Source organism: Coptis chinensis, chromosome 3 (assembly GCF_015680905.1).
Source record: "Coptis chinensis isolate HL-2020 chromosome 3, ASM1568090v1, whole genome shotgun sequence".
Lineage (NCBI taxonomy): Eukaryota > Viridiplantae > Streptophyta > Magnoliopsida > Ranunculales > Ranunculaceae > Coptis > Coptis chinensis.
In genome coordinates, this window is record NC_141458.1 from 111,748,629 (window position 1) to 111,816,640 (window position 68,012).

At 35.1% G+C, this 68,012-nt stretch overlaps 1 protein-coding gene and 3 long non-coding RNA genes across 5 annotated transcripts; 3 read left to right on the forward strand and 1 right to left on the reverse strand.

Moving 5' to 3' along the window:
• Nucleotides 1-21,913: 21,913 nt before the first annotated feature.
• Nucleotides 21,914-23,094, forward strand: LOC147513003 (uncharacterized). Its single transcript, XR_015217312.1, has 3 exons — nt 21,914-22,124; nt 22,243-22,429; nt 23,026-23,094. It is a non-coding gene; the product is annotated as an uncharacterized LOC147513003 (long non-coding RNA).
• A 472-nt stretch (nt 23,095-23,566) lies between these two features.
• On the forward strand, nt 23,567-30,024 carry LOC147513004 (uncharacterized). The gene is made up of 9 exons (XM_086598843.1): nt 23,567-23,572; nt 24,527-24,600; nt 24,759-24,893; nt 25,383-25,503; nt 25,718-25,773; nt 26,839-26,893; nt 27,547-27,603; nt 27,729-27,831; nt 29,943-30,024. The coding sequence occupies exons 1-8, from the start codon at nt 23,567-23,569 to the stop codon at nt 27,828-27,830; spliced, it is 606 nt and encodes a 201-aa protein (XP_086454969.1). The 3' UTR covers nt 27,831; nt 29,943-30,024.
• Nucleotides 30,025-32,730: 2,706 nt separating this feature from the next.
• LOC147513005 (uncharacterized) lies at nt 32,731-44,474 on the reverse strand. Its single transcript, XR_015217313.1, has 3 exons — nt 44,421-44,474; nt 44,189-44,255; nt 32,731-33,293 (listed from the first exon to the last, which is right to left on the reverse strand). It is a non-coding gene; the product is annotated as an uncharacterized LOC147513005 (long non-coding RNA).
• A 7,284-nt stretch (nt 44,475-51,758) lies between these two features.
• LOC147513006 (uncharacterized) lies at nt 51,759-58,802 on the forward strand. Of its 2 annotated transcripts, XR_015217315.1 has the most exons (5): nt 51,759-51,797; nt 55,075-55,205; nt 55,299-55,422; nt 56,841-56,943; nt 58,448-58,802. It is a non-coding gene; the product is annotated as an uncharacterized LOC147513006 (long non-coding RNA). The 2 variants fall into 2 exon arrangements; XR_015217314.1 differs by lacking the exon at nt 51,759-51,797 and having other exon boundaries at nt 54,428-55,205.
• Nucleotides 58,803-68,012: the final 9,210 nt, after the last annotated feature.

Consider the following 68,012-nt stretch of genomic DNA (forward strand, 5'->3'; position numbering starts at 1 on the left):
ATTGGGTGTACAGTTCTCTTCGTCTGTTTAGGGGGTTGGGAGCTTTTCCTATCATTATATTTCTTTAAAGCTATTATTTGCCTAATTATGGGTATTACATTATATGCACTACTCAGTAATCACAAAATATCTGCTGTCAATTACCAAGTACATGCAACCTCTAAATCTTGATATTGTGTTTCTTCTTTCAATCCATGTTTGGTTGTTCCTTTATTTCTGTGTTCTACTACTCAAGCAAAATCATAATTATATATTTTCTCTTTGATGCCATGTCTGCGTAAAGTGACTCACAAAGTCACAATACCCATGAATAGTATGATGAGTGATGAACACGTCGTGAAGTTTGTGCCCACCCTTGGGGTTTTTTAGTGTGCTATATTTTTGAAATGTTTAATTTGTTTGTGGACACTAGAAAGGCTCTTGGTGAAAGTTGCTAAGGCTGTAGGCGATCAAATATGGTTTGGACATCACACCGTACCTTTTCATATTGTAGTAAAAAACTAAAGAATACTCACTAAAGACAGTATGTAATTAAAACAGCCACTCAGCTCTCTCATTTTGTATTGACAAAGAAAATTGATATTTTGGTATTGTGTCACATTGCTTTGGACTTTTGGTGATCACATATTATCTTAGTCTCACATGGAGTTAGCTAGTATTATTCTTATTTTTTAGCAGATTGTTTAGAACCTTATCACTTTACTTTTATGTGTGTTATTGCTACATGTATAGTTTATTTAGTTATTGATTATACTATAACTTATTGGCGGTTCGCTCATTTATCGGCGCATCATGCATCTTGTACTCAAATCGATTTTGGTTTATGGAGTTATGAATATGATAAATATTTCTTTCATTTAGAACAAATGGAAAATGAGATGAAGAATTTTCAAGTCCCTTCAAGTAAGAGGACCAATTGGACAGCACCAATGGATTGATATTTTGTTAAGCTGATGGTGGATCAAGTGCACAACGGGCAATACCTTGATGGTCAATTTAGCAAACATGCTTGGAGGCAAATGGAGGAGAAGTTTAAAGCTAAATTTGGGCCTTCTTTTACAACTGAACTTCTAAAAAATCATTATTGAGCGTTGAAGAAAAACTACAATCGTATAAAGACTCTTCTAAGTGAGAGTGGATTTGGTTGGGATAATGAGAGAGAAATGGTTTATGCTGATCATGATCATGTTTGGGATGATTATATCAAGGTACTTTCCTGGTCCTTTAATTCAATATAAGAACCTACTATTTTTTCTTAGCAAAAAAATAATTAGGGACCCTTATATACTTATTATTATGCAGGCCCACCGAGAATTTAATATGTGGAGAACTAAATCTATGTCTGGCTATGAGGACTTATGCATTGTTTTTGGTGATAGGGGTGCTACTGGAAAGTACAGTCGTGCGCTTGAAGAGAAAGATGTGATCAATGAAAAATCTAGTGCGATGAATGCGGAAAATTTGAATGGAGAAGGGTCTTAAAGTCCAATTCTTGCTAGTGGTGGTCTAGGTTTTGATACTCAAGAACCTATAGACTTAGATAATGAAGTTAAAACTCCCAAACCACCCAAAAGAAGTCGATCAACAACGCTATCAAGCTCTCATAATGCTAAAAAACCATGAAAAACCACTAGAGAGGGTATGGTAGAGGCAATTCATGGCATGGTAACTGCAAGCAATTGAAAATGGCTTGTAATAAGAAGAAAGAAGTTCTTGATTCTAGTGTTGAACTTACACAAGAAGTAAAGTTGATTGCTGAATTAGAAAATGTGTCTGGGCTTGATAACTTAGCTTTCATGCAAGCTTTAGAGCTCCTTGAGGATGAGAAAAAAGCAAGGGTGTTCATGGGATTAAGGGTGGAGAGGCGAAGAAAATGGTTGCTATTTCATCTTCATAAAAACTAATTTAGGATGTGGGAACTAGAGTGGTGATCCATTTTTATGTATGTTGCTGAAAATGTGTATTTTGTTGGGGATCATTAGGTGTTTTAGTTTTTATAAGTGAGATTTAGAACATGGGGACTAATGTGGTGATTTATTTTGTATGGTGCTGAAAATATATATTTTGTTGAGATTATTAGGTGTTTTAGTTTTTTATGAGTCTGATTTAGAATGTGGGGACGAGAGTGATGATCCATTTTTTGTATATTGATGAAAATGTAAATTTTGTTAAGGATCATTACCCATTAGGTGCTTGTGGGGACTTGATACTCATGACTTAATGAAGTTACAATTTATTTTGGATGTGATGATTACTGTTTTATGTAACTAAATGCAATTTTTTATTTATTTCCAATGTATTCTAATTGAGATTTATTAAGTGTCAAAGTATTATAACTTACAAATGTGTAGATACATGGTCTACCAAACACCGGACAAGTTTAAACCGTGACAGAATAATTGAGGATCAAACAATTTTCAGATTAATCATTTTTATGTAATACATCTGCAGAATTGGAAAATCTAATCAGTGTTAAGCAATACAAAATCTTCTGCGGCCAAACAGAGCCTTAGTTCTTGTCATAATTATAATCATAGGACATATTAATTTATCTCGGTAAAGAGAAGAAGCCTCGACTGGATGGGATCCCGGATGGTGCATACTGAGAAAGATACTTTGGAAATTATTAGTGGCTCCTCCTCTCTTCCGAAATCATTTCAATAGGAATAAGATAGACGTTCAATTCGTTTGAGGCTTGAACCCTGCACACAAGAAAATATCAATTTCGTTTCTTGAATGAATGAATTATTCCTATTCAAAAATCTAGATGTGGTTTACAAACTTTACATGGGCACATGGACCAAAATATCGTCGATATATATTGGTATTTTGGTACACCGACATCGATATTTTCGACATATATCCACCGAATATAGAACTATTTTTGTTTCCGATATATATCGGAATTTCCGATATAAAACTTTATATCGCCGATATAATCGATATATTCGATATTTACGATATATATCGGTTGACTTTTTGACCATTTTTTAATATAAATCCGATATTTCCAATATATTTCCGATATATTTCCAATATTTCCGATATTATATGTCTGATATATCCGATATTTTTGATATTTTAAATAGTTTGAAATAGTCACCAAAATAATGGATATATCTAATATATATCGGTTTTTGGATACACCGATATATTGATCGATATCGATATTTTGGGCCTTGCATGGGCATAACAAACGTATAGTTGCTATTCGCACAATCGTTTTGTTTTTTGGATGATGCTATTCGCTCAATCTAATAAACCATTAAAGGAGAATTCTGAGGGCACGGACGGTCGGGCCTTTCTAAAGTGATTCTCATATCTTCCAAACAAGCCGATTTGTCAAATATATCACTAATTATAAGAATATTTTGACGAGATCCCATCATCCAATAGGAACCTACTCTACTCCGGAGCCCTGTCAACTTCACTACTTCAGTGATTTTCTCTGTTGAGTAGACAAGGCATTTGATGGGACAAGCTTTGTAGGAGTGCCCTTTTTTCTATAGTTATCGAATTTAGTCCAGTTTAAAGATTTCTTAGTCCTAACTCCTAAGTGGTGGAACGAAACATAAACCCGAGAATCTAAGGTACGTGGCAACAAGCTTCCTGCCAAATACTTCCAGTTTTCCAACTCCCAACACTAGTCGAAAGTCGAAAGTCGAAAGTCGAAAGTCGAAACATTTTGCTTGTTGCAAGGAGAAAAAAACGTAGAAAAAACACGTTATTTAACCGTTAAAAGAGTGGGCTGAAAACAATAGTAGGCGAAATTATATTGGGGATCTGGACTGTGGACCATAAACAGCCGCATATTAGGCTATAGGATTGAGCCGGCTTTAGACTGTGGGACCATAAGCAGCCGCATATTAGGCTATAGGATTGAGCCGGCCCTGTCTATACACTCGCTAGCTAACAATGAGAACTTGGTCCAAAATTTGCCTATCCGCAACTGAAGCACCTTGAAATTCAGAGATGATACACGGAAGAGCTTCCTTGAGCATAGAGGAAAGAATCTTTTTTTTTTGATAAAATTCTTCATTTCATTAATCTAAACCTGATGGTGTTGGATGCCCATCAAACATACATAATTCACTTAAACCTTGTTCTTTTGACAAAATGGCTAACCCATTTGCCTTACTATTACCCAAAGTGACCACGTTGATGTTCTCCACCAAGGATCTCCACTGCCAGTTATAGTTCAATTGTGTAGTCCCCAAGATATCACTTATTAGTTTTGAATTTCTTTCCAAAATTACATTGGTGAAGCATTTTTGTCTACCAAAAGTAGCTGCAAGTTCAGCTGCCATCAACTTTGCCTGGTCCTTTGAAGTAACATGTTGAGCATGGGTAGCTGCTCCCAAAACTGCTACAGTATCATTCCTAGCAACCACAACACAAATAACATTTATAAATGCCTCCAATAATGCTTATAGGCCTATATGCAACTATGAATCCTTCTTTTTTAGGAAGCATAGTGATATATGTGGCATTGTTTTTCCTATCTAAAAATCTAGAGTCCTGGAACTTATAAATCACCGCCATAATATCGAGACGAAGACTTCTCAAAATTAACAGAAAATAGGACCAGTCGATCATGCTAGATACACATATACCTCTTGTTGGAGTTATCTCTTACATGAGAATGAAAAAGAAAAGAGAAATCAGTTCTGTTCGCATGAAGAGGTCTAAGCGCGCACGCTCAGACTGGTCTAGCCCAAGGCGCGCCCGTGCCCTTGTTACTGAAAAATGGAATAGACACTTTAGGGGGCGCACGCTCGAAATTGGCCTTGCCGAGAGTGCGCCTGCGCCCATGTCTATTTTCGCAAGTTTCTATCTACAGTAATCACGAATCAGTTTTTTTTTTATAAACCAAAAACAAGGTTTTGGAAAACCTAACACAAAAAGTTACGAAATTGAAACCCAATTTTGAGAGCAATCAAGATTGAGAGAAAACCTTTGCAGAGAGAAAAACCTGTAAAGAGAGATGAGTGATCTAGTATGGTGGAGAAACTTGAGAGGAGTGATTGTAATATTTCTTCCCACGTTATAAAAGGATTAGCTCTTGTGGAAGTAGGCATCATTAGCCGAACCACGGTATATCTTTATGTTGTGGTATGCTTTATATTTTATTTGCACTATTATTTGTTGTTAATAGTTGTTTAGAGAGTTGGGCATGCTAGGTTGGTTGTAGTGAATATTTAGAATTTGTCTGAAGTAGTATTGTATTCATATTACAACTTATCTGTGTAGTGGAGATCGATTAAAATTGTTATTCCCCAACAAGTGGTATCGGAGCCAGGTTGGATTAACCTAGGTTGTTATCCGAATTTTGCTCGGAAGGTATTTGACAAAATTTTTGAGAGAAGATTTGAGTTTAAATAACTTGTAAATATGGACAATTCAGTGAACACTCACAAGACTAGTCTGAATAGAGCGAACTACACTATCTGAAAGGCCAAGATGGAAAACTTGCTCTATTGCAAGGACTTGGCACAACCCATTGAAAATAGAGGAGAAAAACCAGAAACGATTGTTGTGGCTGAGTGGAGCAAGCTTGACTGAAAAGCTATTGGGTACATTCGGACGTTGTCTTCCACCATGTATCCCAAGAGACTCTGACTTTTGGCTTGTGGAATAAACTTGAAGACCTCTATGAGAGAAAGTTGGTCAGAAACAAAGTACTGCTCATTAAGAAGTTTGCCAACATGAAGCACAAAGAAGGTTCTTCAATGTCTAAGCATCTTAAAGAAGTACATAATATCATCAATCAGTTGCATTTGATGAAGATTGATATGGGTGACGAAGTTGAGGCTTTGTTACTATTAAACTCTCTAACCGACAGTTGGGAGACTTTAGCAGTTTCTCTTAACAGAGCCGCTAAGGATGGAGTTATTTCCATGGAGATGGCTACCGGGGCATTGTTGGATGATGAGACAAGAAGTGGTTCACGAAGCAGCTCCTCTCACTTAAAGATACTAGCTTGTCACAGAGAAGCGGGGGAGAGGTAAAAGCAGGAAACCATCTCATTTTATAGGTGATGATAGAAGCAAATCTAGGGGTGAAGCTAGAACTCCTAAGGTAGAGAGACAATGTTACTATTGTGCCACCAAGGGTCACTTCAGGTATGAGTGCAGAACACTGAAGAGGGATGAGAAGAATAACTGTGTACATGAAGATATGGTAAAGAGGAACGAAAACACAGGCAGAGATACTACCGCACTAGTCGACGATGGTCTAGTGGGAATTGTGTCAGAATGTGGTGTGTGCTGTCTTAGTACCTCATGTCAGGATACAGAGTGGGTGATAGATACAGGAGCATCCTATCACGTCACACCACACAAGGAATTCTTCACTACCTACAGCTGTGGTGAATTTGGTGAGGTAAAGATGGGTAACAGTAGAGTCTCAAAGATTGTAGGCATTGGTGATGTTCGTGTAGAAACCATTGTCGGATACACCTTGACACTTAAGGATGTAAGACATGTCCCTGAAATTCGGCTAAACCTAATTTCTGCTGGGAAGTTAGATGATGATAGCTTTCTAAACTCATTTGGTAACGGGGTATGGAAACTGAGGAGAGGTTCCATTGTAACAGCCAAAGGGAATAAAATTTGCTCTCTTTACAAGACACAAGCTAGTTTGTGTAAAACAGAAGTAAATGCGACAAAAGAAGAAGTTTCATCTGAACTATGACACAAAAGACTGTGTCATATGGGAGAAAAAGGAATGGAAGTTCTTGCCAAGCAAAAGGCTTTGTCAGACATCAAAGGTACGCATTTAAATAGATGCACTCACTGTTTGGTAGAAAAGCAACACAGGGTGTTTTTTCAAAGATTTTTGTCTCACAGAAAGGACAATGTCCTTGAGCTAGTACACACTGACTTATGTGGTCCTATGAAATTAAAGTCCCACGGGGGAGCTTTGTACTTCTTGACTTTCATTGATGATGCATCAAGAAAAATATGGGCATATAGTCTGAAGACTAAGGATGAAGTATTTGGTGTGTTCAAGATTTTCCATAGCATGGTGGAAAGAGAGACAGGGATGCCTTTAAAGTGTATTCGCTCAGATAATAGGGGTGAGTACATAGGTTCGTTTGAAGAGTATTACAAGAGTCATGGGATTCATCATGAGCAGACCGTTCCCAAGACACCACAACAAATGGTATAGCCGAGAGGATGAATCATACCATTGTAGAGAGGATGAGATGCATGTTGTCTCACTCTAAGTTACCTAGAAGTTACTGGGTAGAAGCAATGCATACCGCCGTGCATGTGATCAACCTATCGCCATCAAAGCCTCTGAATAGCGATTATCTAGAGAGATTATAGTCAGGTAGAGATGTTGATTATGGATACTAGAGGGTATTTGGGTGCAGGGCATTTGTTCATATTTCCAAGGATGAGAGATCCAAGCTTGATAATAAAAAAAGCGGTGCATTTTTACGGGTTATGGGGATGAGAAATTTGGTTACAAATTCTACGATCCGATTAACAAGAAGGTAATTAATCTGAAGTCGAGATGTTGTGTTCTTGGAAGACCAAACCATAGCAAGCATTGAGGATGGTGAGAAGCTAGAAGCTTTTACTAATGATCTTGTTGATTAAGAACCAAAAGTTCCTACTGTGGAACGTGCAGAAGGCATTGAGAATGCCGAGAACCATGGGTTTGAAGCTCATGATGATGATCCTATTGCTCATGATGGGATAAACCCTATTGATATAGAAGATGTAGATGAAATACATGAACCACCACCTAAGCAAGCAGAAGTGCATCCTCCTGAGGCACAAGAAAATAGGGTAAAGAGGTCCGTCAGAGAGAGACAAGCTTCAACCAGGTATCCACCACATACATATGTTTTACTATCTAATGGTGGATAACCTATGTACTATCAAGATGCTCTTGAAGGTACAGACAAAGAGAAGTGGTTGAAGGTCATGCATGATGAGATGAATTCTTTGCATAAGAATCACACTTATGAGTTAGTTGAGAAACCGAAAGGAAGAAAAATTCTCAATAATAAGTTGATCTGCAAAGTCAAGCACGAGGAGAATAATCCACACCCAAGGCACAAAGCTCGCCTTGTTGTGAAGGATTTTGGTCAAAGGAAAGGTATTGACTTTGATGAAATTTTCTCTCTTGTAGTCAAGATGACTTCTATCAGGGTGGTATTGGGTCTGACCGCAAGTATGAACCTAGAGGTTGATCAACTAGTTGTCAAGACAACTTTTATTTATAGAGACCTTGAAAAAAATGTCTACAAGGACCAACCAGAGGGGTTTGAGGTCAGCGGCAAAGAACACCTAGTATGCAAGCTGATAAAGAGTTTGTATGGGTTGAAGCAAGCACCGAGAAAGTGATACATAAATTTTGATTCCTTTATGGTGAAACAAGGATAAAAGAAGTCTATTTCCGATCATTGTGTGTTTGTTCAGAAATTTCTAGATGGGGATTTCATATTGCTCTTGTTGTATGTGGATGATATGTTGATAGTTGGCTCGAACATCAACAAGATATCCAAGCTGAAGAAAAAACTTGAGTAAGTCCTTTGAGATGAAGGATTTTGGTCAAGCAAAGCAGATACTTGGGATGCAAATCACTCGTGACAAAAAGAGTGGAAAGTTGTGGTTTTCTCAAGAAAGCTATATTGAGAAGGTGTTGAAGAGATTCAACATGGATCAAGCGAAGCCAGTCAGTTGTCCGCTTGGTGGCCTGTTTCGCATTACCAAAGAGATGTGTTCAAAGGGTGAGCATGAGCAGAGTCAGATGGAAAAGATTCCTTATGCATCTGCGATGGAATGGCGACTTGATGTATGCAATGATGTGTACAAGACCCGGATATTGCTTTTTTGCCGTTGGTGTTGTAAGCGTTTTATGTCAAATCCGGGGTAGGAGCATTGGAAAAAGTGTGCGTTAAGTAAATATTGAGATATCTCAAGGGGCACTTCTAAAAGCGTGTTTGTGTTTTGGTGGAAGTAATTCCTTACTTGAAGGTTACACCGATCACGGACATGGCGGTGATGTTGATTTCGATAAAGTCTACCTCCGGTTATCTGTTTATTTTTTTGCGGGGAGCGGTTTCTTGGCAATCTAAGTTGCAAAAGTGTGTTGCCCTCTCCACCACGGCCGAGTATATTGCGATCCGCGAGTGTTGAGATGTTATAAATGAAGAGGTTCTTCGATGAACTAGGGCTAAAAAAGCAAAACAGTTTGTAGTTCTATGTGGCGGTCGGCGCCATCCATTTGAGCAAGAATCCGAAGTTTTTATTCTAGATTTAAGCATATATATAATGCGTTATCATTGGATTAGAGAAATACTTCGAAGACAAGAATTTGTGTATTGAGAAGATCTATACCGACAAGAAGAGCGATTCGGATATGATGACCAAAGTTTTACTAAAAGATAAGTTTGATGTTTGTTGTGCTATCGCCGTAATGGTAGCAGACTCCTCCTGTTGATTTGGGAATACATGGAGGTATCCCTCCTCACTGTTCAGGAGGGGGAGATTGTTGGAGTTGTCCCTTACGTGAGAATGAGGAAGAAGAGAGAAATCAATTCTGTTCGCGTGAAGAGGTCTAAGTGCGCGCGCTCAGACTGGTCTAGCCCAAGGCGCTCCCGCACCCTTGTTACTGGAAAACGGAACATGCACTCGAGGGCACGTGCACTCGAAATTGGCCTTGCCAAGAGCACGCCCGCGCCCATGACTATTTTCACAAGTTTCTATCTACAATAACCGCGAATGTGTTTTTTTTTTGGGATATAAACCAAAAACAAGGTTTTGGAAAACCTAACACAATAAGTCATGAAATTGAAATCCAATTTTGAGAGCAATTAAGATTGAGAGAAAACCTGCGAGAGAAAAAAACATGTAAATGGGGGAGTGATCTAGTAAGGTGGAGAGACTTGAGAGGAATGATTATAATTTTTTCTTCCCACGTTATACAAGAATTAGCTCTTGTGGAAGTATATATCATCGGCAAACTACAAGACATCTTTTGTATTGTTGTATGATTTATATTTTATTTGCATTATTATTTGTTATTAATAGTTGTTTAGAGAGTTGTGGATATTAAGAATTTATTTAGAAGTGCAGAGTAGTAGTGTGTTCATATTACAAATTATCTATATAGTGAAGATCGATTGGAATGGTTATTCCTTAACACCCTAGTTTACTAATGAAAAGAGGTAAATATTGGGAACAAATGAAATTGATGTACATTATGACGATATCATTTAAAAGGCCTTTTGAGATTGTAGATGTGGCCCTGGCGTGGCAAAAACATATAACAATAACTGATCAGGTTGGTGAGGCCCATTTTTTAGAGGAATGAAGTGATGTGCATGTGAGCATGTGTTTGAAAAATTCCTATTATCATGTAGACAATGTACATATTATAATGTCATCCACAATAAATTTTACTCATTTTATCAGCAATGATACTGAGATAAAGAGGTTCCATACGTACCAGTTTTTTAATCACTCGTCTCCTTGATGAACAATGAAGTTTTTGGTGGGTTCCTCTGCCATGAACATTCAGCGTGCATGTCTTTAGTTTGTACCGACTAAATTTTAAAAAATATCAGATTGGCTAATAAATCCATGGGACCAAAATTTCGAATGCTGATAAACCTTTTAAAGTGCTGACTGGCTTTAGCATTTCATACATTTTGGTTTTCAAATAATAATTCGGGTTAACTTTTGAGTTTTGACTTAAAAAGAAAATTTGCACATCATGATGTTGAATGTTGCACATCATTATAATGATGCCCTGTGTCGATCTTCCAGTTAACTCACTTGGATCCTCATCATTTATCCTTTGATCCCACGATATGAATGAAGTTGGTCAGATACTCACATAACCTCTCTTAGTTCATTTGTTTTCTTAGGATATGTATACATATAATCAGCTAATATCCATGTATACATTGCAATCTGGCTTAGAAATGTTGTGGTAGAAAGATTTTTTTTTTTTATCAGTGCAGTGGTGACTGGTGAGAAGATTCTAATTGCCAGTATAACTAATTATCTGTCATGCTGGTCTTCATTTTTGTTTAAATCTATAATTGATCTTGCCATCTTGGAGTGAACCAGATTGTATTTCTTCAATTATCAGAGTGATCACTGATCAAACATTTTTTTTGGTTTTTTGGATTGAGAAATTTCACGATATAATTGGTCAGAGTGATCAGACCTTATCAGTCCAACTTAATCAGTAAATGTGTAATTGACATGATATTCATTAAAAAAAAACATACTAGTATTATGCACGTGCAGACGCACGTGTGTGATATGGAGCCCATAATCTTTTTTTTTGCAGGAAGCATGTAGCAGCTACGGTCATTTTTCGATTTTTCTTTATATTCTTGCAACACAACATTTATTACCATATTTTGACAAAACAACTATTCAAATTTAATAATTTAAATAAAAATAAAACTGTCAGAAGAAATATAGACCAAAAACCTACAGGATCAAGATTAGTAAAAGATAATGATAAGTAATTGACATGATATTTACCTCTAATCAATCTTATACTACATTATTCTTTTGCTTTTTCATAAATACCACTCTAATAGTCTGATTACAAGTATTTTTTTTTTTTTTGGGATTTGGGCTACCACGAGAATATCCCTATAGGAATGAGTGTTTCAAGACCGTTGGATCCAACGGTTCGAAAATCAAAAACAAAAAAGAAGAGAGAGAATATGGGTTTGTTTTTTTGGTGGTTTTTTTTTTTAAGTCACCACGACTTGATCCCATGACCAAACTAGCCAATATGAATAAATTACAAGTTAATCTGGAGTCTAGTTTACTAACTCCCCTCTTTGGCATTTGTGAAAGACTCTTTGTAAAATTGTAATTCACATGTAAACTAACAATCACAACAACATTAAATATGAATCACAGACAAAATCAAGATTCCAAGTTTGATGTGTGTTTTGGCTCAACTTTGTTAGAAGTAAGCATGCACATTGATCCAAGTGCTGCAGTTTAATAAATCCTGAACTCAAATCAGCCTCCTCCTTGTTTGGCTGATTCTTCTTACAAGATTATATATAAATGAGCATTGAATCAGTAAATCAGAGACAAAAATTAAGATTCCTAGGTTACATTCGTCTTATGTTTGGCTTAACTTAATTTGCTAACAGTAAGCATGCAGAAAGGTCCAAATGCTGTAATTATAAGAATAGGCTTTTAACTGATATCAATTTCCTTCTTATTTTGGCAATTTGGCCGACTCGTCTTGAAATAATTTTTATTGATCGGATGAAAACAAGATTCCCTACTAATGTTTATGTAAGTTGTAACTCCCTTTAGTAAAAAAAAAATGTAAGTTGTGACTTGTAACTAGCCAACTTGTTCATATAAAAAAGCCTCATAGTTACAGAGAAATGTTACGTTTATTTGGATCAACTTTCTGAGTAATTAGCAAGAGGGTCCAAAATCCAAATGTTGTAATCACAGTGAACTCAATCAATTTCGATTTCCTACAAAGGAGGTCTAATTAAGAAAATTTCCATTCTCCAATAAGTTTAGTCTAATCGAATTGCATTTGTGGATGCTTAATAATAAAATAACAAATTGTTCAAACTGCATATGCCGGCTCGATCAATGACTATATTTACACGCAACATGTGTTGCTTGCGGGTAGACACAAAGTTGCTATCAGTAGGAAATCCAGCAACCATCTCAATCCCCATAATAATCAACAAACTTGCCCAGTTCATCACAAATGCCAAATTATTCTCTTTTCTAGCCTTTGAATAATTTAATTAGTTGCAAATAAGTGAATAACCACTTACGTCAAAATTGACTCAATTTTGACATGGTTTCGAACATTTTGATGAAACAGCAACACTGGTGCTAGCGTGCTACATAATTCATATGTACCTTCCTGCATTTGACTATTTGATCATTCGTACACGGTACCGTCAGTACACATCATACCATATCATCCCAAGATTCCTATTGCATATCATTGAATCTGAACTAAAAATATAGTGATCACCGAAATTTTAAACATTGGACATTTGGACTACATACTTAGCAAGCAAATATGCATTAGGGTAATTGTCCAATTAAACCATGATAATATGAATGTGTTTCCAATTAGACCAAAAAAACTACTCAATGCAAAAAGTTACTAACATATCCCTATGCGTTTACATTATCATGGTCCCTATATGTAGTATGCATTATTATGCAATATATATGAGTCCTCACTCCTCAGTCCTCATTGAGTTCACATATCAGATGAACGATAATTAAAAAATAAAATAGCAATAATCTCAACCCTCAATCCATTCCAGCCTAGACCAACTATCATATCTTAACTGTAGTTGAATCTCAAAGACAAAATAGTAGTAGCTAATATCTTTCTAGGATCTTGTTTGGTTCCCAAGCAAAAGTAAATAACAACAAAAAGCAACGAGATAAATAAAAAACTGAATAAAAAATATCTATATACAGACAAACATACACTTAAAAAGAGAAAGTACTTCCCTTGATGCTAACTTTATCCAAAATGAGACAAAAGAAAAACATTACACATTACACTTGTCGGAACGAAACAGTATCGGAAGTATCAGAATTCCGGCAATCTTGATCATCATCTTGAGTCTTCACAAGAGAAATGAGTAAATCAGCAAAAAGCACTAAGAATGTATTTATGAGCATGTTTGGGATTTAAAGCTAGATAACAAAGTAACAACTCATGTAAGAAATCCCAATCATTGGTAACATCTGAACACTTTCTAGATTCCACCATTTCTTGCATGGATCTTCTGAAATCTTTATATGGATCTGGTGAATATGTAGATAATGGTACACCCCTCCAACTAATGTACTATTATTATCAGATTCTGATGATGAGGTAGTACTGGAAGATGAGGTGGAAGATTCTATGATAGAGTTAGAACGACCAGGTGATGAGAAAAAGAAACGTTGGGATGTTAAAATGGTGGCAAAGTCGGGTGTGGTGGATTCGGGTTCGGACTCGGATGTGGAGAAGTCGTCACTTGTTCTTGAAATGGTTGTAGATTTTGATGTTGTGGATTCTGGTGTGTGGTCGTAAAGTGAGTTGAAGTTTTTCATGTGGTTCTGTGATTCTTGGGGTGGTGAGGAATCAGGTGTTAATGGTTTTGTGAAACAGAGGTGGAGGTTTTGGGTAATGTAGTTAGCATTGTGGGGAGAGGGGAAAATGAGGATGGTATTGTGTGCCAGTGTTTATATGAGAGTGTGTGTGGGGAGATGGGGGAGGAGGATGGTGGGCTTTTGGTGCTGTGTTTGTTTGCATTGAATGATTGAACAGTGACCAGACAGCCGTAAACGACATTAATATAAATATGTAATAAGGGGATAAAGTTGTAGTCTACGACCCTAGGCTGACAATGGGTTGCTCAGGGCCATGCATGGTTAGGACTCTGGAGTCAGGACCATGTAAGGTGTTTGAAACTTGTTGTTGTGGTTATTTTGAACCTTAGATGTGAAGAAATTTGGATATGGATTCATTATTAGAAAAAAAAAACAATATATTGAGCAATTTTAGTAATAGCAGAGATTTTATGTACTAGTAACTAGTAAAATGGATACTGGGAGTCTGGGACAATCCAATTTAGATCAGCACTTAGTGCACTCATTTCGATGTAGTTGGCGTTGGAATATAAACAAGAAATGCTAAATAAACAACTCAAGAGTACGTGCTTTGTATATGTGTAGTCATTTTGGTATCGGCGCAAATCCACTAAATAATTGGTGTGTATGCAACTCATGCTGTAACTATGTAAGTATGTACCTCTTAACTATATATATATACTGTGTGTACGTCAAAACGGTACATTTTTTATTCAATTCTTTTGCTTGTACAAGTGAATGAAGTGATCGATCATCATTTTCAAAAATAAAACATGCAAATGCATTCAAAAAATAATATTTTTAAGGCAAAGTCATAATTAGAGCATCCGAAACAAACCTATATCTCTATCTTTTAGTGTCGTATCCCTCTCTCGATACCCTATACCCTTCTGTCACGAAATCAATTGGCATGTTGTGTACTTACAAGTTATATGAATTGGTTGGCAATGTAGCATACTAGCGTTGTAGCATCAATAACTTTCCGCTTTGTTGGAACCGAAGTAGGAGGCGGCCTATGTAGCATCAATCAATTTCGCTTATCCAAGTTTCCGACATCCTTATTGCCCTAGGGGATCCTAAACGAAGACTTACTATTAAGTCGTCCCATTAAGTTAACTTTTCCATGGGCTATATTTTTGCATGCCTAGACAGTCAAAACAGGAAAAGAGCTAATACCAATTTCTTGATTTGTTATGCGAAGGTAAAAGACACCTCTCATATTCCACAATTTTTATTTATTTATTTATTTATTTGAAATATTTAGAGGGTTAAAATTGATCCACACCGGTTATATCGAAAAATCTTAGTCCAATAGCTTACATTGTCAGAAGACTCATCAATCCAGGAGACACTAGCCCGAAAGCTTACATTACCGAAGGCTCATCAACCCCAAAAGAAACCTAATCCGAAGCTCTCACTGATATGTCATTTTGAATAGACCCAACCACCTCCACCTTATCCATAAAGACTTGTTTTTCGCTCCTTATTACACAAGGTTTTAATTCAAACAAATAAGCTTATTATCGAATAAAAGTGCATTGGCGCATCTTCCTTTAAGTCTCAACTAGTTTATTAGTCCAATTAAAACATTTTAAGTAATCTCAAAATTTTCTGAATCAAGGCGCATAAAAATCACTATTACTATATTTGTTTTTCATAAAACCTTATCAAAACATAAAATAAATAGAAAATTTACTCTGATTGCTACAATACTTTTTGATATATAGTAGTATTGTAAAGTTTTTGGAGAACAATTGTTATTATATTGTGGGATTTGTGGCGAACAATAAATAAAATTTGAAAATTAAGTAGACATTTAATTTTGTCTTGTTTTATTTTTTTTATTTTTAAGGAATAATATGTGGTAATTAAAGGCCAAATTTACATAATTGAAGATCTTATGAGAGCAAGTCCAATGGGTTGCTAAAAGCCATATAGCACCTCAAACACCAAAAATTCATTCCAATAGATTGCTAGAAGGCTCTTAAATTGGGTTGGTATGATAAACCAAGTAAAATTTGTAGCATTGTCTCGCAGTTGCCATAATAAGTTTAAGGTGACGGACGACACAATTTTTGACGTCTGTGTATTAAATATCGATGGACGACAAAAATTGTGCCAACTATTAAAAAAAAAAATCAACTTAAAGTTATAAACTAATGAACGGGGTGGCAGAAAGTGTGCCGTCCGTATCATTTACCACTTCAAAACACAAAAGAGCGATTGGAATGAAATTCAAGTTTGGTCAGCCATATTTGGTCGGGCAAAATAAAAATCCTATGTGGCAAGGATTAGCAACTCCTTTTAGCAGCCCTCCATTAGACTTGTTATGAGTATCAACTAAGGTAGAGAAGACCCTGATTCCCACTGTCATTTTTATATGTCAATCTAAAATCTAAAATAAGGAGAATTCAAAATTTCCCTAGCAATAGCAAATATTTGTTACATTTATCGTTGTTTCCAAGAAACAATGGAATTTACATTTTCATTCTAGCTAACAAGATTTGTGTACATGAGGGCCCTTGAGTTACAGAGATAATGTGGTCCTATAACAGAATAAAAACAGGAAAACGGTTCTCAGTTATTTGAAATTCATATTTTCAAATAATTATACTCCAACCTTAAAATGAACAGAAATATCCTAGGCTTGAAATCAATCTATTAATTACATCTATCCAGACAAACTTCAGCAAGCTTAAACAAATTGAGCTGTTCAAATGCTGATTCATTAACAGTTTCTTTCTACGCCATGTGGACAGCAGAGCAGAAGCTTGGTCATTTTCTTGGAGATTACAGTATTTGGACCACAAAGCACTCAAATAATCGTGATCTTATAGTAAAGAGAGACAAGTCAATTATCCAGCAACAGCAATCAGCAACAAAGATGAACATGCAGTAGTCTCTTTCCGTGACCAGCAACAGGTGCCCATGCAAATGCTTGATGTCCACTAAATTTGGGAACTATTTGAAACTGAGTCACGTTCATCTACTTAGTTAATTTCTTTTAAAGTACTGTTGATGATTTTGAGTGTATTACTTTCTTTTCCAGTGAAGCACTGTTGAACACTGACAGAACATATAGTTGGGAGGAAGTGAATCAATTCTTCTTTGAGTGGTAACGCACAGAAGCGCCAAGAGTGATTGTAATCAACTATTGCCAATGCCCATTTTCCCAGCAAAAAAGGGCACTTCATCTTAGGCCGAAAAGTTATGGTTTCCTTTTGTGGTCCCATACTCCCATCATCAGGAAAAAGGTAATATTCCTTTTTGCTCAAGTCACAAAGCTGGGGATTTAGAGCCTTGGACAAATGAACTTTCTATGTACGACATAAATCAATTTCCTTCATTCTAAGCATTTGATCAGTATAGCCTTTCGAAGTTATACTATTTTTTGGCAAAATCATATTTTTCTTAATTGTGATGGTTATATCTACATCTTATGAAGTTATAAGTAAGTTGCAGCGATGAAACATGGGATTGGACATGGCGAGGTACATCATTCTCTTTTTAATTAAACTTTATTTCGACTATGTATTGATCGAAGGACTTTTTTTGGGTAAATTGATCGAAGGACTTGAGTGATTACTCAATGTATATATCAACATAAATTGATAAAATTAAGTGTTTAGCTCACTAGCAGGGGTTATATTATCAAAAAAAAAAAAAAAAAAAAAAACTCACTAGCAGGGATCTGCCAATGTCCTGGCGGTTAAGTACCCTTCTCGACAAGTTAGAGGTTGTATAATTAAATTCTTTTTCGGATAGTCAAATGCTAAAAGGCGATGTATCCAAATTGACAAGATCATCAAGCCTACGGATAAATCTGTTTAATTTAATTAACAATATATTTCTTTCGAAATGTAGTTCAATTAATGATGACAAATAATGGAAACGGTGCAATTTGTTTGGTATATTTGTAGTTCAAATGGTTAAATCGAATTGATAAATCTCACTCCTAAACTAACAACAAGAAGATCATAGACCCAGTCTTAATCGTCTCTCTATTATTCCATGAAGAACTTTAGTCGCAATCACCGACGAGAGTTGTATTCAATTGACATTTCATCAACATTAAGGAATGTAGGAGCTACCTTAATTCAACGTTTCCTTCATATAACATCTTCAGTATTGATTGATAAATAAGCTGCCTTTGTCTACAGGGTGTATGATACATGTATAATATTAATAATCAAGTCATATGATCATGTTGATGAGTTGATCCTATCTTTCCGAGTACCTGAACCACCGATATTGTTTCATTTGATGACCACAGGAAAAAGAGACCCACATAATGAAAATTTATTTTGTATTTATGGTATATCTAACTAATTATAGATTGGTGGTACATACTTAAGGACCTACATACCAATGATCCAAAAATTTGTTGTGCCCTTCAAAGCAAGTGTATTCCAACTTTTAACCACAAATTGAGTCACCGATCTCTCAGTGTCTACACATTGTAAGAAAAGATAGCCACTTCGAATTAGATCTAATTATGATAAAAAGAGAATGAATTAGGTTGATTACAATGTTAGTGGCCTTCAAATATATACATTTCAATCATTTGGGGATTTGGGTTAGCAGTATTGCCCCCCACTAGATAAACCAATTAACCGTGGGAGGAGATCCTAATTTCCCATATAATCTTAGGGTAATACCAGTTAACCCTTCAATAATTAATATCTGAGCGATAAACATTGTCCTGACTCCTAAATAGAATGGAATAGCTAGATATGATCTTCCATCCATAGTATAAAATATCGCGATATTTATCGAGATTTTTTAAGAAGAGATATATAAATATCGATATGTTTAAAGATATATAAAACTATAAATATCGGTGATATTTATGATATTTAATGATATTTTGTATATATAACAATTTTATTTAATATTTATCATTATATTTTAAATAAATATAAATAATATATCATGATATGTCAAAAAATATCTACAATATTCACGATATTTGTTGATATTTTAGATATATTAACAATATTTACATATGAAACAATGTAAAATATTTCCAAAAAAGATAATATATTTGCAATACATATTAAGAAATTGAATATCAGATATTTTATACCATACTTACATCCACATCTAATAGGTAATTTCACCCTTAATTTAATTGCTAAAATACACGCTTTTCGTTTTCCTATATATACATTTGGAAAACACCTAAATCAAGCTAGCACGCAATAGTCAGAGCATAGATAATGGGCACGAAATACATAATGTATGATTATCATCGAATCAAAATAGTTAGTACTAGAACATAAAAGCTGCACGCTGTGCTAGAATATGCCTGATACATCAAACGACTATTCAATATTCCAATTCTATATTTCTTATTTATCATTCAAGAAGTCAGGAGATTCTAATGATGAATTTATAACATTGAGATGAATAAAGCGTGATTGCATTGACAACGAATTGCGTTGTATTGGAATATTGGAATGATGATTATTCAACGTCACCTGCGCGCAGATTGCATGATTGTCCTTCAACACAGACCTCACCATAAGGTGTCATGTCCTCCTTTAAGCAAAGTACTAGACGGTCCTACTTTCCAGCCTCCAACCCCAACTCCAACCTTCTCTTGTGACTTCAATAAAAATTTCAGTGAATGTACTCTCCAAACATTGTGGTTGGCTACGTAGTTACATGACAGGTTGAACAGAGTTGGGACCCAATAACATGCTATGAGAAGTTTGGCATACATACATGATACATCTATAATTGTCCCGGGTAATATATTTTACAAGGTAATGTTTGGCTGTTTGCTAACTATGGTCTATACAACATATATAGTACGTTAATACAGTTAATACAGATACATTAGTAAAAACAACGACATCAATAAAAAAAAATGGAAGTGATAGGTTTGTTATTATTGGGAAAACACCTACAAACAGCTTTTCAATATCTTGTGAATGAAATCTTTATTGTCTAGTTGATATTATCTTTTGAATTAATATCACATGATTGCAGAGCACGTGTACCGTGAAGCTTAATTTATTGAATATATTAACTCATGTGATTGATATGTGGCAGATGATAAATAGTTTAGTTTTGGCATTGCATGCAAACCTTAGCACGTTAACTTGACTATGCTTGACTAGTAGACACAGAACAAAACTTGGCTTCGTCTTCCAGTATAGATGTAGGTGCGGTCTCACTCCTAATGATTTGTAAAATTCATAGTGTGATGGTAATTTGTTAGAAAAATGACTAGGCTATAAAAATTCGCACTCCTAATTTTTTTTACAAAAACTCAATCCACTACCCTATCCCTAGTTCAATTACTGGATTGCAATACTTTTGCACCCGAAACATTGAATTTTGGTTTTGTACTTGCTTCCAAGGACTGATCTGAGTAGAAAAGTAATGAGGCACAAGGAGATCCGTCGTCAGTGTGCCCATGGCCCCATGCAGAGCATCTTCAGACATGAAATCTTAGATCATAGCTGTAGAAGCTTGTCCTTGTTTGGAAGTTTAGTTGCAATGACAGCCAAACTTTTTATTATATAGTAGCATATGCACCATATGGTTTTTTTTGTTTACTCTTCTTTCTGTGAACATTTTGTGAATTAATTATTTAGATGCTTTAGCTGATCGACCAAGAGTAAAATCTTTCATTTACAAAGTTAATATTTAAAAAAGTGTATATATCCTTCATCAGATTTCAATTATTCCTTCATTTTATATGAATTTGGATCATTGGATGCTCTTGTGATGAGTTCAGTAATTTTTAACAAAGTGAAAATAGTTGTTGAGCTTTTCATGTTACTTGTGTGGTTAGGTCGGGTTTGCCTGTAGACATTTCCAGTAGGTTTTAGATAGCTAAAGAGGGAGAAGTTGTCCAAATAATTGGAATAAAGTATATGAAGCTAAGGGCAGTGAGGGACAGCCCTAGCGCATAACTTCATTTGATGCATACAGTCCGCCCCATCACCTTCGCACTCTGGCCAAAGCCAAAGCATCCCCAATGGTTGTGTCATATATATATGACTTGCATAGTTGCATACGTTTCAGCTAGTACTTTGTCGTCTCTGGCCCAGCAGACCTAAATTCTGTTCCAGACTGATCCGGCCTATGCCATATTGTTTGGATCTTTATACTCGAAAGCTTGAAACTATATATGATGGCACGGCAGATGAGGTAGGAGTTTGTTGTGATGGGATTACTGACCTCGCTCACAAGTACTTCCACTGAATTGCCCAGTTGACTTCTGCTTAGAACTTGATGATTCTTGCCTAGCCAAATACTAAATACTCTTGCTTCCATTTTGGACTACGCATACTGAATCTTTTCGATATCGATCTTAAACATAGTCATAGCACTTCAGCATATCAGCTGCATTTGTCCCGCTTTGAGATTGAATTATTCTTGTTTAGCCTCTCTTGTTGTAGTCACTCATTTATTAAAAAGTAATTTTACCCCAAAACCACCAGCCTTTTGTTGTGCTCCACGCATACTATCTTCGTTCCAAAACTCGAAAATATGCTTTTGCAATTCAACAGCGCGCAACATCTTCTTATTCTTTACACTTCCGACCATGGTGTCTAAAAACTATCACAAAATCATCGGTTATTTCCCTTGCCCAAATTTGGCCACAAAAATGGCAAATGAGATGAGCATTTTAGCAATTGACATTTTATTGGGCCCATTCTCGGTTTTTGTACGGAAGGCCTGTATTACTTATGGGCTTTAGGGGAATATATACCCGCCTAATTTCTACCGGGTCATATATATATATATACATAAAAAACAGACAGATACTCTTTTTCTCATTCATTCAATCAAAGTCTCACTTCTCATTTCTTTCTCTGATCTCAAAATGCTGAAATCGTGAAAAAAAAAAAAATTCATTTTGAATAAATGGCTTTCATGACAGTCCTCGAATCAGATCTACGAGCTTTATCAGCCGAAGCTCGTCGCAGATACCCCGCTATCAAAGACGGAGCCGAACACGCTATTCTCAAGGTCCATTTAAACACTCAAATCACTTACTTAAAAAATGAGATCTGTTATTTATTTATATATATCGAAATATCAAACCTTATTAGATCTGTTTACTGATTATTATAAACTTTGTTTGCAGCTACGGTTAATGACTAGTCCTGATGAAATATCTCATAATGAGGATGTGTTACGTGTTTTTTCTGATGGCATGTGAGGTTAAAACTGTAAAGTTGAGTGTGATTGGACTTTCTTGTATGCAAAAGCTTATTTCTCATGATGCTGTTCAACCCACGGCTTTGAAGGAGATATTGCACACTCTGAAAGACGTAAGTTTTGGTGGCAGTCAAATTATTATTGAGGTGTATTAGAGTGTGTCTGTTTGTTGGAATATATAACTGAGGTGCATAGGATAATTATATTTAGAATACCTGATTTGAGTTAGTTAGTATCTCCTATTATCTAGGCATTATATCGGCGTAGTTAATATTAGTGGGTTAGTTAGGAGGCTAGTGATTTTGGTTACTAACGAGATTGTATCAGATTCTATAATCAGTAATTTGTTACACCAATCCAGTGGTATCTCACCATTGTTGTGGTTTATGGGGAAAAACAGACAAGGCACCTACAGGCACAGCAACGTGTGCTGATAGCTTGCAATGTAATAGAGAGTGGGGTTGGCACTTGTAGCACCAGGCCAGCGATACGCTGTAAGATGAGTGTATGCAGCAAGTGATAAAGCTTTATGGTTGATAAATTTTTATGTCGGAGTCTTAGTACTTATAACTTATAAGTAGTATATCTTTTCTGATTTTGTTTCCTTCATTGTTGTACAATAATCTTTGTGTTAATTTATTTTCTCTTTACTGAATGATGATCATATCCATTTTGAAGCTGATATATTTTTATGGTTTTATTTATTCAGCATGCTGAAATTGCTGATGAGACTGTTCAGCTTAAGACCTTACAGACTATACTTATAATCTTTCAGTCCGTCTTCATCCTGAAAATGAGGTAATTGCTTTGTGATGTTATGTTGCTCTTTGCCTTTTCTATTTCCTGATTGCTTTCTATAGAAATGGCCAGTAATGTCCTCTTTTTTCCTTTTCCTCTCATATGATCGTGGTACTCTTGAACTGTACATCTTTAATGTCTTCTTAGATTCTTTCTACTGAAGTTGCTTTATGTAGTTAAATATGTACGCCATGTAAACCATTATTTACAATAGTAGAAACAGAGTTCACATGTATAATAGGGATTAAAATGTATATTGCTCTATGCACTACTATTAATCAGTGTCTGTATGGCATTTGGAATGGAATTGCAAAGAAACATTTATTGTGAAATGTGAATCATTGTGTCTAAAGTTTTACTTTTCTTTCACGTATTATTATAATAAGAGTAGCAAACTAACAACATCAATATGCCCAGGTCTGAATTTTCAAGACCTTATATATAAATGATCTATGCTGGTAATCTGAGGATTATTTTGTATCCGTGGTGTTGGTGGGTTGTAGGCCAAGTAGCATCTACGAGGACCCATAGTTTGAAAACCTCTTGTAAGTCGTTGATAAATTAATGAGATCACTTGTGCCAAAAGAAAAAAAAAGAAGAAGAAGAAATACTGCAGAATAATTTCCGCTGGATTTGTTTTCATCCAAACGGACAGCCTTCGTTTAAAGGCATCATCATAGAACCAAATTTTGCCTAACCGAACTGGACCCTTTATTTGAACGTTCTAGTGAGGCATCCTATATTTCTTTGCCAATTGTCCACTACATTAGTAGGTTTACAAAATTTCTGTCTTGCTCATTGTTTTTTTTTAAGTGCAGAGGATGTCTTCGTATTTCATTATTTATATGTTTTTTAAATAACTAAGGGTTCAGCCTTCTCTCCTTGTCCTTTTTTTTTTTTTTTTTTTTTTTTTTTTCATTTTTGTATATTTTTTAAAAAAATTTATTTTGTTTTCTAGGAGACCCACACCTGCGACTTACTAGAATGCAAAAGTATCGTTTCTCCTTTTCCATTCCTTTTTGACAAATCCAAGACAACATGCAGTCTTGCATTTGAAAATGTATTATAGGATGTATAGCCATATAGTAGGTCCACCTGTCCAAGTGTCTAACTTGATTTCCAAAGAACTCTTTCTTCCAAATAATTAGTAGCTGGGAAATGTAACTTCTTCTTCCTTGAACTAGAATGCTTCAAATTTCTAATATAGCAATGTGTGATTTGGAAAAATTTCTAATTTTGTCAAGGAAAAGGTTTTCATGTCATCATTTTGAATTTGATAGATGTGCATTAATTATATGTATGTTATGTTATCTTGTGAATGCCAAAGTGGAAGTATCTTGTTTTGTGGAATAAAAGAAAAGAAAGAAAAGGATCAGTTAACATTAGAATGCAATCTTCATTGATTTTGTCAGGAAAATACGTCTCAAGCACTTGGCATCTGTCTCCGGCTTCTTGAAAATAATCGATCCTCTGATAACGTGCACAAGTAAGTTAATGATGATTTTCTTACCTTTGATGTAAGGTAAGGTGCTTTCTTACCTTTGATCGATTATTTGATGTAAGGTAGATGCTTTCTTACCTTTCTCACCCCAGATTTTCTTAGCCATGTGAACTTTTTATACAGTACGCTGCTGCTACCTTTAGGCAAGCGGTTTGCGTTGATTTTGATCATGTTATCTCTGCTGAGTCACTTCCTGCTGGTAAGATGAGTTCTTCAAGTCATGTATCTAGATCCAGTTCTGTCAGTGGAGATGTTAATCGCAGTATCAACCGCTCAGAGTAAGTACTTTTTAAGACATCATTTAGTTACTGCTTCTCAGTAATTTCACTTTCGTGTTTGTTGAGATGTTAGTATAGTCCCACAAGGGATAACTATAGCCTTGCATAAAAATATATAGTTCCTGGGGTGGGTCGCTCCACTCATCACCAGTTGGTTTTGGGTTGGATGCTCCAAGGTTTAACGTGGTATCAGAGTAGGGTAGTGTGTTTGGCCCAAAGCCCCAAAGGCCTCGTTTACTCCACATCACCCAAGTATGTTGGTCCACGTGTTGGGCTCAAGGAACACCACACGTAAGGGGGTGTTTTTGCAATGAGTTTACATGAGAATGTACGTTAATACTATATACTATGCAGATCAGCAAATCCGTTACTGTCAACACCCTACATATTCATAAGTTGTGTAGGGTACTCTTTCAAAATGCATGGAAATATGGAATTTGCACTTTCAGTCCATTCGTCTGTCACTTTAACTAACAGAAGAACTGACAGGTCATTGGAGAGTGAATTTGTCTCTGGAGGGTCATCGCTGAAGCGTGAGAGTCTGACTAAAGTAGGAAAGCTTGGTGTTCGTTTGCTTGAAGACCTGACAGCTCTAGCTGCAGGTGGATCTGTATGTGCTGTTTTGAAACTAGTACTGTGTTTGCTGATTATATCCATATCCCTGTATCATTGATGTTAGCTTTTGGAACATTACATTGAAGTCTATGCTTTCCCAACTTCCCAATTCACAGTCGATCTCTTAAAATTGTGATTCTATAGATAGGTATCATAGTCTGCTTGTAAAAGTTGTACCGAAGATTAACATTTCCTTTGCATCATGCCAGGCAATTTGGTTACGGGTCAGTTCTCTTCAACGGACGTTTGCACTTGATATTTTAGAGTGAGGAATCCTCTTCTCTTGTTACAGACTTACACTTTAACATGCAATGTGGTCCGTGAAATCATATGTTGTTTTTGTCTTGAAAATTTACCATAAAAGATTAAGTTAGGACAACTAAGTTTGTATGAGTTCTACTCTTATAGACGGGCCTCATAAAAAAAATATTATTTTGGTCCCATCATATGTGATATTCAAGCTATTGCAAATTGGTGTGTCTAGTTGATTGTCGATTTTGACAGTAATCTTCAATGGTTGGAAATTTTGTGGTTGACCTTATCTTAAGCTGCGTCCTACATATATACATATATAATACAACCAGTTCTCTCGAATAATGAATATACACACTCAAAATTGAAATGGTGAAAGTATAAACAATATTTTGAACCGAATGATTCAAAATGATTTTTTGGAAATAATTTGGAGAATATGATTATAAGTCATGTACTGTCATTATTAATGCAATAACATCTTATACACATCTATTAATACAAAATCTGTCCTAGTGGACCGTGGCGTTAAACCACGTGTCATGTCAACATATAATTGCGGTCTATGTGCAACAATTGGATTTTATAAATCACAAGCTCTCGTTGGCGCACATTTTATTTCTCAGTATGAAATAAGGAGATATAATAATTAAATGAAGAAGTCTTGTTGCCCCACTTTGGACGAAGTGGGGATGTTGATCTGAGACATCCAGAAGTGGACTAACGAAAGCTAAATACTTTAATAGTATTCAATCATCATTATTTAGATTGATATAGTTTCCTGCTGATTATGTAAGGTTAAATCAATCAAAGCAAATCTTAGGTGAAAGAGTTTGAGAGATAAACAACTAGGTACCTTGTTTTTGCATAAAAAAGGGGGTTGAGTTGTAGAGAAACACTACAAAAACTGGATGATCTCCTCCCTCTCTCATAACTCTCCTTCAAAAGAGATCTAAAGTGTGAAGAGAGGGAGGAGAAATACTTTCAAAGTGGGGAAGGTTCATGCTTCTTTATATTGACCTACATTTTGATTTTAAACAAGATTGGTCAGATTGTCATGGGTGCTTGCTTTCTGCAGGTTCATTCTATCAAATTATGTGGCTATCTTTAGGACCTTGGCGTCATACCAACAGGTGATTTCTCAAATTACTTAATTTGGTAATGTCTTGGAGGCAGGCTGATAAAATTGTTTTCCTTGTTAAGATCTCGTGTTCAGTGGTTTTAAACACATGGTCTTAGGCAGGCTCACACTGGGAAAGGTGGGTTTGTTTAAAAATTAAAGTGCATTGAAGCAGGCAAAAAGGAACCACTCTATAAAGGAAACACTTAATCTAAAGATTCAAATCATTTGTAAATGGCCGAACACTTGCCCCCTATATTTCTTTACAATGCCACGTGTTAAATTGATGTAGAATATAGCTAATATCCTTTCCTTTGGTTTTATACATTGTGGTGGTATAGATTATCTTACTCTATACAAATTTGCGAAGTTACATTGACACGGGTACATGTGTCTGTATCCGAGACGGATGCGAAGTGTCTGGCAAGGCAAAATATAAAAAATTGAGGTATTTCACATACAATATGTGTGTGTGTCTGCCCCAGACACATGGATACGTATGTGACACAAATTATTTTTGAAATATGGAGTGTCCATGTAACATAGCAATTTTGGGCTTTTGGACATTGAAACTCCTTGATCCATGTCTCTGCATTTCAAAACTTTCTTTCTTTTACATGTCAATTTAGTTGTGACAATCACAAAGGCTTTCTGAAAATTTGTCAGATCTTGCGTCATCAAATATGCTCACTTCTCATGACTTCGCTTCGGACAAATGTCGAGGTAAAATTGCATTTATGATAATCAAATTGTAAAAGCAGTGATGGGCATATTTTTTCTTTTCTTTTTAATAATTTATTTTAAAAGGAATTGCCATATGACTTCCTCCTGCCTATTATGTCCTTCAGCTTGATGGTGAAGTAGGAGAGCCTTCTTTCCGTCGCTTGGTCTTCACGGTCTGTTGCCCATGTCATCAGGCTATACAGTTCATCTCTTGTCACAGAATGTGAGGTATGTGTTGCTCATTCTTTGGATTCTGAAAAGTCACACTTCACTAGGTCCACTAAAATCAATCCAACATAATAGAGCAGATTGATCTCGAGGAATTTGAGTATTAAGTAGTGGCCTAATTGAAACTCCCAAAGTTAACTTATGACTTAGATCTAATTTAATGCCTCGAAATATGTATACAAATAATTTAGGACTCCAAAGTTTGAGGATTCAAAATGGGATAAAACAGTCCGAAGTTTATATAGGAGACAAACTCATAATTAATAACGGCACTACAATTGTGCTAAGTTTCAACTATTAAGGAAATAAAATCCCTCTTCAATCCCAAATTTAAGGCTTCACGTGAAGAGTCTTTTCCTTTATACTGTAGTAATTGTAATTCACGAAACTGTTCAGATTGATTTAGATAAATTCAAACAATAGATTAATCAAATTTGAATGACGGACTGAGAGGGTCAAGAAACAGCTTAATTAATATATAAGGTAATATGGAGCTTTCTTCAAAATTTAATAAAAAATATCAAAGGTAAAGACAATTTTTATAAATTTTGTTAGCTAGGATCAAAATTAGAGTAATACCGACGAGCTAATGCACGGTTTGGGTTTTAGGAAACACATATATGAAGCTCCTTATGGACCATTGGTTTTTTCGAACACATAAAAAACAGTTGCAATTGAAGCACATAATCACATGATAATTGGTAGCTCTACAAATATGAATTTTATTAGATAATTAAAACATACATTTTTGACAATTATGCAATGTTTTGTTCAATATGTTCAAATTGAACACTCGATCATTTGAACAAAGGCGACTGAAAGAAGCCAAAACAAATTAAATGGAATTGTACATCAAATTAATTACCATGTATGTGTAAGTTAACATTTAAAATGAGATACCAACTTAGATTACCAAATTAAATGGTGTGACAAAGTCATGGCAATTTCTAGTCATTATATGTATAATGTCTTTGTTTGGCTAGTTTCATGACTAAAGTAATTTTCTTAAATAAATAGCTTCACCAGTTAATAAACCCTTTCTCTGTCAAGTATTCATAAAAGACCACCCTCTGAAACTTATTCATCAGTATTTTTCAATAATGATTAATGAATAACTCTAGTGGTGTGGAAAGTTGCATGACTGCAGTTTTAACCTTGAACAGTTGTATTCCTTATGCAATTTTTCACCAAGGAGTGAACATCTGTTTGTCTTTACAGTTTTATTGAAATTGTTCTCGGACTATACTCTGCATACTGAATCTTCAGTGGTATTTTTTAAGGCTTTTGAGGGCTATTGTAGTTGAGCTTTTATCACAATCCTTGTAATTTGTTGCTCATGAGAATGCACACTGCAATACTCAAACTGCTGTCTTGACTCTGTTCCATTGTAGACATTTACTAATATGTAGCTTGTGATTCCTGACTTTGGTTTACTATCTGACTTTGCATGCTTGACTTGGTAAACTGTCGTTTTCCACTGCTTAACTACATTTGGGCCTTTTTTTTTTTATGATGTTGGATACCCCTGATAATGTAGGACAAAGAGCCTATGGTTTATTGCATTATTATGGTTTAACTACTTTTACGCGTTTTTTAGTCAACGAAATATACTAAAAATAAGGAAATCTCATTTATGTTATTTAAGCAATATTTAGAAAATGTCTATAAGTCTAGATTTATTTTATTTTTATTTTTGTTGTTTTTGTTTTTGTTTTCTATTAGGTTTGTATAGATAGGCTAGGAAAGTGTTTTTTTTTGTGTTTTCGAAAGTTTCTAAGATGTTTTGAAAGAGTTTTCTATGAAAAAAGCTTCTAGGACGAAAATTGTTATTAATTCTCCGCATTATTAATAGACTGTTTCTCAAATTTATCCTTTTAATGTTCTATTGAACTGTTTCTATCACTGCCGCTTCATCTCCTCTAAGTTTTATTTCTTAATTAATGAATTCTTAGGATTGATAACATAACAGTAACCAATGCATCTTTTTTTAGAAATGTGAAGTAGGCTCTGAATTATTTTATTCTTTACTAAATGTAACTGTGTAGATACCATTTAGAAACTTGTATTGTGTAGATGATCTGTGCCTTTTCGTATTGGTTTTTCGTGCGCAGGTTTTCCTCAGTATGTTGACAAGGGTTACAACTTTGGATTTGCCATTGTGGCACCAGATTCTTGTTCTTGAAGTGTTGAGGGTAATGTTCTCAGTACCCACTATGTATATGTCATTGTTAGTGAAATTGTTGAATCCAGTAAGTCTGATCGTGAAAGTTAGGTACTTCAACAATCCAGTTAGTGAAATTGTTGAATCCAGTAAGTCTCATTGATCATTCCAAAGGTGTAAAGGTAGATCGCATATTCATATAGAAAGACAAACTCATGATGCCATGACTGTTTGAGGTTATAGGCAACAGACAAAGTCTATTTTACTGGAATCATCAGTGGCAATTAGACCTAATGTAAATATACACACAAAGGAAAGAAAATCAAATTCGAAGCACTATGGTCACATCTAGGCTTACCCAATTTGCTAATGATCTACTTATCATAAACTATTCAGTAGTAGGTGTATCAGCACAAGTAAATGATACTTGAACTTTCTGTATGTCAGGGCTTCTGTGTTGAAGTACCTAACTCTTTCGCCTTCTTTTCAGACTTTTGACATGTAAGTTATCAAGTTTGGTCCATTTTTTTTCATATATTTTTACTTTTTTAGTTTCATTGATACATGTTGATTGCTAGTGAGTAGTGATATATAATTGCTAAGCCTTTTTTCAACTATTATTGTGATTGGTAATATGTCTTAACCTTCTGTATCATAATCTATAAATTAGTTCAATACTGTTCCAACTTACAGTGTGCCCCTTTTCAAGTTTCTAATGTGGTATGGAACCTTTCCTTACTGTACATTCTTTTGGTTTTCAATAACTGTGGCATTCTATATGGTGGTTGAGATTTGTATCTTGAACTCAGCATTAAGAAGGGCTTTCATTGCTTCTTATTATAAGTACATACACTGTACACTATTGTTTTTTGAGACTTGTGACCTTTTTGTAAAAGTCTTTGGTGCTGACCATTTTAGTTGTCAGAAGGGCCGAGGGCATACTTTACGGAACGCCATTCCTTGTTGCATAGCTCGTGGAAAACAGGGATGAGTTGGGGGAGATGGGGAGAAGATGCATATACACAGAGGTCATGGGTTCAGTCTCAGACTAATTTTGCTTAACTTTATGTACACATTATTCTGTTAACTGTGTAATCGTCTATACCTGTAAAATAGACAAACAATGGAAAAAATGAGTTTAATTTTGACACCAAAATGGCCCTATTATTCTCATTGGGATATGGTCCAATCGGACAACTGATACTTTGTCGCTTTGAGATGCAGCATAATTCACACCACATAGTGTACTGGATCAGTGCTTGTAATTCTGACAGTTTCTTGTACTGTAGTGCCCATATTCCTATTTCATATATCAATATTAGATAGCATGGGTACTCAAGCCCTTGCTGTCCAACATCTCAAGTGGTCCATGACTATGTAATCTTAAAATTGAAATTGCTCCACTTGTACGATGTCCAAGTCAAAAATCAAAGGTGAAGATATTAAAGTTTCCTTCTTGTTACTTTGCTTTGATTGTCATCTAGGAACCCTAAGAACACAAATGTCGTGGGAGGGCATGGTAAAAGCTCTTGCAAGAGTTGTTTCATATTTGCAGGTGAGAATATTACACTCATATTTTGTATTGTTCTTACAATTACTTTGTCTATGTTCAGTTTATCGTTTCTTGTTGTAAAGAGGACGCCACAATGGCCTTTACAACTACCTCCACTTCTCAAAAATTAAGCCAGGTGGATGGGCGCCTTTGCTCAGTATTTAGTCTTCTTTGAAAAATTGTAGGGTTAGCTTAGTATTACTGAACTAGATGAGCCAATTAGGGGAGACCCTAATTGCCCATCTAGTTGAGGGGGGGGATCCCAATTGGCTCATCTAGTGGGGGAGGGGGGGTAACACTAACTAACCCAAAATAGTATTAATTCTTCTAATATTCTATCATTCTGAGCTTTTTAGAGAATCTTGTGTCACTCTCTGCACCCATCCAGTTTTTCGGCCCCTCTCCCTTCCCTTTCCTGCCGCGATCTTTCTGTAATTTGTGTGGAGGACAATGGTTTAGCCTCCTCCGTCTTTTTACCTTCTCTTCTTTAGTTAGAAATAAGCATCAGGACAATGTTGCCAAAACAAATCTTGAGATGTGAAGATTTAGGTGACATGGTGTGAGAACTAGTGCATTGCCTTCAGAGTTTCATAACTCTTATTACGCATTATGGGTTGCAGATTCAAGTGAGAAAGCCTTATTAGAAAAGATTATCTTTCATATTAGAGTTTCACATAAGAGAGAGAAAAAACTAACTCTTATATTAGAGTGCTACATAAGAAAGAGAAAATCTTCTATTAGAGGTCTCTGCTTTACTATATAGATAGTAGATAACAACTCCTTAACAATGATAGGTCTCGTATTCTGTTGAGAGTTGATACAAAAATAATTGGACTCACACTTGTTGATCCCATCTCTGGACTGTTTATTAACAATTTTCAAGATAATCTCTTCTCCATTTTCAGCTTCCCGATGAGAAGGGGCAAGCACCTCCTTGGCAAAAATAGGATTAGTAATAAAAAAAAAAAAAAAAAACCAGGACTTGCACACAGACTTGAATTTGAGGATATCTTTAATTTTTTTTAAAATTTTTCTACATGATAATATTTTATGTATAACTAATGACGAGACAACAATTATCTTTACATCTCCATAGGCATATATCAATCACACATTAATAAAAATTACCATTTATGTAATAATTTCAAGTTTTGATATAGAAAATAACCAAATAATCAACCCCAAATTTGTTATCTTGTATTAACTCGTGTACACGTGCATACACATAATAATTTCTTTGTTTCATTCCATAAAGATTCGATATTTATTATTACTAGTAGTAGTAGGGTTTATCTGGGAATCTCACCTAGAATTTGATCGATGGATGCTCAACGAGCTTTACTTGATGAAGTAATGGTAATGGGTGCGGGTATTTTTTTTTCCTCTCTTTCTCCACTCAATATATGTTCTCTTTCTCCAGGTAGTTTTCAACATAATATCTCCTCCATATTCAGCTTCCTGATGAGAACGGGAAAGCACCTCCTTGGCGAAAATAGGATTAGTGATCAAAGAAAGCCAGGACTTGCACACAGACTTGAATTTGATGATATTCTTAATAGGAAATGATGCCTCCTTTCCAGTCGAGTCTCTACCATGTGCATTTCATCCTTCAGGTAGAGAACCCGTTTCCCCAACCAAGCTTCGGCTTCTGCCATATCGTTTCTACTAGTTCCAATACCATTCATGTGGTTCATTTACAGATATTAGGTGAACTTGCGGAGATCTTGTGAGTAGGACAATAATACTCCGCTGCAGAACAAATCCAGAGCAAAGTTGCAATTAACAGAGTAATTACACAAAAAAAACTAACCAAAATTAAACCATTTTAAAAAACAACATTTTCAGTTAATCCCTGAAAGTTGATAAAATATGAACATAGGAAAAAAAAAACTCATCGTTGGAATGAGTACACTACAAGAAGTTGTTAGGATAGTGATTTCCAAAAAGATGGTTGTTTCGACCCCCACCTACGTGGCAAACGTCCATTAGTAGGGGTCTTTATTTTATTCATTTAATCAACAGGGCTAAAGCCCAATTCGCAATATCATGGATCAATGTACAGGGCCATTAACTTCATGTGTCTAAAGGCTGAACCTTAGCCACATGGCTTGCCACTAATGTACATTGATTTATGTCCGCATTCATTTCTTATCAAAAGATAATTATCGGTTGGCGGTTATATTCTATCACAATTACTCAAGACAAGATTACTTGAGTTACAAGGATTCTCTACTCTACCTATATAAATACCAAACTATTTTTCATAAGGAACTACGTTGAAACTTGATCCCTGTGAGAATAGATCTTGGAGTGCGTGGGCGACCATTATTTGGTTCGGTTTCATCTCCCCAACATCAAATTTCTCTGTTTCTTAGTGCGTTCTTTACCATTGCTCGTTGTGTTGAAGCGGTTCTTTGCGCGAAACATAATTGGCGCCCGTCGTGGGAATTTAGAATTCATTATCGTTGAAACAATTAAGATGGTAAGCACAAGAAGCGGACCAAATAGTCGACATATTCCTCCTCGCTAATAAGACTTGCAACCCTCGAAATTCAAATCGCCAACGTAAGAACCGTTGAACAATCAAGTTGCTCCTAGTGGTAGGATTAATTCTCAACATCCAATCAGAAGCGGCCACAACCGCCACCGCCACCGCCAAAGGCAAGACAACCGCCGCACCAACCCTAACAGGTCTTGCAACAAAAACCGACAAGTCAAGAATCCTCCATGCGGTCCGCTTTATCGTCATCCATGTCAATCTTTTTAGTTGACATGGATATGGACGATGGACATTACTCTCACACCAACTAACGAAAAAGGTGATAGTAGCGACCAATTCACCCCTAATCTGGTTCGGCCGCGAAGTTCACGACGAGTCAAAAATTTAAATAGAAACTTGAGAAGGAAGGCGGCAAAGAGGCAAGGCGGTGGGCGATCTTTGTCAGTAAATTCAACAACATCGGCGACCAATAAAGAGACGGGCATTCGGTGTATGGGACCATCTTGAAGATCCACTTCATCGCCCTCAACAACGTGTTATTTCTCAAACACAATCAACCGATTGCACACTCTAAGAGTAATGACTCTATTACCCGTTTATGGGAGAATCGGATTGGCGGGGATAACTACTACCACTAGACATGTCCAATCTCAAATGGAAGATTTACCTCGAGAAGCAATTTCGGGGAAGACCGCCATCCGAGATATGTCCGACATGACCCGGGAAGGCGGGCATCCCGCATAACAAAAGCAACAAAACATGGAAAAGTGGTATAATTATACCGACCACCCGGCCAAAAGGGTGACTACCGCCTAGGCAGTTTACAAGGATAGACAAAGACAATCACCGGGTTAGAGATCGTGCATACCGCCAAAGATCTCTAACTCCAATAAGAGATAATGGAAGGTATCCTTCTCCCATAAGGGCACGGCGGCCCCGGTTGTTCGAGCCAATAGTTTAACTCTAGCGAACAACAATTGAAAGAGTTGATTGCAAAAGAACTTAACGATAGAGAGTCAAGGGATGTAAGAATGAAAAACTTGACAATCAATGATGGCGTACTTGATAAGTTTTCGCTCAACATTCAAGAAGCTTACCACCATCCTGACTTCAAACAAACCGATTTTGAACTTTATAATGAGTCGGAAGGAGATCCTGGCTTGCATGTTCTATCGTTCAAAAATAAGTTGGTGTTATGGGGTGGAGATGATCCGCTCATGTGTAAGCTCTTTCCATCAACTCTAAAGGGAGAAGCATTAAGCTAGTTTAGTTAGTTGCCTTCAAGATCAATTCACCAATTCAATGAACTAGAAAATCAGTTTGTTAATCGTTTCCGCCACAATTCCAAGACGCCAAAGGATGTCGACTCACTTCTGAACATCAAGCAAATGCGTGATGAAAACTTACGTACTTTTGTTACTAGGTTCCGGAAGGCGTAAAGATCGCCGACCACCCTACCGCGAACGGTACAAACGCCCGAAAAAGAAGGTCCACGGAAGACATTATAAGGAAAACCTTCATCCTGGATCGGGCCCGGCGACAAGGAAGGCCGACCTCATAAATTTGAGGAAAATCGTCATCCTAGACGGTCCGAGGCCAGCGGGGAAAGAAGCGAACGAAGAAGATTATAAGAAAACCTTCATCCCGGTGGACCAACTCGACGGGGAAGGCCGACCTCGAGGAAGGCCGACCTCGCAGATTTGAGGAAAATCGTCATCCTAGACGAGTCCCACCAGCAGGAAAAGAAGGCGTCCGCGGAAGACAAATAAGGAAAACTTTCATCCCGGACCGACCGGACGACGGGGAAGGCCGACCTCGCGGATTTGAGGAAAATCGCCATCCTAGAGCAGTCCGGCCGGATAGGGAAAGAAGGTCCGCGGAAGAAAGTATAAGAGAAACCTTCATCCTAGACTAAACCGACCGACGGGGAAGGCCGACCTCCTTGATTTGAGAAAAAGCGCCATCCCGCATTGCCCGACCGAGCGAGGGAGAGAAGGTGTCACGAAAAACAACTAGAGGGATGACCACAATCCTGAACAAACTACCGAATCTAGATAGGTCGGTTACACTACCGCAAAAGAAAAAGACAATCTCGGTCGGACACGAGCGTGTGTAACGCCCGTATTTTTAAATATGTATTTATTTATTTATTAATTAATTAAATTATTTATTTTCAAAATTTGTTGGATTGGACTTCGGGACATGTGGGCTGGTTTTGGGCCCAAGTCGGTGTTGAGGCTTGGTTTGAACCCAAGTATATAAACATATTGTTACAGATAATAGGGTTTTAAAAATAATAAAATAATGAAAATGGAAGGCAGAGCTAGAAGCGATTCTTCTTTGGAGGGTGGAGTCTGACGACTTCGAACTTCGGAGGAATTAATTTGTTAAGACAGGTGAGTAGCTATTTTTGCTATTTCACCGGATTTATCATTTTTCGTGTATCGGGGATACTGTCTAAGATTCCTGCCTATTGATACTGCCTCTTATCATGTTTTATTCGACGTCGTGCATGTCGTTTTATTAACCTTTGTTAAAAATTGAAATTTGTATTTGCAACTGTTGAATCTCGACAGATCGACGTCAATGGCGTCGCCAAGCCACAGGGACAAATCGTCCTGATGGTTTTGTTTAAACTCTTTTTTTTGTTTATACACTGTGATGTTAAAATTTAATGGGTTGTGGATGTACGTTGGACGTCGGGATGGAAAACTTGGGAACTGTTGGAGCTTTGTAGAGGTCGTTAATGGCAGACAGAAATCGTCCTGTTCTTTTTTTGTTTAAACTATGTTTTTGGTGATGTTCAACTGTTGTGTTGTGTTATGGGATTGATTGATGATTTGGAGAGTTGGGAGGGGGCTGTTGGAGCTTGGAGAAAGCTTGAGCCGTCGTTAATGGCGTTACTGCCATTACTGTGATACTGGGACTTGGGTTTGTATGCGTTTTTTTTGTTGATATTGTTGTTGTTTGGGTTTGATGATGATGGGGTAGTGTAGTGTGGGTGTGGGGGCTGTCGATTGGAGCTTGAAGCACCATTAATGGTGGCCGAAATTCCTAGATCCAGTTTTGAGGGAGTATATGAATTGTATGATTTGGGGTTTTTGTTTTAATTAATTTTGTTTGGTTGGTGATGAGGAGGGAAACCGCGGGGTTGTATTGGGTGGTCGAGTGGAGATGGTGGTGGTCGATTTTGGGGGTGGTGGTGGCTGTTGGAGGACAGAGTTTGGAGAAGATGAACAGTGATTCGATTTGGGCTTTGGGCCTAATTAGTTGGGCCCGATTATGTTCTAAAGTGTTGGGCCAGTTCATTTCTATTTTGTTTGGGCCCTTTTCCTATTTGTTGTTAACTTGTTATGGGCCAGTTCTAATTTTTGTAATTGTGGGCCGGTTTTCTCTTATTTTGTAGACCAGTTTAATTTAAAGTTTTTGGGCCGGTTTCAGTTCAATTTTTGGACCGAACCTTAACCTGTTTTTGGCCGGTTAATATTCTTTGGGGCGGTCATGGGACTTAATATAGATCCCCATTAGGTCCGCGTAGAATAAATAAGTTGGTTTTAGACTTTCGGGTTAAGGTTTGGGTTTGGCCGGTTGGGTCCAAACCATTACATATACCAATGAGCCCACGAGCCAAATGCTGCATTGACTTTAGCCATGAACCGTACGGTATAATCCTGAACTTGTCGAACATGGAAACAGCCGGTTTGACTTTGACCATGATGGGTTGACTTTGACTTTGGCCGTTGGCCAGTGGAATGTTGACTTTTCCAGTTTTTTCTCGTATTTGATTTTATGGACTATTGTAATAATAAAATGTTGTCGAACATTATATAACGTTGTTTGTCATTATCTAATTAAGATTTGGCGTGAGTAGTGTGTAAAAAGATATATATATTGGGATTTGATTGTGGATTTGAATTTGTTTAATTGTCTTATATTTTATGTTGTAAATTGTATGGACAAATCCAATGCTAAAATGCTGTGAAAGCTTGTATAAATTTGGTTGTCATTTATCTAATTAAGATTTGACGTGGATATTGTGACATTATGTAATATGTGAGATGCTACTATGAGGTAGTATAGTATTGGTGAATATTTTCCCGGGGAGTGTGGCGTAGTCTGAATAATATATTAGCACGAAAATAATAAAAGTGGTTATGAGATATAATTGAAATATTTAAATATTGTGGCTTAGTGCAATAAGGTAATTGACACACGCGTGATATAGTGGAATGATTATGAGTCATAGATGTATGACACTTGAATAAACTACGTAACGAAAATCCAGAACCTAGCTACCACAACTCATGTGATTGGCCTTTCCGGCGTTTCAGTTAATCTAAATGGCCTTCGAGCAAGTAATGTGATTGGCCCTCCGGCGTTTTGATAAAATTTGAATGGCCCTCTGGCGTGTAGCCGAATAGTGGCTTGATTATTCCGTTCGCCAAAATAGAGCGATGACTTCGCGATATTTTATGCGAATAGTGGCATTACTTACATAATTGCTTCGTGTGAGGATTTACGGTGTCGCGGCATCCATTTCGAGGTGGTTCACATACGCACGGAGTGGTTCATTATGTAAGGGGAGGCATGTGGATGTACATGTTAAGTTGGGTAGCGATTGTGGTAGCCAGGAAAACTAGGTAAAGACATAGATCTGGCGTGAATTTTAGGGACACGCAAAGAAAACCTTAATTAATATAATTATGGAAATGTGTTGGTTAATGATGTATCTTTAGATAGATGATTGTATATACTTGGCTGGTTATAGTTTAGTTAGAACCTAAGGCGCCTCGTGGAGGAACTAAATGCCTTATTTATTATCGCATTATAGTTTGTTGTGTGGTTAGTGGGAAGTTAAAGGCTACCCTCGATTGGAGGAACTACACGCCTTAGTTATTTAACTTAAGGATGTTGTATTAGTCGTTAAAAGTTAAGACGCCTCGGTGGAGGAACTAACTGCCGTAAGGTTTGTGTATTTATTTGTATAAGAATATGTTGTATTTTAGATCTACTCACACCAGCATTTTTATAATGCTGACCCGATTTGCATGTTTGCTTATCGGGTGTGTTCATTAAATGAACAAAGTTGATAAGTCTTGACAGGTTTAATGTTGAAGAAGGTTAGGTTTCTTTGCTTGTGGTTTTGCGTTAGCATTGCATTTCGGGATGTATTTTGTTTTCCCTTAAGGTGATATAGATTTTCAGTCTAGACAATGTATTTGTACTTTCATTTGTAATTTTAAATAAGGAGTTATTGAAAAGAGATTTGTAACCTAATCTTATTTGTAAATTTTTGTAATGAAGATGACATTTGTTTAATTGAAATTTTTATTGGTTTTAATTATCCGCGATTTAAAAGCTGTTTATGGGTTTTGGAAGTTGAGAGTCGTCACACCTCGGAGATCGAAGAGTCGGGAACAAATAATGTTTTTCCGAATTCTTTCGAAATTCGGAGTGTGACAACGTGTGTACCGCCTAAAATCTCTAACTTTTGTAAAAGCTGATTGATGATTGATGATTCTCCTATTGACGATTTCTTTGCCGGAAGAATCTATGGAAGACATTCTCACGCCAATAAGCTGGGGGCTCACGAAGACCAACATGAAAACTCAATTCCTAATCCCATTGACCTATGGATTGTTTACTCGGATGGCTCCCATAGTAAATGGTCCGAATGGATGCATTTTTGTTAAACCCTACGGGAGAAAAGATTGGGAAATCAGTGCGACTTGGCCGCCGCTTCAAATAACAAAGCCGAGTATGAGGTCGCCATTTGTGCCTTTGAGAACGGCTTTGACATCGGGGTCGCGAAGCTCGGTTATCTGTGATTCTCGCCTTTGTTGCCAATCGGTTTGGTGGGTCTTTTGAAGCAAGAGATGAGCGTATGGCGGCTTATCTTAGTTTGATACATAGTCTTGCTCGACAATTTGATTGCATCTCTATCACTCAAAGACCGAAATGACTTCGTCCATGCCGATTTATTGGCTTATCTCCGCCGCATTGTTGTTAGGCGAAGGGTCAAGGCACATCATTTTTGGCGATCATCTTTTCGTCAATCTAAGTTTGAACGTTTTTACGCTCGCTTAGTTCGTTATTCTCATTACGAAAAAATTTGACGAAGTTACAACATTTAGCTTCATCAGTTTAAGTTTGAATGCTTTTACCGCTTTTTAGTTCATTATTATCATTATGAAAAAATCGTGAAGTTACCACATTTAGCTTCGTCGGCTTAAGTTTGAACGGCTTTTACGCCGCTTAGTTCATTACTATCATTCTTAAAAATTCGGCGAAGTTATCACATTTAGCTTTGTCAGTCTAAGTTTGAACGCGGCTTTTACCGCTTTTAGTTTATTACTATCATTACGAAAAAATCTGACGAAGTTACCACATTTAGCTTTGTCAGTCTAAGTGTGAACACTTTTTACGCTCGCTACGACAAAATCTGACGAAGTTACTACGTTTAACTTCTCCAGTCTAAGTTTGAACGCTTTTACGCTCGCTTAGTCCATTACTATTGTTCCGACAAAATCTGACGAGATTACCACGTTTAGCTTCGTCAGCCTAAGTTTGAACGCTTTTATGCCCGCTTAGCCTAATTTTGCAAAGTTAAGTACGCATTGGGGGCGTCTCGTTCTATTTCATTTCAACTGCATAAATCTACAACATTGTCAGTTTTCCGCAGGTATATTATCTGACACAACAACAATATTCAATAACAAACCCATCTTTATTTTTATTTTTCATCAAAAGAAGTTTTAGCTCTATGGTATTACATTCACACAATTACCTAATCAATTATCTCTGTTAATTGTCTTACGGTTGTTCGATTAAATCTTCATTTTCTTCTTCGAAATCTGCGTTCGCTTCGTTTAGCACTTTCGGTTAACTATTTTCCGCAGTTATTATTTTTTCTAAGGCATTGTGCCGATCTTTCTACGAAAAATTTTCCGAGTGAAAATTTTCGTCAACTTCATTATTTTTTCTAAGGCATTGTGCAGATCTTTCTACGAAAAAATTTCCGAGTTAAACTTTTCGTCAACTTCATTATTTTTTCTAAGGCATTGTGCCGACCTTTCTACGAAAAATTTTCCGAGCAAAAATTTTCGTCAACTTCATTATTTTTTCTAAGGCATTGTGCCGATCTTTCTACGAAAAATTTTCCGGCGAAAATTTTTCGTTGAACTCATTATTTTTTTCTAAGGCATTGTGCGATCTTTCTATAAAAAAAATTTTCCCGAAAATTTTTTTCGTCGATGTCGTTATTTTTCTAAGGCATTCGCAGATCTTTCTACGATAAATTTTTCGAACGAAAATTTTAGTCAGCGTCATTATTTTTTTATTTTTTTATTTTTTTCTAAGGCATTAAGCTGAACTTTCTGAGTGAAACTTTTCGAGGCTCGTACAACCGTCGTTTCTCCGTGCGGCAAAAATTCGCATTATGTTAACTTTCTAAGCGAAAACTTTATTCAGCTTCTTTATTATTATTATTATTTTTATTTTCTTCTACGGCATTGCGGTGCGGTCACCCTGAGCAAAACCTTTCTTCAGCTTCTTTATTTTTTTCTAAGGCATTGAAATCTTTCCGCTCGATATTTTTCGTCAATATCTTTTGCTCGTAATTCCGCCGTTTCTACCTGCGACGACAAAATTAAACTTTTCGTCAATTTTTTAGACTTAACCAAAATTTTAGGATAACTGATAAAAAAAAATACTAACATACCTGTTTTATGCTGTCACAACTCTTTGACACCGCTTTTTTCATATTCTCCGGACTTTTCTCCGTCTTCTTCGGCAGCCCAAATTCAATTTTGATCGAAATCCAACAATTTGAACTTAATATCCTAGCAGATCCAATTTGAAACTGATCAATCTTGACCTAGATTATGTAGGTCAATCTTTAGTTGCATATCCAATTTGAAATTACCACATCTCGTAATAAAGAGAGATTCCAAGAAACTTTATTGTAAAACCACGCTCTACTTCATCTGACAGGGAAAAGAGAACACGATAATGCCATGAATCGGTTTAACAGCAAACACGATAATGCTTCATCTACCCGCTTCGTTGAAACCAACGAAGGCACGTTACGGACTTTTGTTTTCGTGTTTATCAGTACTAGATCGTGACTTCTTTTTTCTCGTTTCTTCTCTAAGATTTGTGCTAGGTCTGGACTTCTCTCTTACTGTTTTTCGATTGAGTTTATTTTGTTATTAGTTCCCATCACACGTTTCCAGCTCTTAATATATTATCTCCGTTTCCTTTTCAAATCTTTGGTGTTCAATTCCGTCACGTATCACGTGCACAGTGTGCACAGTTTTGTTTGACAAGGAATTTGTCTTTATGTGGATCCAATCGGTCCTCATGCCATGTGAATATAATCTCTTTTTGTCAAATTATGAATCTAATGCGAACCCAACTATCATTATCTCTTTTTGTCATCATGTGACCCCAACTATTTTGGTCACTCGTGTGAATCTAATGTGACCCCGGTTTCTCCATACTGGACCGACCTAGTTACCCAATTTTGACAATCTTTGAAAACTAGAGACTCGACCCTCTTTTACTCCACTCACCAACTAATGGGTCTGCCAGTATAGCCCCATCACTATTTTGAATAGATTTTATCTTTTTGCATATTTCTATTAATGCTAAGGTTGATATATCCTGATTAAAAATTGGTTTTCTTTATCAATTTTTTGTCACCTATTTTAATTCTCGCTTCACCCTCTATCAATTAATTACATTGTAGCCTCATATAAATTAGTTTAAAATTATTTAACACACAATATTTCAGGCATTTTTCTCGACATTCCATTTTTCTATCATTTTCTTTTGCATGATACTTCGTTATACACTACGGTTACTCTTTTCTTATTCCAAGTTTTTCTTGATTTTTTCTTCTTCTTTGCCATGTGAATTTTGTTCGCGTGATGAAAAAGAGGGGGTGTTTTGACCCCCACCTACGTGAGCAAACGCCCATTAGTAGGGGTCTCTATTTTATTCATTTAATCAACAGGCTAAAGCCCAATTAAGAATATCATGGATCAATATACATGCCCATTAACTCATGTGTCTAAGGTCAACCTTAGCTACGTGGCTTGCCACTAATGTACATTGATTTATGTCCGGATTCATTTCTTATCAAAAAGATAATTATCGGTTAGCCGACAATATTTCTATCACAATTACTCAAGCAACAAGATTACTTGAGTTCTGAGGATTCTCTACTCTACCTATATAAATACCAAACTATTTTTCATAAGGAACTACGTTGAAACTTGATCCCTAGAGAATAGATCTTGGCACGTAGGCGACCATTATTTGGTTCGGTTTCATCTCCCCAACATCAAATTTCTCTTTTTCTTAGTGCGTTAACTTTTACCATTTCTTCTCGTTGTGTTGAAGCGGTTCTTGCTTTATCACAAACAATGGCTTAGCTGACCACTTGAACATACAAACTACAAAGTTATTTCAATAAAAGAAACTATCGTGGTCAATCAACTAAGTGAGGAAGAAGTACCCCAGTATAACATATAATGATGAAGAACAAATATAACAGACGTACCCACATATGATTTAGGATGACCAAAAACAAGAATGTGAATCCTCAAGTTTTAGATGTTTAAAATTATATCTTCTATAATTAAAAAGCTATTATAGTTTAAGTAGCTCAATTGTTTACATATCAGAGCAACATCTTGAGTTTTGCTTGAAACACTCATCACCAGAAAAGTAAGAAAATAAAACATAGAATAACAGAGTCATAAATAAGGATAGATTTAAAACTGAGAAAAAGGACTATAAAAATATTGTATTAAAATCAAATAGCAACAGATGCAATTGGGAATAAAATTGGTGCCTAACAGTATAAAAAGAGTATGGTAATTTCACAAACGAATATATAACTACTAATGTGTCTACAACCACAACCACAACCACACTAAGTATTCATAGTCCACATAGCACCAAGTTAAGAAATCAAGTACGCAAGATGCAGATGTTGTGACAAAAAAATTAAGTAACATGCACTTTAAACTAAATTTTCTACATACTATGTCCGCAAAAATATCCTACCATAAAAGCGCACCCAAAAGCTGTAGCATCAATATAGAAAAACAATACATGGCAGATTACAGAATGATACCTCAACAAGGAAGTAGTCTGCATAAGGCACATCACCTATTTCCTGTGATGTCTCAATAACCAAATGACTAGCAAACAAGAAACATTCGAAATGTTAGAAGATATATACAATACGCTGACGGTTTCAGCAGATGCTGTTTAGAAAGGAAACAAAAGATATGAATGTGTTCCGAAAACATGTGTTATAGAAGATATGAACAATCAAAGAAAACAAGAAAAAGCATATGAGGTACCCGTTTCTGTAAACTCGAATCTTTGGGCTTCTCGGCAGTAACCAAACTTTGCACTTTTAAAAAACAAATCACCAGAATTTAAACTATAATTCACGAAACTTAAACATGCGAAATGTCGACTACTCAATCTAGAGATCTCCTAAAGTGCCTATCAAAGAAATCACCTTAGCCTATATTGCAGAACAGGTTTCGTGTACAATAAAGTCACCTAGAGACACGCTAAAACCGATGAGTGATTTCTATGACAGATATGCGAGGAGTCTAGGAGATTGTTGTGCCATATAAAATCTATACCGGAACAACTAAGAAATACAGCTATTTTAAGTTTACTTGGAAACAAACAGTAGAAGTACACTCTTACCAAAGTAAAATTTGATTGGATGTTGAAAGGACAATTCACGGGCATGACCAAATTGTGTATGCGTAGACCAAGATGTGCACCTCAAATCTGAAAGATATAAGAATCACATATACTGAACGAATGATGTGATAGCAAAAGCATAGAGCACCACTGAGGAAAAGACAATTTATTTAGTCATCTGGGCAGTGGTAAACATGTATATGAACTAATTTGGCAGAATCCACAATTCAAATTTAGTGTCAAGAATGTTGGAGTAAATCAAATGCCATCAGACCTGAAGACAAGTTTCTTTGATTCCATTATGTCCCTCCAGAATCCCAGCTTCTTTAATAGGTTCCTAGTTCCTACAGATATCAAGTCACATACACAAGACATTGCACAGCCCACCAAGAAACCTGTAAAAGAAATAAATGAATAAAAAATAAATGTCCGTTTAGTGGGTGTAATTCTCAGAGTTCATACGCAGTGTAAACACTTGTGTGCACACTTGCATCTAAGCTTTCGCTTCCGTAACATGCAAAGCAGGGAGACCTTCTCAACAAAATTAATCAGTAAGCCAGAATTCTTGCTTCATAATACATTCCAGTATCTGACAGGACCAGTACATATAAGGGAGCGAACCATAAGTCTAATTATGTTATTGATAGAAATTTGATTTGAGGGGAAAAACTAGAAATGGCCAGACCTAATCACCTGCCGTTTTCTGGAATTAGTGGTTCTCAAGGCAGCACGCATGATTTTTTGGGAGGAAAGTATCAGCTCAAATATATGTGCTCACCTAAACATGTATTCAGTGGTTGAAAAGTTAGATGTTCATGGGCGTTCGAAAATAAAATGGTGTGAGTGTGTGTACGTGTCCTTGTGTGCGGATATGACGCTTAACACAGAGTACCCACCAAGAGATATTCAAAACTTCCTACACATGATCAATTCTTGGAATAATTTTCTGAAGAAGTCTATAAGATGGTCTTGAATTTGAATCACCAGTACGATATACAACTAAGTTCATTCTCCAGAATGGTATAAGCATCTGCAAACGCCTGCAGAAAACATACTTAAAACTTGGCAGAAGATAATGGGGCAGATAAAAAGAACACTTTATCAAGTGGAAAATGAATATCTGTTCATCACATATTTGTTGAAGCCTGTTAGACTTAGTACATGGTGAAGCAGTTGATATTGAATGTAAACAAAAGCGAAGTGGACAGCCGTAACAAAAGCGAAGTAAAACAAAAGTCCAACGGGGATGATTGAAGGCTGACCTTGATACATTGATGTATCCGGAAGCAATTCTTTCACTTAGAGTGTCTGTACCGAAAAGAGAAATAGTCTCACATTGAACAAGAAAGGAGTTCATCATTGATTGATAAAGTGGGAAGATCACTAACTAATACCGAGACCTTTTAAGATAAAACTCCACATCCATAGCCAAAATGTGGCACAAAGCCCAATAGATGGAGTAGGCTCTGAGAAAAAACCACCTCCCTCAGAGTCCCAGAGTCGAAGTCATCGAACACACATTTCTAAACAAGGGCCACACAAAAGAAAGCTTTAATTTATTTGAACCAATAAATTCTCAGGCCATCAGCCCCCTGACTATACTATACTAAGGAGTTTTCGATATGAAGACAAGTTAAGAACATCAATTAAATTTTGTAATAAAAAATAGATTCCGCTTTCAAAACGAAATATAAAACATACCCAAAGAAGTAGAGAAAATTCATAAACAGGCTTCCAACGTTCTGCATAAACACCCAGAAAATGTGACTAATACATGGAAATGATTCTTTCACTTTAAGAATTATACAGATATTCAAATATGGATGACATGATAACAATTCCAAGGCCTGAGGTAGGGTGGTGTCAAGCTGCATCAAAAACATTCCTATACTAGTAGAGCAAATATTTCAAACAAACCGTAATAGATAAATGCTTATTAGAGTCCAGATAATCATAGTACATGTTTTAAACTTTTAGTATAATTGTTTATACACGGTATAATAACAACAATAATTGTTTATATTTTGAAAAAAAAAAAGATGCATAGTCATGCAAAATGTCTCCGTTAATTTTTGCCACCAACCTATCAATGAACTCCAGGAGTTAAACCATTCTTCTTCAAAAACCAGGCAAGCTTTCTTAATATGAACAAAATAGAACCTATCACCTATGTAATCACAATATACCTCTCTAAGTTGCAAGGAAGAATTCTACGGTTATCTGTCAATTATACTAAGCACCAAACTCCATCATTTTAGATGGAATGCATTTACGAAGTGGAACATTTATCCATATGCCTTGGAATCTGATTAATGAAATGATAACGTAGCAAGAAGCCTTACTACGACACAATATAGTTACTACGACACAACATATACAGAATTATGACATTGTGTACACCATTTCTAAAAAGTCTCTATGGTTTCTTCTTTTAAGCTATAAAACACAGTTTTAGACTCTACTTACCTATATCTATACAGTGACCCTACAAGCCTATGAATCTACTACATTCATAACTTTATAGAATACAGCTTATCTTATCTATGCAGTCCTTGTTAGCAATTTGTGGAATTATTCGCGTATCGAATTTTTTAAGGCAAAACATATAATATTTCCAAATGTTTGAAAGATTCGCAATAATTCACGATTTTTTTGCCGTGAAACAAATAATACGGATTTTGTCAAATTTTTGTGTAATTCGGCTCCAAATTTTTTTAAATAATAATAATAATAATGAAAATTCGGTTGCGTTTTTATTATTTTTTATGTACTTTATGTCTTTACTCTTATATTTTTAGTGATAAATTAATATAAAAGCTTTGTTTTTATACTTTTTTGACAATATTTAAATTTGAAATTTGAACGTTAATTTAAATCTAATAACAAATAAATGAAGGTATTTATATGGACCATTCAATTGGTTTCAATGTTTTTGTAGCTAAATTGTTTAGATATATTTGTTATGTTGTAAAGAATGACAATTATTATTAATATTTACTAACATAATATCACAAATTTTTGACTTCCGAATTTTTGCAACCAAACGTTTAAAACATGTATTAATTAAACACCGCATAATTGCCGTATTGCGAATTTTTGACCGTACCGTTTTTTTGAATCACCGAATAATTATTGAATTATTTCTGTACCGAATTTTTGCCGGTATCCCGAATTGCTAACAAGGTGCAATATAATAAATAATACTAGAATTTGAAAAAATAGCTTAGGGCGCCGGATAGGCACGACTGAGTTGAAAACCGTTTGAATTGTACTCCACATTCACGGATTCGTTTCCCATAGTTAAGATAACGTTATTAGCATGCATAAAGCCATCTCCAGTTAAAAACCGCTTGAATTGTACTCCACCTTCACGGATTCGTTTCTCATAGTTAAGATAACGTTATTAGCATGTATAAAGCCATCTCCAGTTCAATGCTTGTCCCAAGGAACAGGGTTGAGTATATGGGTGGTCTCCTGTACCAACTAAACTTTACCACTGGGTTTGACGAAATTCTTTCTGGTGTAAGTAATTTCGTTTTCTTCCAAGTAAAATTGGAGCCAGTGATGAAGTCCGCTTGTCTCCAGTCGGCGAGTCAAGTGGTTGTGCTTCGTCTCTCCGTAGAAGATGTGTTACAAACCAAAATTTTATGAGCCAATTTTTAAACAATAAAGATCAACAAAAATATACATTTATTTCAATTCACAAAACTAAAACTAGAGTTTGTTGACTACTAAGAATTTAGTATGGATTGACGAAGTTAACTACTTAAGCACTTAAATTATTAATTGATACTACTATGTATATATATATATACATAATCTATTCCACAAGTCTACAACAATTTAAGAAATTGTTGATTTCGTATAATGTTATAAATTTATATAACTCTACTATCATGTAGAGAAAACTATAAAAGATTAACATTGAAAATAAAAAAATAAAAATTTTGTTTTTTTTTAAAAAGTAAAATTTTTATTGATAATGATAACCAGTTTTACAAATAATTATAACAAGCATGCAACAAGCTGCGCTGCAATTCCTTTATGAATTTGTTTTTTTGTGTGTTTTGTGTTTTGTGTTAAGGTGTGACGCTTGTTTAATAATTGAGAGTGAAAGAAATGAGGGAGAACTTACGGATTTGTTAGGTGATTAGAATTATACAAACTGACCGGTTGGGCTTTGGGCACTATTTGTTTGATCTCATTAACCCATCAAACATTTAAAGACACATTTTTCCCTTTAAAAAAAAACATTGGTTTATTGAAACGTTTTTTAGTTTTTTTTTTCGTACTATTTTTTTTTGTTGATTATATTTTCACTATAGTTGTGAAAAATTTGAGGGAGCAATAGTAGAAATTTGCTAAAATAATTGGGGGTGCGAGTAAGATTTTTCTAGGCAATTAGTTATGTGGTAGTAGAAGTTTGCTAAAATAATTAGAGGGTGCAAATCTTTATAGTTTGAAGATTTTTCTAGGCAATTAGTTATGTGATAGTGGAGCTTTTCTAATGCCCCCCCTCTATATCCTTCTATGTATAACATCTTACGTGTAGGACTGAACTCAATACGGGTTAGGACAAAGCCAGCCCACAGAAAGAGCCCAATTACAGTTAACTTCCTAAACTTGATCGGGCCTCAGTACGATTCGGGTTAGGACAAAGCCAGCCCACAGAAGGAGCCCAGTTACAGTTGGCTTCCTAAACTTGATCGGGCCAAGTTTTGACCCGAGCCCAATTAGTGTTTCTTTCCTTCAGTATCTCTATTAGTAAAATACACCATAATTAACCTGGCATTTTAAATTAGACCAGCCTTTTTTCTACCACCTAATACCCCTAATTTAATACAAAAAAATATTATTCAATGTCTTTAAAAAGGACTATTTCATCATTTAACTTTGTATTTCCATTTATACCCTTCAATTACAACATACGACAAAAGGAGTTTTATGTAAATTAAGGGCAAAACCAAATCCACTTATATTGACATGTACGGTTTTGCCACTTAACTACCATTAATACCCACTTCAATTACCATTAATACCCACTTAACTATCATTAATACCGAAGTTCTTCCAACTTCCTCTCATTTCTTCATGGGCGGGTAGCCTTTTGTTTCCAAACACAAATCCGGATACCCTTTGACACTCGCTCCTCCTCGGCCGGTTTCTTCCGCAATCGAGATAGATTTTTTAAGTTGTTGATTTCAAATCGCGTTTCTATTTTACATAATTTGAAAGATTAAGTGAAAAACAAGAGATAAGATAGAGAAAAAGCACCTCTTTGATCGCGAGCGGCATTGCTTTGCTTGCTTCCACTTCGAGCTAGGTATAAGAGAATAAGCCGGGCGGTTAGCTTACCTTTTTCCTTGGAGAGCCGGAGACGACATACTTCCTTTTAGCCGAAGCTCGATCCAAGAATTCCTCGCCATTTTCGATCCGATCTTCAAATGGCTCTTAACGAGACCGATCTAGCCCAACTTCGAGTTTGATTTGACTTTACCTTATTGTTATTGTTGTACAAAGATGACAGAGTAAGGTATGCCGATAAATTTCCAAGATCGGTTTTTGCTTTATGCTTCCAATTCGGTTAGATTGAAATGTAACTAAAGAAAGACTTCCTCGACAAATTTCGATGTTATGCGTGGTGGTTTCTAAGCGTGGTCGCCGACATGGGAGGAAGGAACCCATCAAAAGCCTACGGTCAAGACAATTCAGGTAGGCCTTTTTGTTTCCAAACACTAAATCATTTGCCTGTGATTTTGGTTTGCGAGAATAATCATTGTTAGTATTAGTTTGGATGATTTTTGGATTTTTGGATTGTTTCATTGTGGTTTATGTGTTTTTATTTGGGTTTGTCTTTGTTTTGTAGATGGAATGGGGACTGGAATGGAGAGTCTGCTAAGAGTCCGCTTATTATAAGCGGTGATTATGTACATGGATTGAAGGTGAGGGGAAATTTATTTTATTGTGGTTATTATGTTCTTTACATTAAGCACACACACATAGTAACACACATTAAGCGTGTAAATCAGTGGAAGGTGGCGGTACTATTAGTTGTTTAGTCATGTTCTTAGGGGTTTGACTTGCCCACTATAAAAACGGGTAAGGGGCTCAATGTGTGCGATTAGAAGTATACCTTCTAAGTCTCACAATGAGTAGGTGCAGCCTTTAGTGTGGGGAACATGTCGAATGTCTCATAGAACCGTATCAACTAGTCTTTGTTCTCAAATTTGAATTAGAAAGAGTTCAGCTTGTTCAGTTGTTCAGATGTCCGTGATGTTACTACATTAGTTCAGATGTTTTCCCCCCGTAGCTTTGGAGGACTCTTTTCAAGAGGTAACTCAAAGGATTTTGTTTGAGCAATTGCCAATCGCCTCCACATGGATATTCCTTGCCACATGAGGACAATTTTTATGCTCATGCACTTTATGGAGGGCCTCTCCACCTCTTGCATCCCAAGACTCCCATGAGTCCTATACTAACTAAGTGAATAGTAAGAAGGTGTTAGTTTAGAAATTGGTATGCTTCTTAGATGACATCATGGAAACAATGATAAAAAATAGTTATTATTTTAGCATGACTATAATTGATCTGTGAGCTATGTGCCTCTTACCCTGTATTTTGATATGGAGTATTGCCTGGGTATCCTTAACTGCATCAGTGAAATCCTAATTATAGTCTTGTAAAGCCCATTGGATATATCATCATTTTCTAAATGGAAGTAAGACTTCTCAGCCATTGGTTTTCGAGTCGCTTATTATAGTTCATTATACATGAGAATGCTTTTCTGCTTTTGCCCAACACCCATCATCGTATCGCTTATGATGGATCGCTTAATTTTGACATTGTATTAGTATATTATTGGGTTTGCTTCCTCAATGATATGGTTAGACTTCATTTTCCTTCAGAGCATAATATCACGTAGATCGAATGGATGCATTAAAACCGCTTGCTATCTTTGAAAAGGCCTATACCTCGTGGCTTCTATAACAATTGGGGCTTGGCTAAACATTTTTCAGGTGTGCAATTAATTATTAAGTAATATGTACCTCACTCTTACCGAGGAAGTAATGTACTTACCTCTTACTGCCTTTACATTTTGTTGGATGTCCCATATAATCAGATATGTACCTCAACATTTTATTAACTATTAAATTATCCTCAGATCCTCCTCACTTCTTTAGACCAAGAGAGAAACTTTACTTTTATCGACGTGATAATATATGATCAACACTATTTTTTTTTTTTTTTAATCTTCAAGACAGAAAAGTATGCAGGAGCTTGTGATCTAACTATATTTGTGATTGATATTGGAGCATTCTTAAGGGACTATTGAATATGAATTATTTGACTCCACTTTTCAAAGGTGCATATTGTATCATTTGGTTTAGGCAATGCAGCTTGTGAATCATTGTTGACTACTTGACTATTGTTTTATTTATATGTGTGTTTTCCCGCTTTTGCATGGTTTTCGGCCAAAGAAGTTCAGCCACCGCTATTTTAAATACAGAAATTTTTATAGGGACATATTTTAAATTCAGCCGAGATAACCTCGCCACATTTGATATACATGCTCTCCTCGCCTTACAACAATTGTATTAGTTAGCAGCTTGGTTATACATGGTTTTCACCGAGGATGTTGGATTTCCGTGTTTCTCAATATGTCCTCGCCCGTACTACCCGAACCATTAGATTTTGTTTTTTTTTTTCGCTTTGCTTTGGTTTGTATTCTTTCTTTTATTTCTAAGTACTTGTAGGTTGATGGAAAATCTATTATATACTTTTCGACCGTTGATCACACATCCAACGGTCTCAGAACCCTCATCTATTCTCGTGGTAGCCCAGTGAAAACAAACACGAAATGATAAGGGAGCATTTAGTATCTATGGCCATGGGAGGTTGAAACAAACATTATTATGTGTACTTGAAATCAAGATCCGTGGAACATTATTTTGTATATTGGGAGTGAAGATGATCTACTTTATTGACAACTTTGTCAGCTATAGTTATTGTCGATCTATATTAAACCGTGATGTCTAGAATATTAAGGATCATCAGTCCACTAGGACATTCGATCGATGCAGAAAAAAAAAAATTGTTTAAAAGAGAAATTTGTGTACTCATTATGGGATCCCTTCATTAATCAAAGATTGAACACATATTTAGATATTTATAATCACTACTTAACCGGTTTTTCAAACACTTGATAATTGTCCTTTTAACACTTCTTACCAATCTTATAGTAGTCAAAGATTTGGCTAACAACATGGTTGGGGAGTAGTAGCACGATATTATTTATGATTAAACAACAATAAGCATGTCAAGCTTCCACAATTGACCCCCGCCGTATCACATACTCCTTCTTAGGCTTCACTTTCTCATGAACTACTTATACTTTTCACTTACACCCCTCCCCTTCCACACACACACACACAAATATAAATATATTGACAACAAGGTAATAATAATAACAATAATAAATACTAATAATTATAATAATAGTAATAATAACAACAACAAAAAATAAGAGAAACAAATACAAAAACAAATAAAAACAATGATTCCGAAAGCAAATGAGGAAAAAAGGAACATGGTCACAAATTAGAAACCTAAAGAATAAAGTACACTTCCCAACTTCTCAGAAAAGTGGTATCATGTTCCGCTCATACCTTAGCTCAAGTAGAGAATGAAAATTCAATTGTTTGTCTCCATCACCTAGCCATTCCTTGCTTTTCTTTTATCAACCAACAATATTTCTTCCAATTGAAGGTATACAGTCTCTATCGCCTTCTAACAAAACATCTCTAGGTCTAAAGCTAAAACGCTTTTGACACTTTTTAAGGACTGATAGGTTTCCCTGAACATGCCGAAGTTAGTTCCAAAAGCTTCTTAAATAACTCAAGTTTCGAAAAATAACATACAAAAAGACATTCAAGTAAATTAATAGTTTCATAAACCACCTATTTAAAAGTATTGTTCCAACTGAAACTTACAAAATATTGATAGGACTATATAATTACTGCACCGAAAACAAGTTAAACAATCGAAATTCTGATCGAACATCTTCAAGATAGAACCGTAAGAAAGTTACAAGTCATGTACCAATCGATACCTTTCTCCACCCACATTCCAATATGCATTGTGATTCTTCAACCACTGCACAACAAATAAGCAAGTATATTAGGGTTTTGTCAAAGGAGGTTTTGTGGATATTCGAAAGTAAATTAGGGTTTCATTAAAAGAAGTTTCTTATCACGACACCTTGCAAAGATTTGCAGATTCACAGCTTTTATTAATTGATTTGACACTAAAAAGACAAAAATGTTGTGGGGTACATCCTACGATCAATTTTCTTCCAACTCAACACAAAGAAGATGCTAACTAAATACCTACTACACTAATCTACTTGGACCATATCTAAATTAATAGTAGCAAAGAAACAAATTAAGAAAACCCAAAAAAACAAAACAAAAAGAAGTAACAACTTCTAAAAATAAAGACTTGGGCTTTGATTTATGGAACACGATCACGCGGTTGCCACGGATTACTATATGCACCATAACAAAAAATGGGGGAATCCAAATATCAACATAAATGCAATAAACTAGCTACCTACTCATTTAACAAGCTATTGTAATGTGCTTATCTTAGAGATTTAAGGTTTATAAGTGTCTTCTTATTGAAAGAGTCTAGGCTCTTTTATTTTCTGTGTTTTGTTTAGTTTTCATATAAAGCATTTGATCAGGAATACTAATGGTCTTGGTTCTTGATCATCTATGTGATCTATATATTGTCATTTTGGTGAAAGTTAATGTTTTTGGTATGTGTAAATCCGTGTTTTTGTTAGTTAAATGTTTGATCTGTTTTTCTAGCTCTCTTTGGATTGTTGAAGTGGCGATCTTAGATTTGTTTGCTTTGTCAATTCGTTTCGGTGATTTACGTGTGTTAGTGCTCCATTTTTTGGCGGTCATGCTGGCATTGTCATTCCCTTTCTTTTCTCTCAATTAATAATATATCTCTTTTCCATTTTCAATTCTATACAATGTAGTTTGTATTTTTGTTACAAAAGTTGATTTAGGAATCTATTTTTCTCACAAAATAGGGGTCCGAAGGTAGTAATTTGTCAGATTTACGAATTTGTTTTTCTCACAAAATAGGCTCGAATGTAGTAATTGTCTCTGAAAATGAATAGATTGGGATGCAATTAGTAATATTTCATTCTTAAGATTTGAATTGTTAACTGTGGATATTTGTTGGCTCCCCCTTTTGATACTCCATGGTGTGTATGAATATCAGATTTGGCTATTAATGAACTGATAGTTTCGCAAGTGACGTGGTTGCTATTTTTGTTTTTCAAAGTCTCTGAGGTAGAAGTTTGTATAACACGTTCAAAGAACAAAAGATATCATGTGTTTTTCGTGTAACAGGTGTGCAATCTTTGTCTTCTTTTTTCTTTATCGGATCGGATATTAGATTTGATCTAATTGAAATAATTACTAATTGTGTTTGCTTTTGTATAGATTTTCCGCGATATTCCAATGGTGGTACCTTGCTTTCAATAGAATGGTTAGACTTTAAAATCAATAATTTAGCATGGCTGACGCACAACAAAGCAAAGCTATGAAATCGTTGTCACTGACGCAAGTACTTCCTATAGCCCATTTCTTCTTATATATATTCTAGCTTTGTGATTTATTATTTGTTTGTTTGTTATGAATCGGTAACATGAACACAAATCTCATTTAAAAAAATCATAGATCTAATCTTGAGAAACCGGTGTCGTAGTTTGAGGTGATATTGTAATGACTTTGAAATAACGATAGCATTGTCTTACTTTGATAGTCACCCTGGAAGTTTTATGGGAGTTTTGCCTCAGAAAATATATTTGGCTGTATTTGAGTAGTTGGCTATTTCTATTATTTTTTCTACCTGTTTTTTTTTTATTGATAAAATTGTCATTCATTATGCTCAGAGTACCATTCAACGTTTCAATTCTAATTTATAGATTTGATTTTTTCTTAAGTGTGACCATCCTTTTCACAAATGCATACTATAGATTTGATTGTGATGAGTAGGAATGTGGTAGGTGCAAAGAGTTGTATCAAGAACATGCTAATTCTTCTATTCAAAACTTAATGAATGTTAAGTAAGTTGGTGATGGCCTTTAACTTATTCCACAAGTGGTATTATATATTCTTGCCACTGATTATTGAGAACATCAAGTGGTGCAATGATAGCGTGTCTGATATAGCTCAAGCTAAGCTGTCACAAAAAAGCTAATACACTTTTGCTCCTAGGCTATGCCTGTGTATTCTCGAGATGATTGCTTAACTGTAGTCATCTAAAGTCTTTCCTTATATATTTCTTTTTAATGCAGAATTATGATTATAAGATCAAATATACATCACGTACATTCTGCACATGTCATATATGGTTTATATGGGATTTCTATCAACATGTCTTACACTCTTAATTTGGTTTGTTTGTCATTGATCTTCAATATGTTCAACTGTCATATCTTTTTAAGAATAACTTAACTAAATTAATGTGTTTAATCTGTCAGGACTAGAAGGAATGGACTTCGGTCCAGTTTTCCTATTCCTTTTCGGTCACAATTTCTATTTCAAATGCATTCTTCTTATTTTTGTTCTCCGCCAAGTCCTACTCCTATTACCGATCTTAAATCGTTGACTCATTATGGTTAGCCTTCTAATCGAAATATGTTTAATGTCGGAGAAAATTATTTGTTGTTCCTATGAGAGCCTCATTATGGGTAGTCTTGCTTACTGCATGGTGCAAAGTGGATATCGCCTAAGGTCACCAGAAACTGGGTTTTTTACTGTTTTATCAACTATATTTTCTTTTATTTCTTATTCACACTGAATCCATTACCCTTAGATCATTGATATGCACTGCTTTTAACTTTATCTACCCTTATTGAATGATTTTTACTGTTTTATGTTTTTCAACTGCTATATTTTTTTTTCAACTACGATATGTAGGGTTCGTACTTCCTAAGTGTAACTGGAATTAATTTCTTTTGAAATGTTGGGCTGTCTGAGGTTTTCGGCGATGTATAACAAGCGAGCAAATGTGGAACAGTTGATGTATATGGGAGCAACTCACTTATATATCCCCGTTAGCCAAAGTCTTTGAGGGATTGAGGTGCGGTTTTAGTTCTCAGATTTTTTATGTTTGCTGCAAGTGTACTATGTTTTCTGACTGATTCATTTGATTTTTTATTTCGAATGAGGTGGTTGGTTTTGCGTATGTAAGTCTACTACATGTGATGTGGTTGGCTGAATTTTCTTTTTCTGTTCGACCATATACTCTTTGTGTGTTTGTGGGTGGGGCGTCTGTGCTAACATTTGTAAATTTTCTTTAATCCAACTTCCGTTTTTGAGGATTATACAGTGTTTAGTATTTGATGTTTTAATTTTTGTTTGCACACTTGTGATCACTTTCCAAATGGTGTATTTGGGGTTGTTGCAGTGAGTTCCTATTCTTACTACCATTCTATGATTTATATATGTTCCACCAATTCTGGATTTTTCTCAGCATCCGGTAATTACTACTTCCCAGTTCCCATGACTTGACATCTTGAGGTAGAAGTACAACACATACTTGGTTACCTTGCCTAGAGTACAGTCCTTCCCCACACTCTAGATGACTCCCACAGAAACTGCCTCACGCATGTCTTAATCCAGATGCCATGCAAAATGAATTGACGTGATATTTTCCTTTTTTCCTCTTAATCTGAAAATTATGATCCAGTTATCATCCAAAATGAGTTGATGCCAAGAGTTGATCGAGCGAATAATCACAGTTCTCAGTTATCACATTCAGAAAGGCTACTGGCTTAAGTGCTTCACTAAATTAAAGAAATTTTACCCTTACAAAACAAAGTAGTAGCCCCAATGAACACAAACTTCACCTCTCTGACACGCCTTTAATGTAGAATTCTCATCCAAAAAATTTTTCCTCTTTTGTAAGGCGTACTTTATTTCAGAAAACTTCAGTGAATCACTACTATAACTAACGGGTGTTGTGATATAACACCAACCATATCATTTTTCTAAAGAAAATTTAAAGGGTTGGAGTTTCCTTTTGAGTAACCTTATTTGCACAATGCCGGGCAAACCGGAAAAAGGGGCATCAAGGCCTACATGAATTGGTTTTCTTTCTATCATAGGTCCAAATTGATATATTAATATGCAATCTGAATCAACGATTCAAGTCTCTTTTGAGTTCCGATCTTATGCCTAATGGTTAACACATGAAATTGCTGCAACAAACAATTCACTTTTGCCATTTAGTGCAAGCGAAATGTATAGTTGTTTAATAACTTTTTTGCCATTTAGTGCAAATTGAGACACAATCCATATGGTGCATAAATTTTTGTTGTTTCTCTTACTAACTTTTGACAATTTGGATATCCATTTTACTCGATCAACTGACACAATGTTGAAGAAAAATGTTTTAATTCATCAATTGTTATGAAGATTTTTATTTTCACTTTTCTTCATCTTTGTTTTCTGCCTTCCTCTATGATCCTACAATGTTTTATTGACAGTGCATGACTTATGTTTAGGACTAAGGTTCTTTGTTGCTTTTTAATGGAATCTATTATGTTGTTAAATTTCTTATTGTCTGGCGTTTGTCCCGGCAGGTGCAACTCTCGTGCCATAGAATGTGCTGGAGTTTGACTCGAAGTTACATATAGGTCTCGACTCCCAATGGGTTGAAGAGGATGTTACTCAGTGTACTTACAATTGTGCACTCAATACGAAGTTGAGTGACAGTTCCTGATCCTTAATTTGTATTATTTCACTTCTCCTATTACCATTTGAATCTTTCTTGGAAGTGATTTTTCTGTGTGTTATGACAACAATATTTAAAGTTTGTACTTCTTGATCAGTTCTTTCATGCCTTCAAACATAATATCGTAGTAGTGTTAGTAGATGCCTTCAAATTCCCTCTTTGCATATGTCTTGGGATCGATCCTGGTTGAGGCTTTATTTTAAAAAAAAATGTAATAATTTGTTGCACTGAAAGTCTTAGAAGCAAATAAGAAACTCAATCTAAACATTTGTTTGCTCTCGGTCGAAAATAACACTTTTCTTCATCTTACGAGATTTCAAATTAGAATAGAGTTGATTTCCGAAATCAAACCAAGTAAGTTGTCTGAACGAATTCCTACTTCATTACAACTACAGTCGTTTTAATTTATTTAAAAAGTATTAGTAGTTTTTGTTTGATAAAATGTACAGAACACCTTTTTATTTTAGTTTTTGCTACACGATATATCATTTATTAGTATATTACACTTAACATAATGACCATAATTGTGAATGTAATATTCTTTGCTCATGTGGGGTTTTCGAATTTTTAATATAGGCATGCGCTTCACTATCGAAACCTCATAAACTTCATTTCCGACTTGAAGATCCATATATACTCCCATCATGCGTTTGGAGATTGTCGTTCCTGTAATAATCTTCTTCTTAAGCTATCCAAAAAGAGTACCATTCAAGTTCAAGATGTTGTGATATTACTAGAGACGGAAATGGTTCACTTATTTGCCGATTGTAGCTCGAGTATCCGAGGCCTACCATTTAATGGTTAGCATTGACAGGTTAGCAATGACATCTTTGTGTATTACTTTCTATGAGATGTGGAATATTTGTGGTAGTTATAAATCTAGTTTTTTCGCACTTTCCTTTCATATAAACTAAGACTTGAGTAATAGGAAGAGAGATAGAGCGAACCATTTTTAGGATAAGTAGAGATAGGGCAAACAACATAAGTATTGGAGTTGCCAGGCAATGCAAGCAAAGATCTGAAAGTGAAGAAGTGTATCACCCCAAGGCATCTGCAGCTAGCTATCAGAGGAGATGAGGAGCTTGACACGTTGATCAAGGGAACAATTGCAAGTGGTGGTGTGATCCCTCACATCCACAAGTCACTCATCAACAAGTCAACCAAAGAATAAACCGTTCTTTGCTAAGTTTTCCATCAGGCTTAATTGTTGTTTCACAGGCATTGGCCTTTATTGACTCTAGAGATATAGTAATATGGAGAAGACAAAATTGTTTGAAGCACCGACAGAGCCGGAAGCGTCGCTTGGTTGTATGTTTAGGTACTCAGTAAATGTTATGGTGTTGAATATTTTTAGGCTATGTGTTTTTATTCTAACTTTCAATTCTTAGAGACGTTCTGATTTGAACTAGGATTTCTCTCTTCTGTTTGCCTTTCCATGGATTGATGTATTTTTTAGCAAATATGCAATCTGTCTTTCCAATTTCAAAAAAAAAAAACTGTATTTTATTTATTTATTTTTTATTTTTCCTCTATGGAGCTTAGATTTAAGCTGGTTGGAATAGATTATATTTTTAATCAACGGAGAGTTAATGTGTTTCACTCTTAAGTCTTAATCATCATTTTCACAACCTAGCTACCATTAAAATTTTCAAAATTTTCTTAAAAAAATTGTTTAATATTCACGTGCAAAAGCACGTGCATTTTAGCTAGTATATATAACGGGCTGGCTACGTCAACATACGAAAATAACAAACACAATCCTACCTGCCTACACAATAAACTAAAAGCTGATTTTCTGGGGATATGATCTTCACAACATAGAGAGATCATTTTCACAATAAATCAGCTCCTTTGAACATGATAATTCAGAATTTAAACACCTTTTTGACAAGACTAGAGACATCCAATTGAACTGATTTTTTCGTATGTCAATGTAGCCCGCCCGTATATATAATTATATTTTTTAAAAAAGGTGTCGAAGAGGAGGCTCAAACATAAGACCCCTCACTCCAACTCGTCATTGCTTGTTTCGAGTCGAGAACGTATTAAAATATAAATTAATACATTATTTACACCTTCTGCGCTCGGTTTAGTTTCCGCTTCATCACTTAAATATGCATTTTTATTATTATTATTATTTAAAGATTCTTATAATTCTAAGACAATACAGTACAGTGGCTCACACCTCAAAATTGTTACATACCTTCCAAGGTTCACCCCTCTACAATGAAAGCACATCACATGAGTTGTACGTGGTATTCTCGTAAAACCCATGCATGGATATGTTCCTCTATAATAATTTTTTTTTTTTTTTTAGTATTGCTCAAGGCCGAAAATTTCGGGATTTGAAGATATTTCGGACCCTTCCAAAACCAATATATATTGGAAAAATTGAAAAATCGGATCGATATATCGTTTTTGCCTATTTTAGTGATAATATTCAAAAAATCAAAAAATCGGTATATATCGGAAATATCACCGATATATGACGATATATATCGGGATATATCAGTCAACAGTCAACAAAATCGGTCAAAAGTCAAACTGTCTAACTAAGCCAAACGATATATATCGGAATATATCGCCTATATATATCTTTATATCGATTTTACCAATATATATCGGTTTAAAATTAATTTAATTTTTGGAGTCGATATTTCAAATGTTTCAAAGTCGGTAGGTTGAAAAAACGATAAATATCGACGAAAAATCAATTTTTCGATCAATATTTTCGGCCCTGGTATTGCTAACGAAAAAGAAATGTGAGAGAAAAGAGAGTGAATGAAGCACGCAGTAACAGCTTACAGGAAATAGGCCTTGTAGCAAGGAGGTACAAGGCAATACCTCTCTTCCCGGTTATAAACCCATCTTGTGAGACAAGCATATCCCAATTAAAAAATGTAGTGGTGGTAGGTCATCCCTTTGAAGCAAGAATTATTAGTACATGTCCAATAATAATATGGCTCCTCTTTGATCCCTTCCACTATCTTGTTAGTATCATATTGTAGTTGCTCAAACTAGATTTTGGACCTGGGCATACGCCCGGGATCTATTAAATATTTTGTGTGTTGAAAAGGCTTTACAAAATGTCTTACACAAATTTTCAATTAGAATATATTTTTATTGAAAATAAATCGAAATACGTTAATGACCAGCGATTATGGTGCATAGGTACTTGGAAACTAAGAGATCAAATTGAGATAACCTCTTCACTTTGTGGTTTAGGATATTAATCCGTAATTTTCAAATAGAATTATCTTAAACTCGATCTAGCTTATATAATAGTTTTCTTAGATTTATGGTGATTTAGCGGCAAATTTTCAAATCAGAATATATTTTTATTGAAAATAAACCGAAATACGTTAAAGAGCAGCGATTATGGTGCATAAGTACTTGGAAACTAAGGGATCAAATTGAGATAGCCTATTCACTTTGTGGTTTAGAATATTAATCCAAAATTTTCAAATAGAATTATCTTAAACTTGATCTAGCTTGTATAATAGTTTTCTTAGATTTATAGTGATTTAGCGGCAAATTTTCGAATCACAATATATTTTTATTGAAAATAAACCGAAATACGTTAATGAGCAGCGATTATGGTGCATAAGTACTTAGAAACAAAGGGATCAAATTGAGATAGCCTCTTCACTTTGTGGTTTATAATATTAATCTGTAATTTTCAAATGAAATTATCTTAAACTCGATTTAACTTGTATAATAGTTTTATTAGATTTATGGTGATTTAGCTGTAAATCATCACCGTTCGGCTTACGTACTAATGCGTACAAATCACTAACACAGATTGATTGTTTTCATATCCTCAAATAATACACTACTCCCACTTGAAAAGATTTATTACATGAACGTGTCCTACAAACGAGTACCATTATATTAAATTATTCTAAAAATATTAGCAACTATGCATAGCTATGAGATATGAAAATTATATTAATTACTCATTTAAATTTCTTGCACCACTCTCTATAAAAAAGAAGCACTAAACCTTGATAAAACTCATCGACTTCTTTTTATTGTTAGGTTTAATAATAGAAGTTTGATTGAAATTTTGTGAGAATGTCCAATGTGGCAAAGATAATATTGAAGCTACTTGAATAGCAAGACATTCTCAATCACAATAAAAGAATTGTAATAAACACTATTTAAAATGCAAAACTATATTTGTCGAGACATTTATTCTCCCTACATATAATACAAATATATTTTAGAGTTATTAGTTCAATGCATTTGCATCAAGTTTCTAATTTTCCATTAATTATATATTCTTTGAGGTTAGTTTAATGTAGTACGTTGCATCCAGTTTCCAATTTATTATTAATTATTCTTTGAGGTTAGTTCAATACAGTTGCATCAAGTTTTCGACTTCCCGTTAATTATTATTTGAGGTTAGTTCAGTGCAATTGTATCCACTTTATGATTTTCCGTTAGTTATTCATTAAGGTTAATTCAATACAGTAGCATCTAGTTTTCGATGTTTCGTTAATTAGTCTTTGAGATTAGTTCATTGTATTTACATCCAGGTTCCAATCTCCCGTTAATTACTCTTTGAGGTTAGTTCAATATATCTACATCCAGTTTCTGATTTCCTGTTAATTGTTTTTCTAGGTTAGTTCGGTAGTTTACAATTTCTATACAATTTGCATACATGTAAGAGTCTGTTTTTATAAACTCACTTTCGTTTTGGGTTCGTAATTATTTATGTAAAAATGCTAAAAAAGTGGACATTTATGCTTTGAGGTCAGTGCAATGCAGTTACATCCGACTTCTGATTTCTAGTTAACTATTTTTTAAGGTTATTTCAATACATTTGCATCCAATTTTTGATTTCCCGTTAGTTAATCTCTTATTTTAGTTTAATGTAGTTGCATCCAATTTTTGGTTTTCCGTTAATTATTCTTTGAGGTTAGTTCAATGCAGTTGCATCCAATTTCCGATTTTATGTTAATTGTTCTTTGAGATTAGTTCAATGCATTTGCATCAAGTTCCCGATTTCTCGTTAATTATTTTTTGAGGCTAGTTCAATGCAGTTACATCAAATTTATAATTTCCCGTTAATCATTCATTTAGGTTAGTTCAATGCAGTTTCATCCATTTTTCAATGTTTCGTTAATTAGTCTTTGAAATTACTTCATTGCATTTGGATCCAGTTTCCGATTTTCCGTTAATAGCTCTTTAAGGTTAATTCAATACATCTGTTTCTAGTTTTTGATTATTTATGCTTTGAGGTTAGTTCGATACAATTATATTTGGTTTTTGATTTCCCGTTAACTATTCTTTGAGGTTATTTCAATGCATTTGCATTTAGTTTCCGATTTCCCACCAATTATTCTATGAGGTTACTTCAATGTCGTTTCATTCAGTTTTTTATTTTCTATTTATTATTTTTTGAGTTAAGTTCAATGCATTTGCATCAAGTTTCCGGTTTTCCATTAATTATTATTTGATGTTTGTTTGATGTATTTGCATATTGTTTCCTATTTTCCGTTAAATATTTTTCAAAGATTTGTATCAAATTTCTAATTTTCCGTTAGTTATTCTCTGTCGTTAATTTAATGCAATTTGCATAAAGTTTCCGATTTCCCGTTAATTACTCTTTGAGCTCAGTTATGTATTTGAATCCAGTTTCCGATTTCCTTATAATTATCCAATGTGGTGTGTAATACCAACTTCTACTTATCCATCTATAGTGTCTTTGCAAACATGATATAAAAAGTAAATTATGCTTAATTTACTATGTGGGATCATCGAAGATTATCTACGAGTTCTCGATTTTCCGTTAATTATTATTTAAATTATGCATGACTCACTATGTGAAATCTTTAAAGATTATCTATGAATGGGTGTTGTTATATTAATTATTCTGAAAAATATTTGTAAATATACATAACTATTATATATTAATATTATATTGATCTAGGACTGTTCACAAAAACCGAAAAACCGAAAACCGAACCGAACCGCACCGAACTGGCCGGTTCGGTTGGTTTCTAACATAGCCGGTTCGGTTATCGATTTGTAAAATAAGAACCGACTTACTCTGGTTCGGTTACAGTTTGTTGACTCGGTTAACCGACTTAAACCGAACCGAACATATATTAAACATATTTTACCATTTATAGCCTGCTGAATGAATAGTTGGTTAACCAATTTCAGAATTTAGCACGTGACAACCCTTTTAAATAACTTGAATCGATACATTTTTATTGAGACTTTATTCTCTAATGGATTCATATGTCTCCCATGTGGGACTAAATTTACGTTCTACTAAAGTTAATTCCATATTTCCATCTCTATAATCCGCCATTGAAGTTTTGTTAGGACTTGAACCAAAACAAACACATTCTCTCAAAGTCTCTATAACATTTCAAAACAAATGTAGACTATCAATATTCTCATTATGAAGCTCAGTAGCTCTCAAGTTCACACTATTAGTTCATTTCTTTAGGCAATAGTTGTGTCTACTTTTGCTAGAAATGATGTGCCAATTAATGGGTTCTACAATTGAAGCTTTGGTTTTTTGGGGTTTCCCCTTCAATGCATGTAATAATTTTTTTCCTCGTCACCATCAAATTACCATTTGGTTAATGGAATTGAATCAATTGGAGCAAAACCCAAACTCATACAAGACCCATCACCCAGTGTTAACAATAAAATTGTGTATGTAATTGAAATTGAAGGTGGAAGAAAGAAACAATAGAAACTATGTTAAAAATGGGGTTGGTTAATAAGTTGGTTCAATTGCAATGATTATAATTGAATGAATGTTTGATTGATGTATTAAGAAGATAAAGAGATAATTGAATTATAAAGTACTAGATGTGGGTTGACACTTCCAGCAAGTGTAAAACACTCATAAACTTCAAAGCCGAGCTCAGCTGCTCAGGTTCACTTTAGTCCCACATTCTCAAAAAAGACAACACTAGAACACAAGTAGTTATAAATATTGAGGGCCTTAGTTTCTCATTTAACGTTACAGTCCAAGACTTGTCTAAAGTGGATGTTAGATGGGCTTGTTTTCCGAGGCCCATGTAGTTGTAACATAATATTAATGGGAAATTTCATAACTGAAATTTAGAACCGAACCGACCCGAAATTTCAGCTCGGTTTAAAACCGGTTTTTATAAGTGGACGGTTTGGTTTCGGTTTTAAATGTTAGAAACCGATTACTTTGGTTTGAGCTACAATTTTACCTAGAACCGGACCGAACCAAACCGTGGACACCCCCTATATTGATCACTCAACCAAATTTCTTATAACGTGAAAACCTCACTCTCCATTAAAAAAAAAACTCACATTTGATAAAATCCTTCAACTTCATTTTGTTATTTAATAATAGAAGTTTAATTAAAGTTTTGTGAGATTGCCTAAGGCTGAGTCCAATGACTCCCTATCCCCTTAAAAGTAGATTTAAAGTCAACAGATTTTACTCTCTATCATTAATTTCCTCTGTATATATACAAAGGATTTTATTCTCTATCTTTATTTTACTTTTTATATATAGAGAGTAAAATAAGGAAAGAGAGTAAAATCATTTGTATATATACAGAGAAAATTAATGATAAAGAGTAAAATCTGTTGACTTTAGCTCTACTTTTAAAGGGATAGAGGAGCCATGGACTCAAAATTCTAATAAAGCGAGTTCTCATGTATATTGAAACTACTTGAATCTGAAAAGAGATAAGATAAACACCATTTTAAATGCAAAACTATACTTATCGAGACATTTCCACAACATATAACCCAAATATGTTTTGATGTTAATTCAATGTATTTGCATCCAGTTTCTATTTTTTCGTTATTTATATTTTGAGGTTAGTTCAATGAAGTTGCATCCAATTTCCAATTCCCAGTTTTTTATTTTTTGAGATTAGTTCAATGCAGTTCTATCTAGTTTCTGATTTCTCGTTAATTATTTTTTTTTGTTAGCTCAATACATTTGCATCCAATTTCTAATTTCCTGTTAATTATTCTTCGAGGTCAGTTCAATGCATTTGCATTCAGTTTCTGATTTCTCATTAATTATTCTGTGACATTAGTTTAATGCATTTGCATCCAGTTTTTTATTTCTCGTTTTTTATTTGATAAAGTTGTATTTGCATCTAGTTTCCGATTTCATGTTAATTATTGTTTGAGATTAGTTCAATGAATTTGCAACCATTTTCTGATTTTCTGTTAATTATTTCTTGAAGTTTTGCATCCAATTTATTTTTTGAGATTAGATCAGTGTAGTTGCATCCGATTTCCGATTTCCTGTTAATTATTTGTTAAGATTAGTTCCACGCATTTGCATTATGTTTCCAATTTATAATTTTTTTTTTTTTTAGGTTAGTTCAATACAGTTGCATTCAGTTTCCGATTTCCGGTTAATTTAATCTTTAAGGGTTAGCTCAATGCATTTGCATCCAGTTTCTTATTTTTTGACAATTATTTTTTGATGTTAGTTTGATGTATTTACATCCAAGTTTTGATTTTCCGTTAATTATTCTTTGAGGTTAGTTTAATGCATTTGTATCCATATTCTGATTTTCTATTATTTACTTTTTACGATTAGTTTAATGCTTGCATTTGCATCCAGTTTTCGATTTACCGTTAAATATTATTTGAGGTTAGCTTGATACATTTGCATCCAGTTTTCGGTTCACCATTAATTATTTTTTGACGTTAATTTCATTCAGTATTATACATATTTTAAAATATTTGTCATTATTGCTTTGCCGTTATTTTTTTTTCATTTTCTATTATATATTTTGTGATGTTATTTTTTGTATAATTGTTTTTAATAACTGTGTTTTGAGGCCGTGTTAAGGATATATTCGAAATAAGTCGGTGGTTTATCATAGACACTAAAATTGTATGATTTGTAATAGGGAATTAGTTTATACAAATTACCTATTTTTTAGCAATTTTTTTTATTTAATCAAATATATAAGAATTGGAACACTAAAAGTGTTTGATTAGTAATAGGAAATTACCTTATACAAATCACTTATTTTTTAGCAATTTTTTTTTTATTTGATAAAATATATAAGAATTGGAAATATACTCAAACTCTCCAAATATAAGAATTAGAAATATACTCAAACTCTCCAAAGAGATTCCATGTACATGGGCTATTAGAAAATATTATCTTTCATATTAGAGTGCCACATAGGATAGAGAAAAGACTAACTCTTATATTATAAGGTATTTGTTACTGACGGACCCCAATTTGTGTTGGGCAGACTCCAAAAAAAAAACGATTATTACAAGTGTGTCATTAGTCTCAAAAAATTTATAAAAAAACAATTATTACAAGTATGCCATTGGTCACAAAAAATTGGATTCGAAAACCCCAAACTTAAACGACCTGGCTAGGTCTGGAGTTTTTGACTAAGTCCCAAACGAACGACTTGCCA

Bases quoted from the DNA above. Each gene is read 5' to 3' on its own strand.
- LOC147513004 (XM_086598843.1), top strand. The intron at 24,894-25,382 runs GTAAGTACTTTT...AAGAACTGACAG, and splicing joins CGCAGTATCAACCGCTCAGA to GTCATTGGAGAGTGAATTTG. The intron at 25,774-26,838 runs GTGAGGAATCCT...TGCTTTCTGCAG, and splicing joins TTTGCACTTGATATTTTAGA to GTTCATTCTATCAAATTATG.